The sequence below is a fragment of the Hibiscus syriacus genome, unplaced genomic scaffold, assembly GCF_006381635.1.
Source record: "Hibiscus syriacus cultivar Baekdansim isolate YM2019G1 unplaced genomic scaffold, ASM638163v2 tig00110745_pilon, whole genome shotgun sequence".
Classification (NCBI taxonomy): domain Eukaryota; kingdom Viridiplantae; phylum Streptophyta; class Magnoliopsida; order Malvales; family Malvaceae; genus Hibiscus; species Hibiscus syriacus.
Window position 1 is genome coordinate 2111485 of NW_024062847.1, and position 72089 is coordinate 2183573.

General features: G+C 34.0%; 1 protein-coding gene and 1 pseudogene across 1 annotated transcript; one reads left to right on the top strand and one right to left on the bottom strand.

Moving 5' to 3' along the window:
- Positions 1-29755: 29755 nt before the first annotated feature.
- On the top strand, positions 29756-30291 carry LOC120139422 (annotated as a pseudogene).
- A 998-nt stretch (positions 30292-31289) lies between these two features.
- LOC120139381 (protein EMBRYO DEFECTIVE 514-like) lies at positions 31290-40373 on the bottom strand. Its single transcript, XM_039154621.1, has 4 exons — positions 39946-40373; positions 38724-39133; positions 38562-38571; positions 31290-31300 (listed from the first exon to the last, which is right to left on the bottom strand). Exons 1-2 carry the CDS (start codon positions 40282-40284, stop codon positions 38819-38821), a joined length of 654 nt encoding a protein of 217 aa, XP_039010552.1. The 5' UTR covers positions 40285-40373; the 3' UTR covers positions 31290-31300; positions 38562-38571; positions 38724-38818.
- Positions 40374-72089: the final 31716 nt, after the last annotated feature.

The window sequence follows — 72089 nt, forward strand, 5'->3', positions numbered from 1 at the left end:
TGCTCAAACTTTGAGGTTTGATGCTTTCTCTTTGATTCTTTCTTAATTCTTGATTCTTGTTATTTCTTCTTGCTGATCAATGGCTTCTAAGCTTGTTTAAATACCCCTTCAATTGATTCTGAATGTTGGGGATGTTTAGTGGAGTCAATAGAGCCGTTTAAGTGTGAAAATAATTAATAAAATCATTTAGGAGCGTTAGTGCATCGATGCATACACAAGGTGCATCGCTGCATCAAATGTAAAATTCAAATATTTTGACCATTGGACCCTTAGTGCATCAGTGCACTAAGAGTGATCGATGCATGGAGTGCATTCGATATTTCAAAATAGCCTGAGTGCATCGATGCATGGCTTGTGCATCGATGCATCAAATGCATTTAATGTTTTCATTATATCCTGAGTGCATCGATGCATGGTATGTGCATAGATGCATAAAATGCATTCGATGTTCAATTTATTCATTGGTGCATCGATGCATGGATTGGTGCATCGGTGCATCCGTGCATCCCTTTGAAAAATTGATTTTAGGCTTGATTTTGGTTCAAAATACTTTATGAAAATTGTTTCAAAAATATATTAAGTAGAAAACACAATTTTACACATTTAGTAAGGTTTGAAATTAATCTTGAAAGACTTGGAGTAATAATTTGATATTCGATTAATTGAATCGAATATACTTATAAAATTTTTTGTAAAATCTTAAAGTTCATTTATACTTAGTTTGTTATATCGAAACATCAAAATGTTTTCAACAGTATGTGTGTATATATATATATAATCTATTCATTAATAAATATAAGCATAACTAGACTAGCAAAATAAAATAGTCCTATTTTACTATTACAAGCCATTTAAATTCTAATCTGAAAAAGCAAGCCAATAAAATAAATATTCATGCCACTACTAGTAAAAAGTAATATAATACCCCAAATTTTAGTTAGTGACCAAAACATAAATTTTGAAAGTTTGGTGACTAAAGTATAAAAAGGGAAAGTTTAGGGACTAAAGTGATAATTTTTCCAAAAATAAATTTTATTCCATAAATGAATATTCCAACCCCGATAATGACATTTTGGTGGTAATCCGATTTTTTATATGGAATTTGTGTTAAAAGTTAAAAATTGTTAAAGTCCGATAAAAATTCGGTAAATCAGATCGAATAAAAAGTTTGAGAAAATTTGAAGGGCATTCAATTATGACTCAAACGATAGCTCTGATACCACTAAATGTAACCCCCTCAGACCGATAAGGGTAACCTGATCCGATCTGAGATGTCACATTAAGGCCACCGGAGCGACCCACTGTAAAAATAACAGAAATTTTAAAACCTTTTATCAGAACATGTAAACTTATAAAATCATTTGCCAAAATTTAAAAATAAAACAGATTTTCAGACTCGTGTATAAAACAAAATACAATTACATGTCCCATAATCACATGTATCGTACTCTGCAAACAACGCCGGAAGAACTCCCTTACTGATGTTGATAGCTGCACTGGTACAATTCTTTTAACCTGCAATGTTGAGTAATAGAGTGAGCTTCGGAAAGCTCAGTAATACAGACCTACCAGATGATGCTGAAGAACGTGCAGATACAGATAAACATACATTTCTTTATTATTTCAGATATCTATAGATTTTTATGCTGAGCGGAGATCTTTTTGATATTTCATATGGTAACGAACAATGAACTTTCAGTTTAGAGAAATGTTTCGGATGACTGAGTTCAGGAGATCAGAATAGGTTATCTAGTGTGTTCCCGTAAAACTAGTAAAAAGATATAGATCTTTTAAAACATATTTTTATATATATATACCCCCATCCGTCACGTACAAAATGTGTAGGTTCCCCAGAACCATACAACCCCGTCACGTACAGTAAGGCCCTGAGCACAAAGCCGAGGAGCCTGTAAGTAAAGCCCTGAGCACAAAGCCGAGGAGACTGTCAAAAAATCACGAAAAAAATCTTAAAAATTATTTTGAGCAATTCCGAGATACTTACAAAACTCGGTTCATAATTTTGAACGGCGGAGAGCTCGATTTCAACAAATCGAAAACTTTGACAGCTTCACCTCCTCACACGTCACCGTCGACGGAGACCAAGGATGACATCGGCAGACTTGGAATGATGCAAGGAACATGATGGTGCGAGAGGTGTCGTAAACGGATCATCGGATCATCATGAATCGATGAAAAACCAATTGAAATCGAGTTATTACCGACGATACTTTCGACTGAAATTAACGACGAACGGCGATGATTCACGACGAAAGGCTCGTCGATCGGAGGTCGGACGACGAGTAGATCGAAGTTGAAAGAAGGGTTGTTAGAGAGGGGAAAACTGGAAAACCATTCTGGAAACTGAAGGGGGAGAGATTTATAATTCAACATATATAAAAAATGGTTAAATCATGGGTTTAGTCACTCAATTTCCTACACTTCTTAAAACGGTCTGCCAACTTTAAAATTTTACAATTTAATCCCCAATTTCTTCCAAAAATACCAATTAAATTCACCACTTTATAATTTCTTAAATTTAACCCCTAAATTGGGGTGTTACATGTACGCCCTTCAGTGCATGATGTTTTCAAAAAGCCTTCGGGAGCTTTTTGATATTTTTAAAAACTTCAGGTCATCTGTAAGCCCTTCAGTGCATTATGTTTTCAAAATCTTCGGGTCATCCATAAGACCTGCAGTGCAGGATGTTTTCAAAAAGCCTTCGGGAGCTTTTTGATATTTTCAAAACCTTCGGGTCATCTGTAAGCCCTTCAGTGCATGATGTTTTCAAAACCTTCGGGCCATCCATAAGACCTTCAATGCATGATATTTTCAAAACCTTCGGGTCATCCATAAGACCTGCAGTGCATGATGTTTTCAAAAAGCCTTCGAGAGCTTTTTGATATTTTCAAAACCTTCAATTCATCTGTAAGCCCTTCAGTGCATGATATTTTCAAAACCTTCGGATCATCTGTAAGCCCTTCAGTGCATAATGTTTTCAAAACCTTCGGGTCATCTGTAAGCCCTTCAGTGCATGATATTTTCAAAACCTTCGGGTCATCTGTAAGCCCTTCAGTACATGATGTTTTTAAGACCTCTGGAAAGAATGTTTTCAACCTTTCCATCCTACTCAAAGAAGCCAAATCAAAAAATTATTGTATTTTTCGTCTTTGCTCTATTCTTGTTAACACAAGAATGAGCAAAGAGGGGCAGCTGTAAACATTAATTTTTTCATTTCGTTTTATTATTATTATTAAAAATATTATTATTATTATTATTATTATTATATATATTGCTTTATTATTAAATAAATAAATAATTACAATTTAAAATAATCCCAGAGCCCAACAGTGACCCAAGCACATGCCCAACAGAACCGACCCAATCAAAACTAGCCCAAGTAGAACCCTAAACCCAATTAAGGTTTCATCATCTCAGTAGCCACCGCAGATCCTCAGCCGTTAGATCTAATCTGATCCAACGGTCCTTATGCAGTCCAGTAAAGAAACCCTAGGGTATCATAACCCTAGGGCATCATAACCCTAGGGCCACGAGGCTGCCGCCCCTGCTGTCTCCACACCGACGTTCCAATTGCCGCCACGCCTCACCGCCGCCGAAGACTCCAGAAGGCCAGCTGCCCCTCCACGTCGCTTGCTCTATGGTGAGTCACCACCATAGCTATGGTTACTCACCGAGGCTCAACCCTTTGGACTGGTCCGAGAGTATCCTCGGTGGAGACTATAAAAACTAACCACCTGCAAACAGAGAAGACAGAGCAAAAACTCGAGAGCAAGAAAAAAAAAATAGAGAAGGACGAGAGCAACCAACAACCACAAAACAACAAGTAACCATTCAAAAAACAAAGAGAAGAAATGGAGGAATCTTACCAAGACCATCGGAGCCCTCCAAACCGCCGGCGAACTGTTAAAATGCCGAAGGTATTTTCCTTAGATCTAGGAAATACTAGAGGGTTTTAGGATAAAATGAGGTTGGATTTGACTTTAGGGTTATTAGATCTTTAAGTTGGGGTAATTTTATGTATTCCGACCACCGTAGGCGGTGGCCGGTGGTGGTGCAGGTGCCGGAGCAAGGCGGCCGACCGGTTTCCCTCATCGGAGAAGACAAGGAGAATTTATCTCTCTTTTTAAAGAGAAAGGAAAAATAAGAAATGAAAGGCTTAGAGCCTTTCTCAGTCGGTTAATGAGTATTTAAACCTCTCCCCGAACGACGTCGTTTTGGGGAGGGGGTATTTCAGTAATTACCCTCAAGAGTAAAACCCTTTCCGCAGCTCTCTATGTTTGTATCCTTGCAATTAGTCACTGAAATCATTTTTTATAAGTTTTAATTCAATCTTTGAATTTCTATTTATTATAATTTAGTCTCTAGCCTAATTATATATAATTTAGGGTAAATACCATATTTAGTCCCTCATATTTTTATATTTAATATTTCAATCCCGAATAACTAATATAGGTTAAATCACATTGTTAGCGCTCAAATTTTATAATATTTCGAATTAGAATATTTAGGTTTTATCGCTTATAATTTAATCATTAATTATTTTTACCATTAGTTTTTTTATTTTATTATTTATACCTATAGTTTTAATTTTCTATATTTTAGTCACATATTATTATTATGGTTAAATTATACTTTTAATACCCATATTTTATGTATTTCAAATTAGGGCTTTGAGTTTTATATTTTAGTCAATTATATTTTAATTCTTTTCATTTTGACCATAAGTTTTATATATTTTGCAATTTAATTTTATAAATTTAAATTCTTTTATTTTGATCATTATTTATTTGCAATTTAATTGTATTATTTCATTTCAATTTCAATAAGTTTAAATTATTACTTTAATTATTATTTTATTATATAGTTATATAATATATATTTCTTCTTAATATTTATTTACTTTTAAAATCAAAGAAAATGACAGTCTTAAAGCAACTAGATGTCATATTCTGGTATTTTAAATAAATAAATATTATCAAATTATATATATATATTTTATTTATTTTAATTTTTTAGGAAAAATTATTACATTTTTCAATATTTTATTTTTAATATCAAAGAAAATGGCAGTCTTAAAGCAACTAGATGTCCTATTCTGGTATATTAAAAATAATAAATATCCTACTTATAAAACCAAAAATACATATTGTTTATTTAAATTATTTTCTTAGTAAAAATTATTATTTTTATTATTTATTAATTTTATAATATTAAGAAATGGACTGTCGTAAAGCACCTAGAAGTCTTTTTCTGATATTTCTAAGTAAATAAATATCTTATTTATAAAAATAGAAATATATATATATTAATATATTTTCTTAAAATTATATTAATAAATTGAAATAACATGATATGAATTAATATTTTGAATTTTAGAATTTCCAATAATGGAGACAATTTATAATTAATGAGTACCAATTTTAGGCGTTGTGGGGGTGTTAATCCTTCCCCAAACATAATCGACCACGAATCCCATTTTATTATTAAAAAGAACAAATTTTTGGTTAAAACGCATACCAGCTTATCTTTTAAATGATGTTTTCTTAAAAACTCTTTTAAAATATAATTTTTAGGTATTCGACATATCTGACCCAAAAGGCCGATGGCGACTCCCAAAACATTTTAAAAACCTTTTATTCACATCACTTTTTCTACCAAGTAAAAATTCGTGCCCGGACGAAAACCGGTGACGACAGGATGCATTACAAAAAATTATTAGGTCAGATAGCATAAAAGAACCGTCATCTTTGCCTACTACCATACCACTAAACAGACCCGAAGAAACCGCCTTGAGAAGCAGTAGATTGAGGAGCTCTCCTATAAAATTAAACAATAATGAGGAAATAGAGCAACCCTGTCTAAGACCTCTTACCATTGGAAATTCCTCTGTAGGCACACCATTAACCAAAACTGACACCGAGGCTGAAGTAACATATTTTCTTATCCAATTGCAATATTTTATTCCAAAATCCATTTTGTTCAATACTTTAAAAATGATATCCCAATCCACTGTATCATAAGCCTTTCTGAAATCTACCTTAAACACGCAACCCTTCAATTCTTTCTTCCTCCAAAAGTCTATTCCTTCATTAGCTATAAAAGAGCAATCCAAAATTTGTCGACCAGGAATGAAAGCAAATTGCGAAGCACTAATAACATCATTCATGCAACATCTCAATCTTCTAAAAACACACTTTGAAAGGATCTTGTACATCCCACCTACTAAACTAATAGGTCTGAAATCATCTAAGCCACCAATGTTAGAACCCTTTGGGATGAGGGTTATGAAATTATGATTAATGCCATGCTCCCAATTTTTACCCAAATAAAAGTTATGAAAAAATTCCAGTATATCATCTTTCAATGAGGACCAAAACCTTTTGAAAAATCCCATATTCAGCCCATCAGGCCCTGGAACTTGTTACTATCACATGAATTTAAAGCCTCCCAAACCTTTTCTGTAAACGTATTTTCTAAACTAAGGCTCTGCTCCAAAGAGATTCTTGAAAAATTCAGGTTGATGTCATCCACTTCCAAAGTAGACCGAAAATTAAAAGTTTCAAAAAATGATCACAGACACTTGCCTTGATGATAAGCGGATCATAAATGATTTCATCTTTAACCTTGAGAGTGTTCAAAAAATCCATCCTCCTCCTAATTGTGGCACAAGTGTGAAAAAATTTTGTATTTCGATCTCTATCTTTTATCCATTTCACTCTTGAGTTTTGTATCCAAATTTTCTCCTCAAACCTGTATAAACTTCACAATTCGAATCTCAAAGAATGCAATTCTGCTACACTATCTGTACCCCTCACAACCTGTTGTGTCTGTAAATCCTTTTCTAATTGATGAATCTTCACTTCTAAAGAAAAAATAACAGCACCTGGAAACATCTCTCCTTCCAGACCATTTTTAATAGATGATTTGGAGCTTCTAATGATATTCAGAATACCAGCTCTTCTCTGAACTTTCTTGCATTCTTTAATAGCAGCTACAACCTGCTCATCAAACTCATTCTCATTCATTAAATAATTGAACAACCTGAAAGGTTTTTTACCCCAATTATCTCCCCCACTCTGAAGTAAAATTGCATTATGGTCAGAAATAAATTTTGAAAGTAAATGTTGGGTGATATCTGAGACTGCAGATGAGAAATTAATATTCAACAAAAACCTATCCAATCTGACAACAGTAGGATCTTCCCTATTGTTACCCCAATTAATGGAATATCAATTAGACCAGATTGTTGAATAAATTGCCTAAAAATCTCCATCGGATTTCTGTTTTGAGTTCTACCTTCCTTCTCTTCTGTTAAATAAGCATTAAAATCCACTCCCACACAAAAAGAAATACTAATACCATTTAAAAACAAGCACAGCTCCTCAAAAAAACATGTTTTCTCTTCCTCCACTGAAGGGCCATATACATTAATAAGCCCACACCTAAATTGATTCATTTTGAATTTCCCTAAAATAGCAATAAATCTCCTATGTATCTGTTGATCTTCTACCTCAAAAACACTGTCATCCCAACAACTTAATAAACCCCCTGATAAACTTTCTTATGGTGATTCAACATACCCTTGAAGATTATTTAGACCACTTCTTCTCAAAAAAGACCTTGGACATACCTCCACTTTTGTTTCTTGCAAAAAAAAAAGATGGTTTCTTCTCATAAACCATTTTTTGAACAGCTCGATGCTTTTTTTCCCCAAATCCCCTAATATTCCATGACAATATTACTAACTTTGGCCTCATAAGAATAAAACTATTACCAAACTCTTCCCCAACTTTTCAACCAACTCAACTAACCCCACTCAAGACTTTTTCCAAATTCATGATTTTATCCAAAAAAGCTTTCTTTCCTTCTTTGAAAGATATACCCAACATCTTGCTTATTTCCCAAGTAACAAGAGCTTCCTTTAACAGCAAAGGAAAAACTGAGGATGAGATTGTAGAAACACTAACCTGTTCTAAAGCATCCATAATCAAAGACCTTTTAAATCTCCTTTTAAAAATCTTGTTTCCCACATCTTCACAGCCCTCTTCTGTATTATGATCATCCTCTGAAATTTCAGATTGTGCATATCTTAAAAAAATAGCACTATCGTTCTACTTGCTTAAAACCCCCTCAGTTACAGAATTAAGACCCTACATATTTCTAAACCATATGTTCCTCTCCCTAGATCTTCTATAGTATGTCTTATAACTTCTTATCATCCTTCTTCCCACTAGAGCACTCTCCATAGATAAAGTATCTGTTAAACGGTTTTGCAAATCACCCCCCAAGCTTAACAAATTAATACCTTACACAGACCCCACATTAACTGTATTCAATGTTGGATTCTCTAAACCACCCTCCACTATTAATTCACTGGTATAATTCCCTTTTTTTACTACCTCCTTTGAACTACTTGGAGAAAGCATACACTGCTTATGGCATGGAAACCCAAGCCTAGAAATTTGAACTGCTGGACCAGTAGGAATTATCTTCTTGATTGGGGAAATGGGATCACTACTTTCCACTGATTGGGCCTGAGAACTAAAATTTGAATTATTCAAATTTCTGATACCCAAACCTGCAAACTCTCCCTTATTATAAATCCCAAAACTGTGCAAATCTGACATCCCTTCATTAATGCATTTCCCATCCCTGTTTCTTCTAAGAAACTGATATCCTCTACCAACTTCAACAAAACCGAAAGAAACTTCCTGCTCCATCCACGTGTTAACTTTTTTGCGTGCATCCTCGACCAACCGAGCAGTACCTATCTTATCATTTGACTTTAGGTTATATGCTTTCATCTCTGACGGCTCTGAGGCAGTATCTCTTCCATCGGAATAATTTTCCAGTGAGAAACTTGGAAAAAAAAGGGAAAATATAGAAGTCGAACCCAGCTTGATTTTCATCTTGTAGGATCTTCCATACGATCCTAAAGTAATCACTTACGGGACGTCAAAAGAACTTACCATCCTAACCAGAATTTTCACTGTCATGAGATCCTCCTTGTTTTTAGTCGATTCCTGAATAGCTTCCACTGTTCCCCACCTCCCCGCTAACTTTTCCAGAAAAGCCTCTTGCCAACATAGTAAAAGAACACCATAAAGCTCCACTAAACAAAAAGCCATTGGCACACCTCCTTCATTCAATAAAGGTGACAACCTATCAAACCAGAAGCATAACAACTCACTTCTTTTCATCCAAGCCTCCTTCATCTCCTCATCTGACTTGAATAAGATAACACAAGATTTCCAAATATATCCCCAACTGGAAATCTGAACTTCGATACCTTCCTTAGCCAAAGCACTCTGCACCAACTCCAATTTAAATGATTGTTTTACTATGCCAGTCAATGACCTTTTCACCTAGGATGAATGTTCAGAAGGAATATACATCTCCCAAATATTCTTCTTTCCTTTCCCCCTATCTGAAGCATCATTTTTATTCTCTACATCTTTCAAATCTCTTCTCTGTGGGTCATTCATCATCAAAGCATCCTTATATAACCTATCATCCCTTATGCTTCTCGTAAGCTGAACTCTCTCATTTGGTTTAGATTTTTCTTCTATAATCTTCTTTGAAGCACCAGTTAGTAACTGAGATATCCCTACAAACCTTGATCGATCTTTCTGATATTTTGCAACTCCAACAAAAACTTTCCTCCCATCTATCCATGACCCGTTTAAATTTTAGACTGCCTTTCTCATTCATGCTTCATTATCAAACTGAACGAAGGCAAACGTGTAGGATTTATACTTTGGTTTGTTCGTCTCATGTGGAATGAAAACTCTAACCACATGTCCCTGGAATAGAAATAGATCTCCCAACTCTCTTCTAGAGACTCTCTTGCTTAGATTATCAACGAACATTGTCGAACTCATGCCGGAGGAAGACTGACTTTCTCTCTGTCTCTCTCTACTTTCTTGACTCTCTCACTCATATTTTTTATACTTTGTCTTCTTTTCTTTTTTCTTTATTCATTCTTTGTTGCTTGAAATTACGTTGTTTTTGGTTGCCTAGCACATGCCCACCACTTCAAAGTTTCAAAGAAGCATCAGTTTCAGCAGCAGAATTTAGGTTAAACTAAGGATGAAGTTGGGTTGAGCGCCAAACTCATCAAGGTTCAAGTTCAAGGCCTGAACGAGTCTAGCCGGAAGCAGAACAGTAGGACAAACATGTATTCTTATAACGCCTTAACTAAAGGTTGTTTCTAATAAAGCCTAACTAAAGAATTCTTCTCTCTATGTTCTCTCCATCTCACTCTAAGCCTAATTCCATCATCAAACCCAATTGTCAAATGCTTCTGATTGTCACCCAGCTTAATTCCATCTCCGACTTCAGCAAAAAAGAAAAAACAATTGGAAAAGCGGCGCCTTTCTGCGCCTCAACACCTTGTTGCGCCTGATCAAAATCGCCTCGCCCAAACCAAAATAGGTGTTTCAGGCGCGTCTCATATGTTCCTTTTTAAACACTAGAATCTTCTCTAGCAGAAACCTGCATAAAATTTGTCTATTCAAGACAACTTAATAATCAATATGTAAGTATTCTAGCATTGTTTCACTATATACATGATTACCAGGTTCCTTCTTGTTCTTATAGAATATCAAATCCAAGTACAAACTAGGACATTTATCCTTTCCTTTTTGTTTAAAAATTTTCTTTCTACCTGATAATTAAGGTTTAAGATTAATATGATATAGAGAAGAGATACAACAGGAATTACATGGATAGTTTTTCAACAAAAAGTATTGAATGGAAAAACCTTACACATACAGACACAAACCACCATAGCAATTTGAATAAGAAAATGCAAACTGTAAAAATTCTCCAAGATTTTTAGCTCCTCTACGAGGATAAAACTTCAATTTGCAAATGATCTTACTAAAACACTGAAGCCCAAACTACTTTGATATTCACCAAATAACAAACTAAGAAAGCAATAAATTGTTTAAAGTCATAAAACACAAGCTATTACAATAACCAAGAGAAGTTGGAAGGGAACAAATAGAGAATAATGAACAATGAAACCTGACAAAATAAGAAAAATCATACCTTATGGAGACCGCTTTTTGCTAGAAACCTTGGCCCCCTGTTATGATAAGTAAAAAAAACATAGATTTTACCCAATAGTAAAAAAAAGCAGTAGCAGACAAACAAGACAATTTAAAACATAACTCAAAATGTAAAATATAACGTGAAATGCAAAAACCTAAGTCACATCCAAAGAGAGAAGAATAAACACTATTGTTTTGACAGTGAAAGGAGTTTGTTGACCTGATTTGTAGGGGTATTTTATTTTGGGTTGTTTGTAAGGGTTTTATCTTGTTGTACTAAATCTTATGTATATTTATTATTAATGAAGTATAAGGCACTCTTTTCTTCCTTCCTCTGATCAAGGAAATCATTTTGAGTTCCTCGATCATGAAGGCGGTTTTTAATGAGGCCTTCAATTCTTATCAAAAAAAAGTTAATTGACCTGAGGATGAGATATGGCAGGCCATCAAGTTCCAGTATGCCATGTATAACACTTCGACCGTAAAAAACTCAAAACAAATGCACAATTTCAAAATAATTCTTTTCATAGACTTCAAATGGATAAGATTAAGAATCCATTCCAATATTTAATATTTATTTAACAAGAACAAAAGTGGCACATTAAAATGACACCAAACAATGTGTAACTGGTGTTATGACTATGAAGTAGAATTCTCAAGCAAACAACAAAGACTAGATGATTCATCTTACAGATGCATTCCACTAGAACAGATTAAACGACCAAAAAGATGAAAAAATATTCCCTTCATCAAAGGAACTTATTTTTCCAGTGATATCAGAAAACATATTTGGTCAAGAACACTTCAATGAAAATCAAATTTGAATAATGATTTAGAATTGTATTTACCAATATTTTAAAAAAATTACTAAGAACAAAAGGACAGAGGATGACTCAAAGAGATGATATAAATTACCAGTGATTCCTTTGTATAATAAAAGATACGAAGCGAGTTAAGTATGGCCATTGCAAACCAATCTATAACTGCATCAACAGACAGCGCTCCCTCAAACCTGTACATTAGTATAAATTAAAGATATCAGCACAGCACAAAAAATGTAACAAGTACAGAAGACATTCAAATGCAATAGCTGGAGAACAGTAAAATGCCCAATGTACACATAAAAACAAATATATTTTTTTTCTCTCTATATAAAAAAAAACTGTGCTTCATGTATCTTGCATTTGTTTTATTAGTATTAATCTTTAAAAAAAATCAAACCTCAAATGCAACTTACCTGATAAGACAGTCTGAAGTTTTACACCCTGGTGGGAAAGCAGCCACTGAAGGAATACCTATATGCATCATTAAGTTAAACAAAAGTTAGAAGTGTTTGGTCATGCTGAAGTTAAAAATTCAAAAAAAGCAAATAAAAATATGCATTTCTAGTGGCATAGCATCTAACTGGAAGGAGAAGATAAGTACTACTGATATTAAAGCAACCGATAACTTAAATATAAATAAGTTCACAGTCTTCAAAGAAGAAAATCATGCAAAGTCTTTTCGGGGAATTCCCTTAATATTCTAGAAATAATTTTAAAGAGTTAATAGCATTTGGCCAAAAAGTAATAGAGTTCATAGCAAAAATAGTGTCAGAGAGGGGAGCTATATATTAGCTGGTCATATTTGTAAATAAAACACAACTAACCATTCCTGAATTCCTGAAACAATCACGATTTATGACATGTAAACAAGAAATGCTAAAATCTTTAAAAAAAATTGAACAAAGTCCAGCAATTCGACATCTGTGTAATGTTCGTATATTCTGTGATAGCATAATATTTTATGAATTTTAATACTAAAATTTGATACAATATTTTGGTATTGTAAAACTTGAGACAATCAAAAGGCTAACTTCTTAATCTACTCTTTTAGTCTGAAAAATTGGAAAAAAATAAGAATAAAGAAAGGAAGAATTACCATTAGGATTCAAGATTCACGTACGCCTCTTGCACTTCTTCAATTGAACCATAGGTTTTTATTCCCAAAGCTACCACGCGTTAAGAAGAAAAGATCACTATACTTCTTAAATTAAAAAACAAAATCCAGAAGTACTTTCCCAAGTAAAATATATGGATAAAAATACGAATACATGTATACAAAGAGTTGGGACTCACCATCGTAATGAGAAGGGGGGAAGGTACGAGGGAGAAGAACGAGATGATATATCATGGCGAGAGAGAAGAGACCCACAGGTACAGCATAGATTTTGGCTTTCGCCACAAAATCACCGGCCATCGCTCGACTTCGCCGATTATGCCTTTGGTAACTTAAGATTTAGACCGGTGCGGATTACCGAGTAGTGAAGTTTTAAATATTCTTCTTAATTAAAGAAGTATTTGACCTAAACTCTACTCAGTTTTAGATGGTGTTTGGTTCGTTGAATCTCTTGAAATTAGGAGGATTTGGAATTCAATTTCACTATTTTTTTCATGTTTGGTTTATGTTTTTAAAAGTTGAATTGGATTCAATTCCATTAAGGGAGGGAAAGTAAATTTCATCCATAACATGATGGAATTTAAATCCTTTGGAGGAGAGAATGTGAAATTTGATCATACTACCCTCATCAATCTTTTGATATTCGATTCGAATTTTTTTTAAAAAAATTCGGGTCGGATTTTTTTAAAAAAATTTCGAGTTCAGGTCGGGTTTTTTTAAGTTTGATATTCGGGTCAGGTTGGGTTGGGGTTTTTTAAGTGTGATATTCGGGTCGGGTAGGGTTTAAGGTGAAAAATACCTAACCCGACCCGAAATATATATATAATTTTACATTATATATTTATGAATAATTATAATAATACCCCTCTATATATAATTTTTTCAGTTAAGTCACTATTTTTATTGAATAAAAATATTTTTTATTATTTCGGGTCGGATTTCTAATTCATATATTCGGGTCGGGTCTCGGGTGGAGGTTCCCTTGTTCTAGGGTCAGGTCGGGTGGACCAAAAACCCGACCCAACCCTACCCATGACCATCCCTAATTGGGATGATTTTAACTTATGATGTTTATTAATATGATTTTTATAATTTATTGAAATGAATAATCAATCAATAAAATGAAAATTTAATATTTTTAAAAATTTTATAATATATTGCTACATGTAAGTTATAAAACAAACTAAAATTAAGAAAAAACAATAAGGGCAATTCTGTCATTTTACATTACTGAAATCAAATTCATCTGATATGTCTGCGAACCAAACATAATATGGAATTGGATTTCAATTCAATTTCCTGCCAACCAAACAGTTTTCAGATTCAGATTCCAATTCCTACAGATTCCAATTCCTTCACAGATTTCAATTCCCTTAGAAACATTACAACGAACCAAACGCCGCCTAAGTGTTTAACTTCAGTTGTTTAATTTTTGGTTATATGATTATTTAATTTTTTTCATTCTGACAATTGATTTTTCACTCTTTTTTAATTATATCTCTTAACTATATAAATGTTTTAAACAAGTTACATATCCTTAATATTTAACGAAAAAATTAATATAACACTTAAAAAAATTATATTTACACATTTAATCATTATTACTTACATATTAAATCAAGTTAGTCCTAAATTTAATTCTTCAACATGTGTCACCACCGGATTATTGTTGTTTTAATTTTAATCTAATTAATTCAATAATTTTTTTAATCCAATCCAAGTAACAATATGATTGAATTTTTTTTATTTTTAATTTAATTACTTTAATAACTTTTTCAATTGAATCAAAAGTTACCACGTGTTACTTTTGAATGAAAGAGAAAACAAATTTCTAGAAGAATACAACCTTGGGGATGGTACCATGAGAGAATTGGGTTTACTTTAGGCATAGAGACTAAATCTTGTAATTTTATATTATGCTAGCATGTTTATTCTTATAGAATTCATGAACATAGTAGAGTATACGTATATCACTTAGTTTTGTTAACTCATTGTTCAAATTTTTTCGTTCTTAAGTTACAGGTCTTGTTAATTATGATTGGATAATGATATCATCAGCAGAATTTTAGTGAGAATACTAAAATACAATGATGATGATGACTAAGTGGGCATATATAGATTATAATTTTATTCGAGTCGTGTTATAATATTTATTTAGGTCAAATGTAACTTTTCCCCTGTAGTAGATTCAATTTATCACTTTAGTCTCTATCGTATTTTCGCATCAATTTAGTCATCGAAGTTGTTCAATTGTATCATTCTATAACCCTCCACTTAACTTAGAACTCTAAATTATAATCCCTAAACCCTAAACCATAACCATATTACTTCTAAACATTAACTTAGGCTTTATAATTAAGGGTTTTAAGTGTGGAGAAGGGTATACAATGATACAATTAAATAACTTTGAGAGTTAAATTGATGCAAAAATACAATAGGGACAAAAAATGATAAATTTGGTATACTATAGGATTAAAGGTGACCTTTAAGCCTTTTATTTATGTATTTGGTTTTAAAATAAAGGAGTTCTATTTTTAAATTGTTATGTTTTTCATATCTTGTATAATTTGTTTTGAAATTTTTTGAATAAGCCGTATTTACGGTCGTGAAGTGTGAGATTATTTCAATGATCCAATGTGACACTCGTGAAATTGATAATGTGTAAAGGTTGAGTTTAATGATGTCACAGTAGTGATGTCAGAGTTAAATTTAGATGATTTTAGATTAATTTGGTCGAATCTTACATGCTCTTAAAGATTGAAAAGTTTACTTATTGATTAGACTTTGATATTGTTCGTTCATCGTTGATTGATGAATTAAAATGTTAACCTTGATTAATAACTGTGTACAAAGGATTAATCAAATTAAATCTTTTAAAGTGATTAATAACTGTGTACAAAGGAGCAATGAAGACATTTTATGATTTTGGAAGCAATAAAGCCTGAAAGATCAAAAGGTTCAAGAATTAAATCTTTTACACTTCTTTGTGATGATGTCAACATCAATAATCAGCCAAGAAGTGGTCAGTTGCCTTAATAAAAAGGGGAATGATTTGTTTTGAGATTTTTTAGTATCTCAATTCTTAACAAGGATTCAAGATATTTTAGTTAAAAGTGTTGATCGCTTTGTGAGTATTCATCTGGTTACGAGACTTCATAAAGAGAAGTCCCTAAACTATTATCATCGGAATAAGAAAGACATTTGATGACAAATATGTTGACCAAAGTTGAGAGTACGAGTTGTTGATAAATGGCGTAAGAATGAGGCCATTTATAGTCGAAATTCTTACAATTCAAATAAGGATATTCCATGAAAATACCCACGTTAGGGCATTTTCAAAAGCCCAGATCATGTTGAGATGACAAGATTCAGATCAAGAAGGTATTGAGAATAAGCCTCGCCACTTGGAGTGTCAAATGAAAGATATGAAGACAAGAAGAGCTTACATTGAAAGGTAAACCATTCATCATTCAGCTGACAGAAGGATCCTAGGGAGATAACTCTAATAGAGCAATCGAGTTAGGGGCAAAAATAACATCAAGAATATATACTTGGTTGTAATAAGGCTTTAAGAGAAAAAAAACATTTCTTCTGATATTTTTATAAGGAATGAAGATAGGATATAGAAAGGACATGATTGTACAAGATGATCAGATTATTCTCTGCAAGATGATTAGAGCTGACAAATTGTCATGCTGGTATTGGGGCAGTTTTTATTCTAGGATGATCAAATGAAGGAACACTGAGTTCTCCACTTAGAAGTCAGAAGAAGACCAATGGCTAACATTTCTGCATACATTGAGCACATAATGAATTACGTTTAGAAGCATTTAATTGCATTCATATTCTCATGCATAGATGTATAGTTTTTACATATTTTCTAAAGAAAAAGAAAAGAAAGAAGAAAAATAGAATTTAAGCCTCAAATGAAGGAAACCATGTTCAGAGTGGCAGGGCCTCAAGAATAGAGGAGCCCAAATCAAGAAGGATCATTACTTTGAAATGGGGTATATGGCCTGATATATGATGTTTTCATATGAAGTTTTTGAAAAGCAAGAAAGTGATTTCCAAAGTTTCTTAGTAAGTCCTTTTGGCCATCAATAAGTCTTATGAGCATGATGATTAAATCCTCTAGGTCATTTGCCAAACAATAATGATTTCAATCATCTCGTGGAAGGACTTTCAAAGAAAATTGAATACCCAAATATAGTAAAACCTCTAAGATGAATGAGTCGAAAAGTCACGAGATTCAAGACAAGATTTTGGATATATGTTGAATCTAAGATTGACTTCTATAAGAGATTTAATTTTGAAATGTTTCTTGAATGTTCACCTTTGAGTATGACATTTTCAAATCCCTGGGTATACATTGACAAGTTGTAGTATTTGATTTGCAGGTCTGATATTCCCTAAAGATAGCGAAGTATATCCCTTTTTCTAGATTCGATCTTCCCTAAAGAGGAGTGAAGCTAATCGACACCATTTCTATCTTCCCTAAAGAGCAACGAAGTGAATCAAAGTTTCCAAGTACGGTCTTCCATAAAGAGTAGCGAAACAGATCCCTTTTTCTTAGATTTGATCTTCCCTAAAAAAGTAATGGAGCAAGTCAATCCCGATTCAATCTTCTTTGAAGTGCAGTGAAGTGAATCAAAGTTTTCCAGATCCGATCTTCTCTGAAGTGCAGCAGAGCAGATCACCTCATTTTCCAGATCTGATCTTCCCTGGAGAGTAATAAAACAAATCCTTTTTTTTCCAGATTTGATCTCCTCTAAAGAGCAGTGAGCAAATCTACCCCGATTCAATCTTCCCCAAAGAATAGTGGAGTGAATTAAAATTTTTCAGATATGATATTCATTGAAGACCAACATAGCATATCCACTTTTCTAGATTTGATCTTCCCTAAAGAGCAGTGGAGCAAATCTACCTCAATTCAATCTTCCCTAAAGAGCAATGGAGTGAATAATTTTTTTCCAGATCTGATCTTCCCTGAAGAGCAATGGAGCATATCCATTTTTCTAGATTTGATCTTCCTTGAAGAGCAATGGAGCAGATCTAACTCGATTCAATCTTCCCTGAAAAGTAGTGGAGTGAATCAAAAATTTTTAGATCTAATCTTCATTGAGTAGATCCCCTTTTCTAGATTTGATCTTCCCTGAAGAGACGTTGAGCAAATTTACCTGATCCAATTTTTACTGGAGAATAGTGAAGTAGATCAAATTTCAGATTCGACATCCTTAAGAGAAGGAGCAAGTCATTTATCCCTTCGAGACAGTTTCCCCTTAAACACAAGCCTGGAGATAGTTTCTCTTAAAACAAAATTTCATCTCACTCGAGAGTATTTCTCTAGAAATATATATTTTAAGATTATTTTTCTTAAAACAAATTTTATCTCACTTGAAATTTGTTTTACAAAATTTGTTTGACTTAAAGTGAATTTGTCTTGCTTGAGGCATCTAACTTCGTAAAGATATGAAAACGAATGAAAACTCATTATCTTTTTTCTTTGTCATATCCTTGTTCACACAAGAATAGACAAAGATGAATAACTGTAAACAGTCCTTTTCTTCCGGATTTTATTAATTTTAAATATTAAACCATTAATTTCAATTATTATTATTTAAAAAAATTATTTTTAGTCAATTTTAATTTGCTTAATAGTAAATATATAATAAATAAGTTTGATTTTTAATTATATAAACAGATTCATATATATATCAAATAAATAATTACTATTTTTATTTTATTTTCCAGGTTTTACAAATTAGCAGGCCCATATTCAGAGCCCAATTGGATGTAAAATACAAAAATGAATTTGACAGCTGTGTGGTGCCCTCCCATTAGTCAGAGTTGATATTTTAAACCCTAAACTTTATGCGTAATGCATGAATCCCGATGAATTTAAAAAAGAGAAAATAACCTCAGTGACCAAAAATCCCATATAATATACGATTTTAACCAACTTTTTCTGGATTTGCCAAAATGACCAACAAAATCGCAATGCGATCGCTAATTCGCAACGCGATCTCCATTATCGCAAATCAGTTTCCAGATTCGCAACGCGATTATTACTATCGCAATGCGATTTTCCAATTTCGCGTTGCGATTTTCCCAATTCGCAATGCGAATAAGTAAATCGCAATGCGAATTTGGAAAATCGCAATGCGATACTGACTATCGCAACGCGATAATACAAAATCACAATGCGAATTTGGAAAATCGCAATGCGATATTGACTATCGCAACGCGATAATACAAAATCGCAACGCGATACTGACTTTCGCAATGTTATAGTGACTTTCGCAACGCGATTCTGACTTTCGCAACGCAATTCTGACTCTCGCAACGAGATTCTAACTATCGCAACGAGATAATACAGAATCGCAATGCGATTTTCAAAGTTCGCAACAGGTTTTAGTTTCGCAACACAAATTTTTTGTGTATATCTACGCAGCAGCACAACTCATAACCTAAATCCCTAAATTGCAACTCATTCCATCTCCATTTATCACTCTCTCCGGTGACATCCGTTCCTATATCCAACGACATCCTTCCCCATCCGGCAATAGGTCTTAGTTTCGCAGCTCGTTTGTTTAGTAAATTAATTTACAACCATGAAATCATCTAATGTTGATCATGTTTGGATAGATTTGTGTTTTGGAGGGTCATGGGAGAATGCTCATGGTGTTTTACAATATATGTCTTTACCCATGAATCTTCAACTAAAACTGTCATTAAAAAAGTTAACTTATGAAACTCTAATGTTACGTGTTTCAAAGAAATTGAATTTAGAGCCCCTAAGTGGATTTAGGCTATCTTATCAGAGAAATGGTAAAGTTTATTGTTAACCGACAATGAAGATGTTGAATGATTATTGCTTACATTAGTGTTTCAAGTGATGATGTTACATTGTATGTTGTTGAACCTAGAAGTAGTATTGTTGGGTCAGTAGCGGGTAGTAATCAACTAAGTTTTTCTCAAAACCCACAACCTTTCTCTAATCCAAATCCCAATCAACTTTCAGCACCAAATTCCGGTTTTCGTATTGACCAATTAGACGATGATGAGCCAAGAGAAAAAATTGTGAGTACTAGTCAGTATTCAAAATTTGATCTTGTTCAATACCCGGACTTTGATATTGGTCAATACTCGGATTTTGATGATGTTTCAGAAGAAGAAACAGACCCTGCGTGTAATGATTTTGATATTGGTCAATACCCGAATTTTGATGATGAAACAGCCGTTGCCGAGGAAGATGTTGTTGATGATAATGAGGAGGAAGTTACGACTGTGAATGAACATGTTGAACATCCATTCTGTAATTCATATAATCCTGAAGAAGAAAAAGAAGAAGAAAAAGTCCCCGAAGAAAAGAAAATGCCACGAGAGTATAACTGGAATATGTCAGAATTACTTCAACTACCGGAAGAAGAGTTGGTAAAGAAAGCAGTTGATTGTTACACAAAAGTTATTCGTATCAAGAAAGATGATTGTTTTGATACAAAGGAAGACTTGAAGATAACTTTGTATACGAAATGTGTGGAAGATGGCTATCAACTAAAAGTTAACAAATCAAGCAAAGATCGTTTCGAAACAAGGTGTATGATTGACAAAAACTGTACGTGGCATATGATTGCAAAGAGGATAAAAGATTGCGAAATGTTTCAAGTTAGGACTTTTATTGATAAACATACATGTTCAAGAACCCAAGTTTTTCCTCACCATAGACAGGCAAACAAAAAGGTGTTGGGTGGTTTTCTGGCTGAGTTAATGTTTTTAAATGGCAGGGTATATCGGGGACATGAAATTATGACTGACATGAATGCTCGGTTCAAGATTAGTATATCATATTCTCAAGCTTGGAGAGCCAAATGTTATGCCTTGGAATTGTTTAGGGGGTCGCCAGAACCATCGTTTGCCCAACTGCCAGCTTATTGTCACAATTTAAAGCTGAAAAATCCTGGGTCGGTAACTCATATCAAAACAGATAGAGATGGACGCTTTGAGTTGCTGTTTATCGCCATTGGTGCTGCGGTTAGTAAATCAATATAATTCTGTTGACTCATTTTTGTTAGTTACATGCATTTCACATTTAAATGATTATATTTCTTGTGTATATTATTTTGTAGATTCGTTCGTTTATTACTTGCATGTGCCCAGTTATTATAGTTGACGGAGCACATTTGAAAGGTCGACACCTTGGAGTAAACTTATTAGCAGTAGCCATGGATGCTAACAATGGGATATTGCCAATAGCTTACGGGGTTGGCAAATCTGAAACCTCTGATTCATGGACATGGTTTATGGGGCATCTTAGGGATTGCATAGGTCCTATTAGCAATCTGACAATCATATCCGATAGGGCAAACTAAATTGACAACGCTGTTAGAAGGTGGTTCCCAGATGCTTTTCATGGACTTTGTGGTGTTCATTTGTATAGAAATCTAAAATCAAGGTCTGCTGGTATAAAAAATTACAAATGGACATACTGGAAGGCTGTAAAAGCTTATCGGGAAGTGGATTTTAATAAGCATATAAACTGTTTAAGACGTGTTTTACCTCAGTGTGCTCAAACACTAGAAGATGTCGGGTTTGAAAGATGGTCAAGAGTACATCAACTTGGAGCAAGATATGGTTTCATGACGTCTAATAGTGCAGAATCAATCAACGCTCTAAGTCGTCATTCCCGGAAATTACCCATTACTATGTTAATGGAGTTTTTTCGAGCCTCTATTCAACAGTGGTACTACAAGAAAAGAAACCATGCAGGTATAATTTCTTTAAATTCGTAACTTATCATATATTTTACTAAGTATTATTTATTTAAATTTACAGGAACATTGGAACATCGTGTTACACCATGGACAGAAAAAAAGATAACGAAACGTGTTGTGAAGTCAACGTCATGGAGAGTTGAACCATGTTCAAACACTTTGTTTGAAGTACTGGATAATAACTTAAATGGGCTTGTCGATCTAAATGCAAAGAGTGTAGTTGTATGAAATGGTAAATCTGGTTATCCGTGTGGCCATGTTATAAAAGTTTCTCTTCATCTAAACCAAGATGATTCAAGCGCATACGCTATGGATTGCTACACTACAGAAGTATATCGACAGACTTATGGCGAGATTGTCTACCCTATTCCACATCCTTCTGAGTGGGACATACCAGATGACTTACAAATAGTTTTGCCACCAGCCATGGATAGAAGACTACCTGGCCGACCAAAAAGTCACGATCGTATACCGTCTAAGGGTGAAGAGAAGAAGAGATCGACATGTAGTCGGTGCAAGGAAAGTGGTCATACAAGGTTGACATGTGGATCACCAGTGCCATCACAATCATCTTTTCCTCTACCAAAATATGGATCCTCATCAAAATCCAAAGCTCATATGGTGTCAAGAAAAAGGCAATCAAAATCGCAATCATCTTTAAAATCCCAATCACAACTGGCTTCACCTTTTGAGACTGTTAACTTAGGTGATTTTTAAATGCAAACGTTGTATTATGTAGATTTTATGTGTGAACTTTTAACATTTTCAGTTAGGCATATATTAGTAACTTGAGTTTGAAAATTGCTATGATCTGTTCAGTTGTTATCACTTATTAGGCAATCATTTGACTATCGCAACATGAAAATGACGTTCGCAATCATCTTAATGTCTATCGCAACGCGGAAATGACTATCGCAATCCGAAATGAAAATCGCAACGAGAGAATCGCAATGCGAAATGAAAATCGCAACGACAGAATCGTAATGCGAAATGAAAATCGCAACGAGGGAATCGCAAAGCGAAATGAAAATCGCAACGCGAATTTAGTTTCGTGTTGCGATTTTAGTTTCGCGTTGCGATTTTCATTTCGCATTGCGATTCTCTCGTTACGATTTTCATTTCGCGTTGCGATTCTCTCGTTGCGATTTTCATTTCGCATTGCGATAGTCATTTTTGCCTTCAACATAATGCAGATTGAAATCAACAAAATCAACCATTACATTTCAATCAATTAAACAAGTACAAATAAGAATTATGTTCACATCAATTAAACAAATCAACTTTTACAAATCATCTTTTACAAATCAATTAAACAATCAAAAAATAAGCAATAATTCTTATTTCCTCATCTACTATTGAATCAACTTTTGCAGCTATACATCATTTTCACGCAGCTCACTTTTGAGATTAACCTGCATAAACCAAACATTTGCTCAAACAACACTTTCTACACATCTAAAACCTACAAACAGCAAATTATTGAATTCTAGGTACTTAACCAAACGTTTTCAAACCACAAACCTATAAACTTACCAATTGTTTATGGACATTTTTATAACGCGGATGCAGGTAGGCAGCGTCTCGTATATATCGATCTAGCCATATAATACAGAAACCACAAGCCTACTGCAGCTCTATCTCTATCAGTGGGAGGTAGATACTTTATACTTCCTGTGATCAAACGCTCCAACGCCAAGCATACGAGAGGACCACAATCCCCTCTGGGTCCTTTCGTTTGTTGTGGTGCGGTCTCGTCTCTGCTAACTGTAATATTAAGCTTCTTTGGCTTCTTGTTTCCAGAACGAGTCCAATAATTTATTGCATCCAAGAATTTAGCCAAATGAGAGCTCCATCCCTTAATAATATCTCTTAAATCAGCCAATGATATGTAATTTATAATGCTGTCATATACTATTGCCTTAAGGGATGGGAGCTGAAGCTCGACGAGAAGCCAATGTTTACGTTCCAAAATAGGGATAAATACCTGCAATCATAAGTAATAATTCATTAATTTGCGCACTTATTTATGAATACCTTTAAACTCAATCTAAAATAAATACTAACCTTATCGTCCTCCCACCATGCAGGATAAAGTTTAGCTTGTCCATTGCCCAACGCAAATGATTCATCTCGTTGATTCTTCAAGTGAACGTCGTTAAAAGACGTCGGCATAATTGTATATCGTGTATTTCTTTATTTTCCTAAGTTTCCTAATTATTAGAAGACGTGACACCCACATCGATATGCTGTTTTACAAAAAGACATATATTAATAACTTACATATATTTAAAAAAAAATAATCAAATTAAAATATAAGAAAATATAAAAACTTACCCCTCCATCGAAATAGCCATTGTCTTCGACCCCTAATAATACGCCCCACCAAGACGATCAAGCAACAAATAGATATCATTGTTGAGCTTGCATATGTCAGTGAAACACCCCTGGCTCCTCTCATGTAGATAAAAAACTGCGGTCTTAGCCCAAAGGGTGTTATCCAGAATTGTGTCCGGTAGTTGTCTCCTCTCCAATTCAGATACCGGTATGGTACTGGCGGGTAACTCATACAAGAGCCAACTTGAATCCATCATGTCCGGCACATCAGAGGGTTTCTCAAGAATCCTACATATGACGCCATGTGAATCGGGCTCTTGAATGGTGGGAGGGACCTCTTCAACGATGACAGTGGCCTCTTGAACGGTGGAAGGGGACTCTCAAGGAATGATAGGGGCCTCTTCACGATAGGAGTGGACTCTTGAGGGATGACAGGCGAGTCGGGCTTCTTCTTGCGGTGTCTTCGCACTATTGGGGTGTACGGAGACTTAATAGCACGTGCACGCCGTCTGATGCGTGAACTCTGTCGTGCAAGAAAAACCCGACGTAAAGCATCCACCTTATCGGTCCGCTAAATAATTAAATACAAATATCAGTAAATAAACAGACATGATTTTTAAACAGTGAAAACAAAGACAAATATGTTTCAAACTTGCATTGAATTCACCCAAGTCATTATTCTATCATAGTTCACAAAATGCATCAGATAACAAAGGAAAATATGTTTCAAACTTGAAACACTGTCAACTTAGTATTTGTCTTTGTCTATTGGTTGAAGTAATGCAATTCATTCAAGTTTCAATTTGCAGAAGAAGAATAGTTTCAATTGGCAGCAAACGAACAAATTTACTTTCAACCAAAAGATAAAACAAAGACAAATACTAACTTCACAGTGTTAAAGAATACACAGTTTAGCAGAATTGGCAGCAACCGAACAAATTTACTTTCAACCAAAAGACAAAACAAAGACAAATACTAACTTCACAGTGTTAAAGAATACACAGTTTAGCAGAATTGGCAGCAACCGAATAAATTTACTTCAACCAAAAGACAAATACTAACTTCACAGTGTTAATAAACAGTTTAGCAGTATTGGCAGCAACCGAATAAATTTACTAAGCAATCTAAGTGAAATGGTTAATCTAAGTGAAATTACGAGTAAATTTATCATCAAGTTAAATATGGAAAATCTTAAACTTACCTCGTTGCGTAGAGTATGAACCTCATTCTGCAACGATACTACCATCTCACGTAGAGCGGCAACCTCACCACGTAAAGTAGACACCTCCACATGCCATGCACCATCATTATCGTGTAGAGTACCGATCTCCTCACACAAGGCATTGACCTCATCACGTAACTCCCTTGACTCATCCCGTGGAGGTGGAGGTGGAGAACAGGGAGATAGAAGTCGTGGCATCTTTGTCGGTCGCCTATCATGAGGTGATGGTGGAGAAGAGGCTCGATGATGTGACGGGATAGGTTATGGCTCTCGTTGTAGAGGTGTATATTCGGGTCGATCAGGTGATGGCTCTCGAAGTGGAGGAAGTGGAGGTTGCTCATCATTCGTGCCATCAAGAAAATGCTGACTAGCTTGCCACCAATCAGTGGCAAGCTCAGCCTCCGTGGGTGTCAGTCTCATTAATGGAGTGTTGGCCTCCTAAAAATATAAAAACTCAAACAAAGTTAAACGTCTACTATTAATAACTTGTTTATATATGATATTATTTGTGTTAACTTACATTATTTATTGTCGCATATGGTATTAAGTCTTCCAAATCCAACAGACGTTTCCTCTTCCAGGAAATAGCCCTAGGAATATCATTTGAGGTTTTTAATGCATATGTCTGCATGCTGGGGAAAGCCTCGAATATCCAAATCTACAAACAATATAATAACAAACATTAGTAATTGTTAAATAATTAATTATAATTTTGAAAACATTATATAGAAATTCTTACCTTAAAGGCCCAAACAAAGCCTGACAAAGTGTATTTCGACCCATCGCCCCGCAAACTTTTGCGGTCATCAAAGGCAGACGACAACTTAGTCCAGGTAGCTTTCCATATATATGAACCTCACGGAAATAGATTCCATGCATTTAGGTCCTCTACCAATAATATTAGCTCCTGAGGAATAGGTTGTCTGGCCTCTCTACCTAAAAAGCCAGCATACAAAAGTAGTAGAAGGCATACTCGGACAATATCGACGTCATTCATCCGAGTAAAACCATCTTTCTTATTAAACAATTTCTTCATGTCGTCGACGTGTAAGTTCGGCTTCTCTATTGACTCATCGGGAAAAATCCTGGATAACCATGATTGGCGGGTGATATGACGAGTATACCGGCCTACATCATCGTGTCTGAATCGTAGACCAGTGATTAAGCAGAACTCCTTCCGCCCAAAACAAGTATACACCGGTGGAAAATGAAACCATATCTCTTCCTCACCACGTTGTATATTGTCGGGTAGATTGCTAGTCATGGTCTGAAGCCACAAATGGGTCAAATTAGCATCTCCACCTGGATGCTGTACTCTCAGCCATGGCCTGAAGCAGGTTTCCTCAAACAATTTTCTTTGTGCAGGTGAAAGCTTCGAAGCAATTGTAGTGGCTATGCTAACTTTAATCCTTAATGTCAATGAAGCCGAAAAAAATTTCTACAAAAACAATAAACATACCAAGTTAGATATACCAAAAACTACACTGTGAAGATATACCAAAAACAATAAACATAAATAGTAGTTTATTCTTGAAACTAAAATTTGCAACACTGTTTTGTCTTTTGGTTGAAATGAAAATCGCAACGAGAGAATGAAAATCGCAACGCGGAAATGACTATCGCAACGAGAGAATCGCAACGCGAAATGAAAATTGCAACGAGAGAATCGCAACGCGAAATGAAAATCGCAACGAGAGAATCGCAACGCGAAATGAAAATCGCAATGCGATTTTGGTTTCGCGTTGCGATTATCTCGTTGCGATTTTCATTTCGCGTTGCGATTCTCTCGTTGCGATAGTCATTTCCGCGTTGCGATTTTCATTCTCGAAACTATTCTTCTTCTGCATTACTTCAACCAAAAGACAGAACAAAGACAAATACTAACTTCACAGGGTTAAATACTAAACAGTTTAGCAGTATTGGCAGCAATCGAATGAATTTAATAAGAAATCTAAGTGAAATGGTTAATCTATTATTGAAATTACCAATAAACTTATCATCAATTTCAATATGAAAAACCTAAAATAATGCAAAATTTTCAAAATAAAAATAATTAAAAAACTAACCCTCGGAGGTTGATTTTCCATTTCTGAATGATTGTGAGGGATTTCTGACCGTGAATGGTTGTGAGGGATTTCGCCGGCGATGGGGACGGAAATCTTCGGAGATGGGGACGAATTTCGCCGTAGAGAGTGAGAGATGGAGATGGGAATGAGTGTTTTGATTTTAGGTTTGAGGTTATGAGTTGCGATTACTGTGGACGGTTCAGTTTCCGATATATTAAGAAAAAATTCGTGTTTGGAATTTGAAAAAAAAAATACGCGTTAATACGAATGACGCTATGTAAATCGCATTGCGATAGTCAGATTCGCATTGCGATTTACGTATTCGCGTTGCGATTTTCCTAATTCGCATTGCGATTTACTTAATCGCATTGCGATTTACGTATTCGCATTGCGAATTATGAAAATCACAACGCGAATACGTAAATCGCAATGCGAATTAGGAAAATTGCATTGCGATAGTCAGTATCGCATTGCGATTTTCCAAATTCGCATTGCGATTTACTTATTCGCATTGCGATTTACTTATTCGCATTGCGAATTGGGAAAATCGCAACGCGAAATTGGAAAATCGTATTACGATAGTAATAATCGCGTTGCGAATCTAGAAACTGATTTGCGATAATGGAGATCGCGTTGCGAATTAGCGATCACATTACGATTTTGTTGGTCATTTTGGCAAATCCGGAAAAAGTTGGTTAAAATCGTATATTATATGGGATTTTTGGTCACTGAGGTTATTTTCTCTTTAAAAAAAATCAGAAGAACCCTAAATATTTTCGGCTCATCTCTAGCCTCGGCAGTTTCCTCAACCACCGTTTAGCAACATCACAACCACCGTTAGAACCCCCCATCTTCACGACATCAACAACCAAACATCTCAAACCCCCATCGAGCGATCTCTTCCCCGAAGATCTTCTGACAACCATTACACAGCTGCTCTCTTTTCCATTCAACTATCACTGCCCGTCGACCTACAAAGCCAAAATCATAACACCAAAACAACTAACTGAAAACACAAGCATTCAAATCTCCAAAGTCCATTCGACATAAAGAGAAAAAAAAATTCTTACCTTAGTTCTTGTCGGCACAACTCCGACGGTTGGATCATTAATCCATATTGTGGGTAAGAAGATGGTAGCGAGGGAAACCACATAGCTCGACCTCGTAGCGATCCAACGGTCCGATGACGTAGATCGGAGGGTGAAGCCTAGAGGTTCCACGGTTGTTTCAAGGAGTTGAAGACCATTTCTCGCAAAACCAAGGCCAAATTCGATCTCCCAGCGTGGAGGCGAACCTTCGCTTGAAGTTTGGTGACGAACGACGATCTTCCTCTTCCCGGCAAAACGCTATAGCTCTCTCTCATTCTCTGTTTTTTTTTGTGAAACTTGAAAAAGAATATTGAGCTCTTTTTGGTGTTTTATATATGAATGTGTTTCTTACTGCATTTGGGTAAATTAAGTCAGTAACCATTATAGTTTTGACTGATGCTTGCTCTGGTTCCTTGTCTTGAACCATTTCGTTTTGGTCCCTCGTTTTGTTTATTTCGTTAATTTCTGTTTCGTACAATTCGCATTCAAGCTTATTTACGTTTCCACGCCTTTCTTTTCCATGTTTACATATTACTTTATCTTTTGAATTCTAGTTCATTTGCGTGCAAATCTTATGCCATAATTGTAGATCATGATTTTTTTTCTCTCAGACGTGATTGGTGAATACATTTTATTTTCATTAAACATATGTATATATTGCATATATATTAAATATTATTTTAGATATATAATACATTTTGTGCTATATATATATAATTATAGTATATTTTATTTATTTTTAAATTATTTTTCTAAGTATGATGTATGTTTATTATTTTCCATATTAATATAATATAACTTAGTTATTTGTATTATTTCCTACATTTTAAAATCATTTTGCTCATAAGCATGTACCTATATATATTATTAGGCTTGATTCGTTTTTGTCATATCGTTTTGTGTCGGGAATCTATGGAAAAGTCTCCCAAATATAAGGGAAGGGCGTTTCCAATGATTGTTCATACAGAAGCATATCCTCTATTCCGAATGTTTTATATATACAATATTACACCATTTTTTATATTAAATAAAAATCTAGTTAATCTCGTATTCTGTATGGGGAATCTATGGAAAAGTATCCCAAATACAAGAGAAGTGTGTTTCCAATGGTTGTTTATATAAAAAGATCATAATCTAAATACTAAATTAAATTTACAATTCTCAAACATAAAAAAAGATGTATAATTAATTGGGTACAAATTTTGAGTGTTGTGCGGCTGCTCACCATTTCTCACGCGTAATCGACTCTGAACCTCGTTTTGAAATGAATTTTTGGTTCAATTCCATTCCGACCGTAAAAAGATTAAAGACCGTTCGGACATACGTTTATGATCCAAAGAAGCTTTTTGTTATTACCACATTGGATGTTGTGAGAGCCAACACTTTTGTCTCTTAGAAGAAAAACCTTAAGCTCATCAATGTCGATGTTCCTGTTATAGACGGGCATACTGGTTTCACCATTTTACCCATGCTGTCAAAGACGAAACCCTGGGTTAGCTTTACAGATGAAGAAGTTGAGGAATTAACTGTCAGGATTCAGAATGCCGGGACAAAGGTTGTAGAGGAAAAGGCAGGTGCAGGATCAGCCATGCTGTTCATGGCATATGCTGCTGCAAGATTTTTCGAATCATCCCTTCGTGCTCTAGGTGGAGATGGGGATGTCTACGAGTGCTCGTATATACAATCAGATCCAACTATTCTTCTATTTTTGCGTCCCGAGTCAAGCTGGGAAGCAAAGGGATTGAAACAATGATTCAATCTGACCTTAAGGGGTTGTCTGAGAACGAAGAGAAGACCTAGGTCGAACACCTGACTTTGGTGGGTGAGTCTCTCAACGGAGATTTTTTGCATACACAAGGACTTGAACCTGAAACATTTCTTAAGCGATGTTATGTTGCTTATTACTTGAACCAACCCCGTTGGTAATAATATTTTTCTTTGATATATATGAAATTGTTATTTCTTAATTGCAACATTCACATTTTGAAATGAACAACTTTTATTATATATATAATAAAGCTAAAATGCTTATATTTTAGAAATAAATACAATTTTCATGTCAATATTTATTCATTAATCATCTAATATTTGGTAATAATAGATCTTTTTGGCCATTTATCGGCGATGATGTACTTAATTATTGTTTAGATCTCTTTAATGGTCGAGAATCAATGGCTGATGTAAACTGTACTGTGTGGTGCTAATCCTTAAAGTTGTTGAACCAGAAACAATGTCTCAATTTCGATCAATTGCACTATGCATTGTTATTTATAAAATTATTTCTGAAGTCTAAATAAATCGTCTTCGACCATTATACCTGATTGCATTGATGATAATCAAGGTGCCTTTGTCCCTGGTAGACTAATCGCTGACAATGTCCTCATTGCACATGAAATTAACCACTATTTGAAGAATGGCCAAGCAGTTTCATCTCGGGGTGCGGCTAAAAGGATTGATATGGAAAAGGCGTACGGTCGTGTTGAGTGGTCATTTCTCCTAGCCATGTTACTCTATCTTGGTTTTACTGAACAATAGTTTCTTTGGTGATGGAGTGTGTCACATCTGGTACATACCAAATCCGTATTAATCGTAGCTTATCTAACAGTTTTCGATCGTCTCGTGGTTTTTGCCAAAGTGACCCTTTATCCCCGATTTTTATTTGTTTTATGTGCTTAAGGGTTATCTTCACTCTTACATCGGGAGCAACGTGACAACCGAATACATGGTTTAAGAGTGAGTCGATCGGGTCCACGAGTTACTTATCTCTTTTATGCTGATGATTGTTTACTATTTTTACGCAACTCTGAGGCTAAATTTACCCGAGTTCGTGATGCTCTAACTTTATATGAGAGCTATTCTGGACAAAAGTTAATTTGGCAAAGTCAAGTATTTGTTTTTCTCCATCTACGCCGCTGTGGTTACAAGCCAATCTTAGCTCTATTGAGGGGTTTCTTCTATTCTGGATCTGGGTATGTATCTTGGGATGCCTCTTCTTATTGGTCGGAACAAAACTCAAGCATTTGGATTTCGCGTGATAAAGTGTCTTCAAGAATTCGGGGCTAGACAAAGAATTTGATCTCTGACGGAGGTCGTGCAGTTTATATTAATGCTGTGGGACAGGCACTACCAATATATGTAATGGGTTGCTATTTGATTTCGGATGGTGTTTTATCAGACATCACTGCATCTCTCGTGCGTAATGGTGGACGCGCGAATCTTCTTCTCAGGGATGGCCTCTTGTTGTTGGCAGACATTATGTCGTCCGAAAAGAATTGGGGGCCTTGGCTTCCATGATCTTCAAATTTCAATATGGCGATGCTTAGCAAGCAATTGTAGAGGATCATTCAATAGCCTCAGAGTCTCGTGGCGTGTATATTTAAGGCGAAATATTTCCCATCAAGTCATATACCACAGGCCTCTATTAGTGATCACCCCTCATTTGCGTGGAGGAGCTAATTTAATGCCATTCATGATCTCCTTCATGGATTCCATTGGCATGTTGGGATTAATAGCGCGGTTCCCATGTGCGGTGTGATTTGGGGTGGTGTCTATCCTGTTCAGCTTGAGACCAGTTACACCGATAGTACAACACACCCGATATTATATGTTGAAAGTCAATGGTAGGCACCGAATGCCACCAAAGTTTGGGCTGCAAAAATTGTTTTCAACATTCGGTGCAGCTTATGTTGATTTTTTAAATGGGTTAATTACATTTTAGTCATTGCACTTTAGGGTATTTTTAAAGATTAGTCCCTAAGCTTCAACTATAAATACCCTTACCCATTTAGCTTAAAAATCATCCCAAAATCATTTTCTTTCTCCCAATACTAGAGAGTTTTCTTGTGAGTAGTGAGTGTTTTGTAAGCACCTGTAAATTTCTCTTTTAGTAAAAGATCTTTAGCAGTACGGAGACGTAAGCAAAATTGGCTGAACTCCGTTATCAATTTTGGGTATTATTTTTCCGCTTTTATTTTGCATTCTCACTAATATGGTTATAGGGAAATTATTCGTACTCTGTTTATTTCCCAACAATTGGTAATCAGAGCTTTTGGTTGTGAATTTTGTCAATTTTTGCGAGGTTACTATTCATTACTACTCATATGAATAGTTAATTTCGTGAATAGTAAATTTTGTCGGCGATACGAATTTGTCGACGGAGGTGTTCTAATATACGGTGGTTCGGAAGAATTGTCAGAAACGATCCAAACGAAGCCAGATTCGAGTGGGAGCGATGGCTGCATACGAAGGGAAGGTAAAAATTGAGAAGTTCGATGGTGCAGACTTTGACTTTTGGAAGATGCAGATTGAAGATTTTCTGTACCAGAAAAATCTATATCAATCTCTCTCAAGAGAGCAACCAGAGGACATGAAGAATGAAGACTGGGCTCTTCTCGACAGGCAAGCCCTCGGAGTTATCCGACTGACGTTATCCCGCAATGTTGCTTTCAACATAGCAAAGGAAAAGACCACAACGGGTCTTATGGCGACTCTCTCCAGTATGTATGAGAAGCCATCGACCTCAAACAAAGTTCATTTGATGAGGCGATTATTCAATTTGCGGATGACAGAAGGGGCATCAGTGACTCAACACCTAAATGAACTCAACACAATCACAACCCAGTTGAGTTCAATAGAAATTGTATTCGATGATGAAGTTTGAGCTTTAATTCTCTTATCATCTCTACTAGACAGTTGGAATGCTACTGTTACAGCAATCAGCAGCTCATCGGGAAACAACAAATTAAAATTCGACGATGTACGGGATCTGGTATTGAGTGAAGAAATTCGACGGAGAGAATCGGGTGAAGCATCAACCTCCTCAGCCTTGCACACGGAGTCCAGAGGGAGAACTTCATAAAGAAATTCAAATCGTGGCAGATCAAAATCCAGACAGGGAAAATCCAGAATGGGAAAGAAAGATTTACATGTTATAATCTTGACAAGAAGGGTCACTTTAAAAGAGATTGTCGAGCACTGAAGAAAGATATCGGCACACAGGATTCTGTCAACATGACAGAGGAGACAGGTGATTCCATGATTCTAAGCGTCAACAGTCCAATTGAATCATGGATCTTGGATTCAGGGGTATCTTTCCACTCCACCCCATACCGAGAAATCATGGAGAACTATGTCAGTGGTAATTTTGGGAAGGTTCATCTAGCTGATGATGAAACCTTGAAGATCGTCGGAAAAGGAGACATCCGATTAAAGCTGCCAAACTAGACCACCTGGAAGCTGACAGGAGTGAGACATATTCCTGGTCTCAAAAGAAATTTGATTTCTGTTGGACAGCTTGATGGAGAAGGATATAGCACAACCTTTTCAGGCTGTGAATGGAAGATTACCAAAAGAGAACTCGTCATTGCTCGTGGTAAGAAGACTGGTACTCTCTATGTAACCTCAAATTTAGAGAATATCATTGCAGCCGCAAATGCTGATGGAAAATCAAACCTATGGCACCAAAGGCTTGGCCATATGAGCGAGAAAGGGATGAAGACACTTTTTTCAAAAGGGAAGCTGCCGGATCTAAAGAATATAGATGTCAGACTATGCAAGGATTGCATCTTTGGCAAACAAAAGAAAGTCAGCTTTGCAAAGATTGGTAAGACACCCAAGGCTAAAAAGTTAGAGTTGGTTCATACTGATGTATGGAAACCATCTCCAGTTACATCTCTTACAGGCTCATTATATTATGTCACCTTCATCGATGATTCTACAAGGAAGGTGTGGGTTTATTTTCTAAAGAAGAAATCAGAAGTCTTTGATACCTTCAGAAAATGGAAGGCCATGGTGGAAAATGAGACTGGTCTGAAAGTCAAGCGGTTGAGGTCTGACAATGGAGGAGAGTACAGAAATCGTAGATTCAGAGATTTTTGCGCAAATAATGGGATCAAGATAGAGACAACAGTTCCCATGACACCGCAACAGAATAGCGTAGCAGAGTGCATGAACAGAGCTCTGAATGAACGTGCCAGAAGTATGAGGATACATGTCGGATTGCCCAAATTTCTATGGGCTGAAGCTATCAACACTGCAGCTTACCTGATCAACTGTGGGCCCTCAGTTCCCTTGGATGGTGGAATACCAGAGGAAGCTTAGAGCAAGAAAGAAATAAACCTTTCACACTTAAGAGTGTTTGGTTGTATTTCTTTTATTTCTTATGTACACACAAACTCTTCTAAAAGAAGTAAACTTGATGCCATGTCCAACAAATGCGTCTTTGTTGGTTATGGTGGTGATGAGTTCGGTTACCGGTTTTTGGACTATGAAAATCGAAAGATCATCAGAAGCAGAGATGTCATTTTCAATGAGAATGTGATGTACAAAGACAGATCAACCATATAATCAAGTAGCTCAAACACCGAAGCTGAAACAAAGGAATTTGCTGAGTTCGAGGAGATTTCTAGAAATGATGTTCAGATCAGTCCAGAAGCACTTCAAGAAGAACCAGACACACCGGAACTAAGACGCTCCTCCAGAATTCCTAAACCTACCCAACGGTTTTCTCTTTCATTGCACTACTTATTGTTGACTGGCAATGGTGAACCAGAGTGCTATGATAAAGCAATGCAAGTAGAGGATTCAGTCAAGTGGGAGTCTTCCATGAAAGATGAGATGGACTCGCTTATGTCAAATCAGACATGAAAATTAGCTGAATTACCACCGGGCAAGAAAGCGCTCCACAACAAGTGGATTTACAGGATCAAAGAAGAGCATGATGGGAGAAAACGCTACAAAGCAAGATTGGTTGTCAAAGGTTTTCAGCAAAAAGAAGGTATTGACTACAATGAAATTTTCTCTCTAGTCGTAAAACTATTTACAATCAGACTGGTGTTGAAAATTGTAGCTGTAGAGAATTTACATCTTGAGCAGTTAGATGTGAAGACAACTTTCCTTCATGGTGATTTGGAGGAAGAAATTCATATGAGGCAGGCAAGAAAAACCTGGTATGTAGGTTGAAGAAGATCTTGTATGGTTTAAAACAAGCTCCTAGACAGTGGTACAAGAAGTTCGATAGTTTCATGGGTAGCAGTGGTTTTACCAGATGCCAAGAAGATCATTGTTGCTACATCAAGAAGTTCGATAACAACTTCATTATTTTATTGTTGTATATTGATGACATGCTCGTTGCAGGCTCATACATGCAAGAGATTATAAACTTGAAGCAAAAATTGTCGAAACAATTTGCTATGAAGGATCTGGGAGCTGCAAAGCAGATTCTTGGAATGAGGATCAAGAGAGATACAAAGTCAGAGACTTTGATGTTACACAGGCTGAGTACATCAACAAAGTACTCTCCAGGTTCAACATGCAAGATGCTAAACCAGTAAGTACACCTTTAGGTGTTCATTTTAGACTCTCCAAGAGTCACCAAAGAAGGAGGAAGAATGTGCACACATGGTGAAGGTGCCGTATGCCTTAGCAATTGGAAGTGTGATGTATGTCATGGTTTGTACTAGACCAGATATTGCTTATGCAGTGGGAGCTGTTAGCAGGTACATGAATAATCCAGGCAAGGTACACTGGGAAGCTGTCAAATGGATCCTCAGATATCTACGGGGTACTACAAACAAAGCACTTTGTTTCAAAGGTGGAGATACGATACTGACAGGCTATGTAGATGCTGACTTAGCCGGAAATGTCGACATTAGAAGAAGTACTACATGGTATGTCTATACTCTAGGAGGAACTACAGTGAGTTGGGTTTCTCAACTACAGAAGATAGTTGCTCTCTCCACAAATGAAGCAGAATATGTCGCTGTTACGGAAGCCAGCAAGGAGATGGTCTGGCTCCAAAGTTTCTTGGAAGAGTTAGGCAAGAAACAAGAAAACAATGTCTTTTATTGAGACAGTCAAAGTGCTATCCATCTAGCGAAGAATTCGTCTTTTCATTCTTGGACGAAGCACATAAAATTGAGATATCATTTTATCCGGTCTCTTCTGGAAGATGGGATTTTGAAACTTGAAAAAATCAGTGGATCTCAAAATCCGGCAGACATGTTAACAAAGACGGTGACCACAGACAAACTAAAGTTGTGTTCAGCTTCAGTTGGCATGCTAGAGTAACAAGACCAGAAATACTGCTGTATTGATCGAGGTGTGAAGACAGATTAAAATCAGTCTTCAAGTGGGAGATTGTTGAAAGTCAATGGTAGGCACCAAATGGCACCAAAGTTTGGGCTGCAAAAATTGTTTTCAACATTCGGTGCAACTTATGTTGATTTTTAAATGGGTTAATTACACTTTAGGGTACTTTCAAAGATTAGTCCCTAAACTTCAACTATAAATACCCTTACCCATTTAGCTTAAAAATCATCCCAAAATCATTTTCTTTCTCCCAATACTAGAGAGTTTTCTTGTGAGTAGTGAGTGTTTTGTAAGCATCTGTAAATTTCTCTCTTAGTAAAAGATCTGCAGCAGTCCGGAGACCTAAGAAAAATTGGCTGAACTCCGTTATCAATTTCGAGTATTATTTTTCCGCTTTTATTTTGCATTCTCACTAATCTGATTATAGGGAAATTACTCGTACTTTGTTTATTTCCCAACATTATATGGAGATTTTATGATTCCAGGTGTACCGTATTGGAATGTTCCACTCGTTCAACAAGTTTTTACAACTACTGATGTTGATGCGATTATTCAGTATGCTATCTCCCTCATTCATTCGGATGCAATTATTTGAAGTGGCCATTCATCAGGTACATACTCTGTCCACTCTGGTTATAGATGCCTTGTTCGACATCAGATACCAACAATTCACACATCCATGCTTTGGCTATTTCTCTCGCCATTACATACGCTTCCTCAGGTTCGTATGTTTGGCTGGCGCGCTGCTCATGAGGCTTTATCAGTTGGATGCCGACTTGCCTACGTCGGTGCTTCTAAAGTTAGATGTTGCTTATGCGGTTCTCCGGAGGAAACGGTTTCCCAAGCTTTGCAAGAGTGCTCGATGGTCTCTCCAATGCAGCAAGAGGCTGGATTCAGTCGTCTTCTAGATACAAGCTTCTCATCATTTGGCGCATGGTTAGAGAACATGATGCTCAATTTGACTGTTCATCGATTTGTTACACTTTTGGTTTTGCTTTGGAAGATATGGCACCGTCGGAATTTATATATTCATGAAGGTCACTTATTACCAGGTTGGCAGTTCATCGCTTCAACCAATGCTCTTCAATCAGCCTTCTCATATGCTATGGCTACATCATCCTCATCGTCAACTGCGTTGCATTCAGGTATTTCTATTCAACAATGGCAGAAACTTCGTGTGCGTACCTTCAAGATTAACGTTAATGGGGCATTCCCTTGTTCTCCAGCATCCACGATTATTGGAGTTCTTGTTTGGGACAGTGCTGGTTTAGTCATGGCGGGTCAAGCTTTACCAGTGGTGGCCACGCATTCGGCCGGAGTCATTGAAGCGATGGCAATCATTCAAGGAAGTCGGCTAGCAGTGGAATTGGAGCTTTCATCGGCAGTGGTCGAAAGGGATTCAATGAATGCAGTGCAACAACTACAAAATCCTGTCAATGACCGATCTGCTATTTGGTTCTACCTTCTTGAAGCAAGACAGATGTTGGATGCTCATCCCCACATCTCAATTCGGTTTATAAGGGCGAGGCCAATGGGGCACATGCTCAAGCAAACTATGCCACTTCATCAACCACGGCAATCTATTCTACTTCTGCAACACCAAGCTAGATGAATGATATTGTATGTGTTGATTCAATGTTTGATTAATGAATACGTTAACTTTAAAAAAAGAAAAGAAAGAAATCTCATTAACTAGATCGAATGATCTTCGATAGATAAAATAATATTTCTTAATTATTATATAAAAGTAAATTACATAATTACCCTATGTTTTTATTTTAGTTTAATTATTTTGACAGTTTCTTATTTTCACGAATTGTATTGGTGTAACAAGCTTGGTCAAATTTTTATTATTGTAAAGATATAGACGTATAGATACATTCAAAAGGATTCAAACATAAAACCTATTTAGCTCGATTAAGTGGTTTGAAACAAGATAAGAGCAAAATATATTCAGGCTTTCAACACCTAAATTCTCCAACAAATACCAAGCTTGGGAACATCCCTATTTTCAAGGAGATGATAACTTCAAATAACAAGTTTGCAAAGAGAAAAAAACTAAAAAACTGCTTAAAAATGAAACACACACACATATATAAACGTTAAATACGACCGATGACAACATCAATATCCATAATGAAAACATCAACCTAAGGTCAGATATATAAGCAAAAGAAAGCAGTTTTGATCCAACAAAAGAATTTAATCCAGATTCAATTTCATTTCAACAACTATAGCCTTAGTTTCTAGGCTTGCCACCTTTCCCACGGCTTCGTCCACCGCCTCTTCCACCACGTCCTTTCCAACCGCCACCGTGCGATGCCCTGTCTGCGTTGCGTTTTATCTTCAGATCATCGGGTAAGGGAAGTACATGATCAATACATTTCCGGAAGCTAAAATCATCAAGTGTTTCATCCTCCCTAATCAAAAAGAAACATTTACTATTCCACACTGGATGATTTCGGATTTGGAAAGCTTTGATCCCTCCACCAATCTTTTTCTCAGGCTCTAGATGGCCCTTTTTAAGCAAGTCCAACAATACCATATGCTCATACTGCATCAAAAAGTCAAAGATTAACGTAATATGAAACAACAATTTTCAAATATTTCAGTGCCTAAGAATCAAATTTGACAATACTAGATTGAGGGAATGAATTGTATGTGCATTTCCTGTCATTCATATAAACAAGTTTTTCCACAATCTAAGAAGAGCTAATAACAACACCTAATCAGATTCTGTTAGGCATCATAACATTTTTTAAGATCACCACGAACGGCATCCACAACATAAAAACATAGTTATTTTTAGGAAACAAATCACGTCATAACTTCTGTAACATCCGCAACCACTACCACAATTTAGTACTATGGACATTCCAAATGAGTATTCGCCCTCCATATTTTTTCTACACTTGGAGGGTCATATAAGTGTCATATGATACACTCATATTTCAAAAACCTGTGTTAGTCAGAGTTCTTCAAGCTAACACACACACCAACATGCCAGTAATGTTATACTTGGTTTCTAATGAACAATTAAAATAAAGCCTTTACAAGGGATTTAATTGTGATTGTTATCGCGATAGCAGCAATAACCGATGCTATTATGGTCATTGTACGTATTACGGTAGTGAAATAAGGGTTTCAGACTATACGTTTACTGCTATATAACGGTGGCTATTCCGATTGCTGACTGCTATTTAAATCCTGCCCTTAACAACTCAAGCTCCATGTAAATACAGAGTTTACACTTCCATGCTATCAACTACTTTCTTCATTCGTTAAGAAATTCAAAAATAATTTAAAAATAAATAAATTTTCTTCCACATAAAGAAAAGTCATAGCTAAAACCATTTTTATCAGTACCTTGTTAAAGTTCAGTTGAATACCCCAATGATGAAGCAAATAGACAAAGTAATCAAACATCTCCGCCGTCGACCCGAACTCCTTCGGACCGAGCCGTACAGGACCCGACTCGGGTAAGTCCGACTTATTCTCAAGCCTTTCCTCTTCCACTGACTTCTCCAGCTTCTGCTTTTTGGATGCATCATCGGTTTCTTCGCCGTCTTCTCTCTCGCGCTTCGATTTGGAGTCGCCGTTGGCGTCGTCCTTGGCATTGGGGTTTTGGGCGGATGAATCAATGGTTTCGAGGTCCATGTCTTCAGTTGGTGGGTTGGGCTCCGGTAATGGCTCTTTCTCTGCCATGGAAGAATGCTAAAATCTTAAACCCTAAAAGGTTTGGCGGCAGTGAAGCAGTTTTCTGGGAGATTTCTTTGGTAGAAAAAGAAGCTTTATAGCTTCATTTCCCCCCAAATCCCCTGTACGTGTTACCGAAAATAAATGCCCACTAAGCTGTGATTTATTGGTTTAAATTGCGTGTTTAGTATATAAATTATTAATTTTAATCTATTTTAGTATTTAAACTTTTATTTTTTTAAAATCATACTTAAAATTTATTTTTTATTTCATTTTATTACCACTGTTCAAAATCTAACGTTAAAGTTTTGATTTTTTTTGAAAGTTTAGGTACTAAAATGGACAAAAACTGATAGTTTAGGTACTAGAGTTAATTTTTTAACAACGAGTACTAAAATAAAATAAAATAAAAACAAAACGTAGGTATTGTAATATCCCAAATTTTGGTTAGTGAACAAAACATAAATTTTGAAGTTTAGTGGCCAAATTATAAAGTTTAGAAAAGTTTAGGAACCAAAATGGTAATTTTCCCAAAAAGAAATTTTATTTCATAAATGAATAGATCATCCCCAAGAATGATTTTTTCGTGGGAATCAGAATTCCGATGCAAGATTTGTATTAAAAGCTATAAGACATTAAAGTTTGATATAAAATTGGATAATCATATCGAATCAGAATTCCACAAAAATTTAAGGATGATAGATAAAGGTTGAAAATATTGTTTCCAAATTTTACAACATTGAAATTTAATGAATATTAGTGGAATTGAAGTCGATTTTCCATATTTAGTCGAAATTGGATTAGAACAGTGAAATTTAATGTGTATTAGTGAAATTGTAGTTTTCAAAAATTTACAAGGGAAAAGGTGGAAATTATATTTTTATTTATTCATCTTTGACTTTGAAGATAATATAGATAAGATGATGTCATGGATGATGTTTAACAATGGCAAAGTGGAAATTATCATATTTAGTAAGGTTAAAATGGTATTATATAATTGGAAAGTGGATTTTTATTTGTTCATCTTTGACTTTGAAGATGCTATAGATAAGATGATGTCATTTCCAATTAAATGAATTTAAAATTCATTTATATTAAATTAAGATAAGTGTATATGTTAACTATGAAAAGAAATCAAGAATTTTCAATTCCTGTCCTTGCTCAAGTCGTGCACCCCATAGCTAAGTATGGAGAAAATTTGATTTTATTTTTTTAAGCTTATACGATTGATTTTTGGATTTAGCTATTAGGGAGAGAATTAATCCTCTTGAAATTCTCTATAATTTGGTACAAAAATTACATGAAAATCATGCTTATATGATGAGATTGGATATTACGGTTTATGAAGGACATGTTTGATTTTGAAGATTTGATGGAAGATTATTATGTTTTTGTTGTTATAGATTATTTCTAAAGCATTTGTGATGATTAAAACACTTGAAATCAAGCTTAATCATGTTCGGCCTAAACCTAGGGTTTTGAAGAATTTGTGAGTTGGTTAAATTATATTATGGGTTTGATTAGAGAAGGTTTGAAATGTTGTTTAGTGGTTGAATACATGCTTGAAACAAGTTGGAAACCATGAAAACCCTACCCTATAAATTTTGGCTATGGTGTTTTGAGGTGAGAAAAATTATGGAAAAAATGATACAAGGGTTGGAAATGATGTAGAAAGGATTCTACAAGCTTTAGAATGTTGTTTGAACCATTTTGTAATTTTGTGAAAGTTGGGGGACCTATTTGACAATTATAAAAAGTTATTGGGTTGAAATGTAATTATTTAATACATGAATTACTATGCTGGAAATTAATGTTAAAGCATTGAATTTGATGTTAGAATGTGAAATTTGGACTATTTTGGGAAGTTAGCAAAGTTTAGGTACTAAATGGCAAATATTGAGACAATTAGTGACTTAAGTGGTAATGGTGGAAATGTTGAGGTATTGTGCTGGAAATTAGATGCTTTAAAATTTAATTAAGTTGTTTGAGACTTGAATTGAAGAAAAATGGCAAGGAACCATTTTGAATAAAATGAAAAAGTTGAGATGAATTCTAAAAGAATTCATAAATGATAGTTAAAAAGTAAAGTTGAAAATGTTATGTGAAGTTTGGGTGAATTTGGATAAAAAGGGACTTGAAATGTCAACTTGAAGTTTTAAAGTCAACATTTATGTTGTGACATGGAATTAATATCGAATGGGCATTGGAAGACTTTTAGGAATTTATTTTCTATTGTGTGTCTATGTTAGTGAGATTATAACATGTGGCTTGAAATGTACATGTCTTATAATAATGTTCACTTAGATTATGATTGAAATCGAGATCAAACAATATTAAATCTAAGGAGAAGCTTGAGGATGAGTGGGAATTTCTAAGGAAGGTTTGCAAGCTAAGGACACCAGGTGAACGCATATTTAATTTGTGTTTATGTTATCAAATCAACATTGGCTTACGATGAGCCAGTGACAGAGTTACAATGGTAAGAAGTGACTTCTAAATGCTATGTGATTTTTGATTCATGTATATATGCTCATTTGGTAAGCTAATAGAATTGTGGAATAAGCTAAGGATGCTAATTGGGGAAAACTGCTTAGAAATTATGATCAGAATAGTAAGTTTAGAAAATCACCATAAATTATACAAAAGTGATTAAAGGATGATTTTTTATACATTTGGATTCGTATATCAGTGCAGGTTCGTTTAAAACAAATGTATATTGGTTTAAAGAAATATACAAAAAGATATGAATTTTTAATCGAGTATAGGTCAGAAAACAAGGCAACAAATGATGCTCAAAACAACTTCTGTAAGTTAGAATAGAAAATTTACTATAAATTGCACAAGATGAACTAGAAGAAGTTCCTTATATGGTTAGATTTGTATTCACGTCTAGTTTCTAGTGGTATAAACAGAATAATTTTTAAGTGTGTTTATTAATACAAAATAACATTTCTTTTAAGGTAGTACAAACTGCTAGCATATGAAATTTGTCATAAATTGCGTTTTCATATTACTCCAATGTTTTATGCTATTATAAATGTTCAAAATGATTCAACTTTATTATAATTGGCATGATAGTTATGATATTTATTATATGATGAATATGATGTGTATATGTTAAAGAAAGGTAATTGACGATGATCATGATATATATAAAAGTTATGTGAAAAATGAAATGTTTAGGGTATGAACTGCCTATTTTGTTATGATATGAAAAGTTGGATATGTTGATATATTGTTATCTTTGATACTTCAATAACATATAATAATTAATAAAAAATCTCATTGTATGTTGCATTGAGAGTCACAGGTACACTTGGCATGCCAAGAAGTGAGTAAAGTTCAAGTTAGGTTATGGTACATTCGTGTACATTATGTATGGCACCGTTGATGCATATGATATGATTTGCACCTGGAGTGCATCTTATGATGATGATTGGCATCGTGTAGTTACTAGTATTCACATTATGTTTAACTCACATACCTTACATTCTCATAAATATTCATTAGGCTATGAATCTAAAATTAAATTATGAATATGAAAATAAGTTATGAAATTGGAAATAGGTTCTGAATTGAGAATAAAGTCTTAAATGTGAAGGTGCTGGTTAAGAAAATGAGTTGTAAAAATGAATGTGAAAGTGAAAGATGAAATGAAATATGAAATATGAAAGTTCTCGAATGTATATGAATGAAAAATAATATGATATGATCATTATGTATGATAATGTTTATCATGGTATTGAAAAAAATAGTGAGATGATGATTTTCAGGTCCATGATGAAGAAAATGGCTTGAATATCGGTTTGGATATCTATGATTTTATTTGAATTAAGTTTAATGTTTTAAATTGATATAATATTATTAAGTTGTTTTATATTTGATATCACCTTTGTTTGTTTATAATGCATCACTAAGTGTATACTTAGCTTGTGATGATTTTCACGCATATGTTAAGAACACCAAGCGAAGTAAGGAGTGGAGCTTGGCATCAATCAATAAAGAATAATTACAGGTATCAATAATGATATCCTACTCTTTTAAATTTTCTAGATGACATGTATACGAATAAGAAATGTCTGAGATATATTATTATGAATATAAATATGAATCTAAGTTTTGTGTTTTAGATAAAAGTTATATTTTATCAGAATAAAGAAATATTTTAAGTTAGACAGTTATTAGGCAATTTACTTTATGATAGGAAACAATATAGAAATGTCTAGTTGCTTCCTGAAACTGATATTGATTTGGATGTTTAAATATTATAATATGATTTTATGTGATTATATTATTCTAGTAGAAGGATTAAATTAGGTAAGTTTTAAATTTGTATTGGTTTTCAACTATAGTATGTTTGTAAATGCTATGTGACATATTTGACTCGTATTTAGGTTAAGGGTGTTACAGGTATGGTTTTGAAAAAATTGAAAGTTTATTTAATAAAACGGAATAAAACGGAATAAAACTGACAATTTAGATACTAAATACATAGTTTACCCTTAAATTTATATAATTTCGTAGGAATAAGCATGAATCTTAAATTGACTTGTAATATGAGCAAACATATTTGATTGGGTAGTCAAATTGTTCATTTTCATTTTTTTATATTCTCTTAGATTATGAATTTTAGACTCACTCGAAATACTCTTATATCTTCTTCTAGAGTCCCTATTCCCCTCATTTTTAGGTAAGATTAAGATTATATTTAAATTTGTCAAAAAAATTAACACATAATATACATCCTACAATTTATAAGATGTGTGTACGCTGCTAATTTTTTTTAAATAAATATTATATGGTAGTCATCTTAAATATTCATAAAAATTAATTTCTTATATTATATATAAAATTTTGTATCTTATTTTAATTTTTACATAAGATTAACACTTTAATTAAAAATATTACTTTTAAATTTTATGTTTTACATATATAAATAAAATCAAAATAAAAAATTAATATATATATATATATATATATTAAAATCTAAAATTTATATGTATAATTATATATATCGTAATGTCTCGAAGAATTTTTTATTTAACAAATAAAGTGAACGCACAAAGGTGTGAATGAAAATGAAATCATCATCTATCCTTTGGGGTTGGATATGATATAATACCTAAAAATATTTTTAAATATGATGCAAATAAAAATATGTAGTATGATACAATAAAATAAAGAAAATTAAAATCAATGAATTAATTATAAAAAAATATGTATTTTATAATATAAATTTATTTATTTTTTAAAGGATTTTTTTCTCATATTGACGAAAGAGTCATGTTTCAGTAAGTTTGGATAGTATTTTTTCGATCATACTAACCAATATAATATATTTAATAGTTTTATTTAATGTTTCATTATGAAAATGTTTGATATAGAACTAGGGATGAACCTGGAGGGGATAGGTGGGGACTGTCATCTTCTATATTTTTTAATTCTTATATCTTTTATATCTTTTTTGTATTTTATATCAAAAATATAATTTCATCCCTCTAACATTTTATGAGTTCTCTCATCCTTAAAATTTTATAAATTTACTTCTCATAACATGAAATCTTATGTTTGCCATGTATAGAACATTATTGAAAACTATATAATATAAACATTAATGTATATATTTAATTAAAAAATAGAAAATATAAGTGTGGAAAAATGTGCATAGAGAAATAAAATAAAAGATTTTAGGTAAATCATGTAAAATACTAATATACTATATAATGTAGAAGTTAATAAATATATAAAAAAATATAAAGATAAAATTATATACATATATAAAAAAATAGAACTATATGTATATAAAATATATCTAATATATATGTTTATAATACCATATGTAACAATCCAATTTTTTTTAGTCAATATTGAGATGTTGGACTGAGTTATGAGAATCATTTTAGTTCATGTATTCGGGGCTGTCGCCTAATACCCAAAATTTGGTTAGTGATCAAAACATAAATTTTAAAAGTTTAGTGGTTAAAGAATAAAATTAGAAAAAGTTTAGGGACCAAAGTGGTACTTTTCCCAAAAATAATTTTTATTCCATAAATGAATAATTTACTCTTGAGAGTGGGTTTTATGTACAACATATTTTTGATCCGGAATTTATATTAAAAACTAGAAATGGTTAAAGTCCAGTAAAAATTTGGTAAATAAGATAAAATAGGAATTTTCAGAAAATTTGAAGGATGATAAATTAAGCTTAAAAATATTATTTCCACATTTTTAAAATGATGGCAAATAATATATACCATTGGATTTGAGAATTTATTTCCATGCTTAGTTTAGACCGTTGGATTAAAGTGGCAAGATTGAAATTCTTGGAAAGTTGCATGGATAAAATGGTAAAGGGTAAGAAATTTTGTTCATATTTGACTTTGGAAATATGATGAGGGTTATGTTTCTTGGTATAGTTGTAAATATAAGGATTCATTAATGGTATAATAGGCATTTCTCAATGAAATGAATTTAATATTCATTTAACTTAAATAAAGGATAAATTAACATGAAATTAAGCAAAAATTTCATGCAAGACTTGTTCATCTTCTCTCTTCAAGCCGTGAACCCTAACCAATGCAAGAGAAAATTTTCTTTGGATTTTGTACTGAGTTGTGAAATAGATTTTATTGTTATATGCGAAAAACGCTATCTTTTGGTACCATTTATGCATGCTAATCTTGCTTGATTTCAAAGATCCCAAATTCTAAGGTATATGTTCACATTAGGATTTATGGAATTGATGATGAATCTTGATGTTTTTGAGGTTGCAGAATCATTTCCAAGCTTGTTCAATGATTAAATCATGATCAAACCTCCAAGGAATTCTTAGATGATTTTCAACCTAACCCTAAATTTAGGGAAACTTTGTCTTTTGATAAAATTTGATTAAGGGTTTGATTATATATATTTTACAAGGTTGAATAGAGGTTGTTTTTATGCTCGAATATAATCAAAATCGAATAAAATCATGAAAACCCTAGTCTTGAGTTTTTAAAGAATTCAGCCTAAGCTTGAACAAGGGAGAATTTTTTTTGAAAAAAGTATGTAGGGGCTGGAAATGATGTAGGAAGTATTCTACAAGCCTTAGAAAAATTTTGGGACCATTTTGTAATTTTATGAATATTGGGGACCTATTCAATAATTATGGAAAAGTTGTGGGTGAATGTGTAATTTTTTAAAAGTTATTGTATCTTGCTGGAAATTACTGTTTTAGTATTGAAATTTAAGTTAGAATGTGAAATTGTATCATTTTGGAAGCTTGACAAGTTAGGTGACTATTATGGAAATTTTGAATAGTTTAGGGGCTTTAAAGATGATTTTACAATTATAAATGTACTTGGATGGTAATTATTCCAATGCTGGAATTTTAGTATGGAAATTTGAGAGAGTAAAACGGTGAAGGACCCTTTTACATAAATTGGAAAGTTGATGCCAAAATTAAAAGAATTCGCAAATGTTGAAGTAGTTGGATATTGAATAAGTTTCAAATATATTTATGGATTTTTTTGTAAATGTATTTATGTTAGTACAATACTAATATATGTTTCGATATTAAATTTGTGACTTTGTGTACGATCATGATTGATTTAGTGATCGAAGCGAAATTAGTATAAAAGGAGCAAATTGGAAGTTTAGTGAGGCTATTATTTTGCTCTATATATGAAGTGTCAAGGTGAGTGCAATGCATGCATGACATTATACATAGATGTGATATACATCATTAGGAAGACTTGCGATAAGTCTACCTTAATTGTGTTGGCATGATATTTATATCATTTATCATATTATTGGCATATCTTTAATATGCCAATATTGAAAATATAATGCATTGATCACTAATATACATGATGCTATGCCATGGTTAATATTTCGGGCATGAACTGCCCAACACTAAATTATATTGGTATGCATTGCCTTTGCTATGGATGAGTTAATTAAAGACTATATGCCCAAGTATGTTATTAATAGTCAGTGGTATTAATGGGATGACATAGAGTCTAGTAGCTGCATATTTGGTAGCACTAGAGTGTATAGCGAAGGCACATAGTGCAGGCCTTAGAGTGTCTAGTGAAGACACACGGTACAAGACACTAGAGTGTATATACAAGACACTTAGTGTATAAGGTGGGCACGAACCAACCTCATATGAAAGCAGTAGGTGCCATATTTGACTCTTATCTGGTGTCCTCATAGATTGATATTTGGGCTATGGTTTATTGGAAATATTTTATAATTATAATTATATTATAATTAAATTAATTATGGAAATATGATGAAAATGTAGGTAAAGTGATCATATCACATAGTTGATGACATATAATTATATGCATGTGATGTATTGCACTGTTTATTATTTTAATTGCCTCACTAAGTATATACTTAGCGTGTGATGATTTTCACTTGTAGGTAAAAAGAAAGCGTAGGAGTAAGGAGTACCGGGCAACTTCAAGCATCGGGGAGTATATTTACAGTATTAGTAAGACATCTTTTGATGTGATTTTGACTTAGTTAGTGGCATGTACCTTATAAATGTCATAGTTTATCTGTTAAATTATTTTGGAACTAGTTAGTAATTGCTAAACTAAAACTACTTTACTATGCTTTACTTTGGTTAGTATTACCTAATATTATTATTATTAAAGGACATATTTTATATTAAAATATGTTTTAAATATTATGTGTTGGTTTTATGTGATTTAATATTTTATAATGATTACGATTTGGAAAGTTAGAAGAAACAAATTTTTAATCACTTTTGAGTTGGAAAATGTTTTAAATAATTAATGTGGCATCTATAGCTCGTATTAGTATATGTATACGGGTCATGGGTGTTAGATTTATTGATATAAGAGCTACATGTTTAGCTGTTTCTAGACAAGTATCGAGTCTAAATTAAGTTGGGAATGTTACATGCCACTAGAATGCCAATTTTTTACTGATAGTTGTATATATATATATATATTATGATGCTTACTATTCAATAATGTTACTCCTTACTAATGTTAGATGATTTTGACTATGCTTAGATGTCAAATCATTAGGAATCGAGTAGGGCGAGTGAGCGTGTTACTCCTATACAGAGTGGGATTAATGAGGTGAACCAAAATCCACCTCTTGCTCAGCATAATGTGGAGTCGCCTAACCTGAATCAACATTATATGCATGTGCAAGGTCGAGAATTGTTCTTACAGGCATTGGACAACATCATTAATTTCCAACCTCAGTGTTAGTTTCGAAAGAAATGAGGAAAATGAGAGCACTTGAATTTCGAGGCAATACTTATGGAGATCCAATGTATGCTGATTATTGGTTGTGTCCTCACTAAGTGTATACCTAACATGTAATGATTTTCACGCGTAGGTAAAAGGAGCGAGTGAAGTAAGAGATGAGCTTGGCATCAATAATCAAAGATTACTTATTAGTATCAATAATGACATACTATTGTTGTTTTAAATTTCTAGTTGGCATGTATATGTGTAAAAGAGTTTGTATTGTTTTAATATGGGTTTGACACATTTTACTGGTTTTCAAGTACATAAACATTTTAAACGACATGTGGTATCTACGACTTGGGTACAAGGACGTATATGGGAAATGGGTGTTACAAGCTGATGTTGATCTAATACTCTTATGACCTATACCTACTCGTATACTCTTGAGGAATACACTAGTCAAGTGTATCTTTGTGATGCGTATGTGATTCAGTCCCACTCGAGGTACTTAGCCATTGAGGGTCATTGGATGTATTTCTGACACGAGAATGACCCGTGTCTCATCCAAAGTACCATCGTTAGTAGGCTAAAGGGGTGTGAGTCCCATGATGTGTGATCCCAAACTATATGATGTCTTCTTGTGTGTTGCATATGGGTGTTTGAGTTATATTGTGATCGTGGATATGCATGACATGACATTTGATTGCACTGCTTCTCTAACTATACTTGTTGTCATGCTTATGTTATGAATGCATGTAGTATAACATATTTATTTGTGTGGCACTAAGCTCGTAGCTCAACGTTCAAAAAATATTTTCATCCGTAGGTATTTAGGTATAGATCGAGGATCATCATTGCCAAATCATAGTTCCATCAATTATTGATTAGAGTACATCTTGATTTATTATAATGGATATGTATATCATAGGCCTTACTTTTATTTAGTCGTTACTATATTTATAAACTAATTATGATGATACATCATGTGATATTTGAAGCTCCATATTTTATAACTTGGATTATAATTACCTATATTGGTTTTAATGATTATGCCATTATGGTTTGTTTGATTTTAATAAAAAATATTTTAAAGAAAAATATCAATCACTTCTGCGATTCCTTATAACACTTGAATCCTCTAAATTCTTGTCAGGTCAGATTAAGGTGTTTCACAACTACTATTTACTTCATCAACCATGTCAAAATCTCCCTTTATTTCAACTTTTTGTTTCATTTAAAGACCCAAGATACAAGTCAGCCTTCTTATATGATGAAATCTTAAGTTGTTTCCTTTTGTTTAAATTTTATATTTTCATTTTAAAGATATAATAAGTTTTAATAAGTAGGAAGAAGTGGAAATAAAACAAAGTTTATAGCAATAAAGGAAAAACTTTCATAGGTGGCGGTGAATAGAGGCAACAATAAGGAGGTAGCTATAGTAGGGGTTCGATGAATGATGGATAGGCACCAGTTTTGGATTAGGATTTTACTTTTTTAATACTTTAAATTTTTTTAGGCTTTTACAAAAAATAATGATTTTCAATTTTTAAATAAAAAATTCAAAGATTTATAAAACACATTAGTTGTCATGTTTTGAACGATTGATAATTTTTTTTAATGATTATCACAGACCGTACACTTAAAATGATAACGAAAGAAACATTGAACATGCAATACCCTCTTCTCATATTAATCACCGAACACGAGTCAGAGATGTCACATGAAACTTATGAAAATTTTCTTATCGAAAAGCAATAAAAATTATTTTTTTAAGACTATTATTGCTAAACAATAAACCATAATTCATTTATTTGCATAAAACACCTTTCTAATTGTTCAACATTCAAACTAAGTCCATTTTCAGACACAACCTAGTAGTTCATAAATACGAAGTATATCTAATATAACTGCCTAAAAACTGCTTAAACTAAAATTTGTTCAAATACCAATTTAATCTAGTTTACCAGATTGTTAACATACAATCCATTTTTAATAACTAAACATACATTAATAAGACTATTTATAAAACACTCTATCCAATATTCATTGTTATTAGCATAAACTAGCTTATAATTTATTTCAATTTTTTGAGCAAAGTTTATGCAAAATACTAATAACATATTATGCCAAATAGAAAAATCAAATAAATTAGATGAATGTCGTTACTGATACTGTAGACTTGCTTCTTGATAGGTAAGATGTAAAGTACTCCTTACTCTGATCTTTTCTCTTTACCTACATGCGAAAATCACCACACACTAAGTACACACTTAATGAGGCATAATCATTTATATAAATAAAATATATCAAATATATAAAACAAATCATATAATGAAAATAAAAATCATATCATGATATTATAGTAACATATAAATAAACTTATACCAAAGTCATTTCCATTTCAAGATGTCTAAAATCATCAAATCAAATATAGAACATTTTAATCTAAATCACTTATAATAAATGGAAAGTTTAACTTTTTCACATATTTGTCATAACCTGCATTTAAAAAAAAATGTCATAGCCGAAGGTATATAATGAAAATGTTAGGTATACGAGTCAATAATAATGAACTTTTAGTGTCGAATCACATGTACAAAGATACCATCAACACATATGTATCAGTGTACCAAAGGTCAGGAATATATAATGTATCTTGAGAATATGATAGTACCATCAACACATATGTGTTATCTAATGTTGTAACACCCTAATACGATCCGACCCAAAATCCATAGGATTAGAATATTATACGAAACCAATGAAGTGACTAACCTTTTTTTCATTTAAAACACATATTTTTGAAATGACATCAATAATATTCATAAAATACTTTTACAAAACGGAGCTCCATGACACCTTTAAATTTAATTATTACAACTTAAAGTTTACAGCTTATAATACGTAAGTAAAAATCCTATGAGTACACATGCCCGCTACAAGTAACCAACCAATACTCTGTGAGGAAACGTTAGAAATCCTACTGTGACGGTGCTCCTCGAATGAATCTATATACTAACCTACGAACGAAAACATCTGAACACTGAGCTTACAAAGCTCAATAGTATAATCGCTAATCTAGAGCAACATATGAATCTTATAAACAAAAGTATGCTAGAAGACATGGTAATATGCAGTAGTTTACATGCTTGATCCTACTCTAGCACTACCTACTTAAGGTTCAATAGTTCTCTCTCTATAGTGTAAGTCTCACGCTTCCCTTAGCCTCCTCTAAGGGCCTTGCCATCAGTAACATATAATATGTCTTTAACCTCATTATTACACTACAATTAATCATCATACAACACACACACACACTAATAGTACCCGGTATCAAAATACCGTTGGTACTATCACACAAGTAGCATTATGTAGCTCGGGGTCACATACCATCATGAAATTCACACCCCTGTTTTCTTACTAGAGGTACCTTGGGTAGGCATGGGTCATACAACATTAGCATCTCCCAAGTATCTCAGGTGAGGTCCGGGCCATATAGCATCGACACCTACCAATACCTTAAGCTAAGTCTGGGTCATACAACATCAACACCTTGCCTGGCTAGTATACTTCTCTTCAGTACATGGGATGTGTCTGGGTCACACACAACATTAGAATGACATCCAACTAGAGCTTAAAGTGCTCTCACACTGAATTGGATATATCCAAATATTCTAAGTACATTATACAGCCGTCATTCTGCTAAAGCAACTCAGGTGTCCTTGCTATTTCTCGAGTGTCACATAAAGACATAAGTATTATGTAATCTTACCTCATTAGTTTCTTATGATTACCACAAAATTTATTTAATGTTTTCACTTCTAAGCTTTATTGAGAGGTTAAGGCAACTAATCCTAGACTCATTCCTGAGTCCTTAAAATAAAATGAGGCTTCTAACCTATTTCAGTCTGATGGTACCAATACTAAACCCTTTAGTATCGACATCGACCCTTGAGTATCAGTACCCACCCTTGGTATCGGTACCAAATTTGGCTATTGGAATTTAAGACCTAACCATGGTATCGATACCTAACAAATAATATCAATATACTTTGTATAGAGTATAAATATTACCAAGCTAAAAACCCTGATATTAGTAATTTATAATATTCTTAATGAGTATTCATGAACAAACATCATTATAGAGCTAAATGTTTCATATCATTATTTAACTAATATGCAACTCAACTTTTACTAGTATAGGTTAACTTATTTAATTAGGTCCGTAAGGGTAATTCAATAATTTTGCATGGTGCACATTTCTCTATCACATTATTCGTTTTCTACAGCACCTTTCTTGCAAGCATATCCTTCACAATGATTTATCGTTTGCGAATATTCGATACATGCTTCTTTAAAGGTAGTTTTAGGGTTTTTTACTCACTAAGGGTATTTTGGTAATTTAGGCCACCTGGAGGGTTTTTGGGTCATTTCATAATTTATAACACTTTTCTAAGCTTAGTTGTACATTTAACAACAATCTACAATGGTTTAGATGTAACGAGTGATGTTTTGAATCTTTTAGTATTGAAGAGTATTGATACTCTACTAGATAGTATGTGTACTCCATCAATATTGATACATGTATTGATATGAGTATCGATACTCTAAGAACAGTATCGAAACAAATATCAGTACTCACAAGAACAATATTGGTACTCTAAGAATAGTATCAATACTACGACCCATAAAATCTTAAATAAAGCTTGAGAATCGCCTAAAAACCCTCACGAACACTCTAGTTTGGTCCTAGATAAAACAATAAAGCTCAAGAAATTCTTATAGGATCATCTAGCACCATAAAAACATGATTTTTACAATAAGAACATTACCTAGAGCATGAATCAAATAAAATCCCAAATATGCTCAAACCCCCAATCCCAAACAAAGCTTTACATTTAGGAAATCTATAACACAACAAAGGATTTTTAATACACTACCTTGGTTTAGGAACCTAAAATGAAGCTCTTTTGTTCATCTACACTTGTTTTCTTTTTTTCTCTATTTGCCTATGAACACTTTAAACCCATTTTGTCTTGCAAAATAAAAAAACTTAAGGCTTGAATCCGTAAACAATATTGATGGAAGGAATATGGACGAATTTGAAGTATGATAAAGGCTTAGTACTTAAATTTGAACTATGGAATTTGGAGAAGAAGAGAAATGAAGGATGAAGAAGATAAGATGAGATATAAAAGCTCTCATATTTTAAAATGGACTAATTACACTTTTGGTCATTCTCAACTTTCTATAATTAAAAATCTCCCTTCTATGGATAAATGGCCCTAATCCTAACCTAACTAAGCCCAATGACTTAAATTATTAATTCCAGGAGGTCTACTAACCTCTCAAGTAAAGTTAAAACTACTAACCCAAATTTTGGGGTGTTACATGTCTCTCATGCTTGAAAGAATATTTGTCCTCGAAATTTACTTGGATCAACGAATAACTTACTCTTGGGTCGACCATTTAGATCCCTTGAAGCACCTAAACTTTATCCATCTGATCTCTCATGAAGGACTCCCTGCAACACGTTATAGAACCTTGAACTTGCAAATTCGACCTACAATTTTCTAAAAGGCGTTACATGCGTCGAACCTTAATCAACAACCTTTGAGAGGCCTATGACAAAATAATCCTTTTCTTGCTGTCTAGTACTGAGTGCTCGAAAACATTTTATAAGGACAACACCATTCCATGATTCAACTATTATCATAGAACACTATATTGGTTAACCTCACTCGATCGGTTTAGAATAATGCACATTCTTAGTTCCTTGACATACTACACGTCAAGATCCTACTAACACTTTCCATGCACTGCCTCACTTTCGGTTACCGAATATATGATGACAATTCTTGACTTCCTAAATATTGATATATTAGCTTTTGTTGTGTAACTCTGATTCAATACTGTTGTTTAATTTGAATGCTTCATAATTGGTGCAAGTTTACACGTAGTAAGTTATAGTATAGAATAAATATAATCACCATAGGGATTGGTGTAACTGCATGTTCTAACTCCTTGTATCGTAAAGAGGAATAAATTGGTGATAATAGAAGTTGAATTAACGAGTAAAATAAATGTGCAAGTAAATAAAAGAAGATTATGATCGAATAAGAGAGTATGCCGAGTTATCATGAGTTGTGGTGTGATGAATGTATGAATAGTCTGAGCAATTGATTACCGAGGCAACTCGATTGCCTTGACAACTAAGAATGATTCAATTTTCATAGCAACTAGGTTCCTCTCGTCAAAGCTCGACGAAGTGTTCTTTAATGCCTTCTTGTTATCCATAACCTAAGAACTGGTCAATTATGAATTCCTTTGTGATACATCCCTACGTTAACCATGGGTGAACAATAACCAATCTTGCGCTTCCTTTCATCGTTGAAATTTGAATCTTATCATTAAGATGGATTAACCTTCACCAACGTTCCATGAATGAAGATCATGCTCATTCGTTTATTGAGTTTAACTATCTCGTTAGTAGATAAATGGATAATTCTCAAGATCATCTCCCAATTAACTCAAAATCAAATTAAGAACCAAGAATGAACAAACTTTGAACTTAAACCGCAATCAATGAACTTAAACAAATCCAAACATTTCCACAACCCCAATAACCCAATAACCTAAGCTAATTTATTTTAGTTGAAGCATAGGTGCAAAATAAATACAAGATAAAAATTCCCAAACATGAATCAAATAGAAACAAAGAAGAAGATGTGCTATCATCTCTCAGCTTTTATCTTGAGTCAGCAAGCCCCTGTAGATTGGGATTTGCTCATTATTTATAGGAGATGATTAGGTCAAATTGATTGTTGATTAGTATGGGTTTTAGTTGGAATAAAAGAGATAATAAATCTCTTTTATCTTTATCCTCAAACTCCTTACAAATCTAGCTTCCTTATCTCCTTAAAACTCTGCGTGGATTTCCATTTTTTGGGACTTATCCCTTGCTTTTCGTGCTTATAGTGAATTAGGTGGACTTATCCAATCATCATTGGCAATCAGCTCAGCAAACCCTTCATGAATCAGCTTCCAATGCAACATAAATTCCTCCTTGCCAAGATAATCCCTAACCTACACAATTTAACACACATAAGCAGTTTATTTTCAACAAAATCAAACCAAAATGAAATATCAAACTTAACGGGTGAAGGAAACTATGAAATCATGCATGAATTACTAATAATGCAACTAAACCGAACCTAAATCTAGCACTAATTATGGGTAAAAGGGTAGAAAATATAGTACATTTTTACACTTAACACATCCCCAAACTCAAACTATTGCTTGTCCTCAAATAATGTATAAAATTCACTTTCTTATAACAATTTAGACAACATCACTTTTACACTTGGTTTGCACCTGTTACCTCAAAACCTTTGCAATTTTTTTACTAATCACCTTCAAACCTCAAGATAACAAGAGTTCAACTCAAATTAACTTATTATTCTCGTGTATATAAGTGCTCTTAGTTGAGAAGGTTCACCACCATGGATATTTGCAGAGAATATCATAATTATCAAAGTAATTAATAAAGCAAAGATGTCACAACAATTAATATTTAGCTTAACTAGAGCTTCAACTTATCATAACTACATGCGAGTACTTTAGTAGTAAGATGCTATCAACAATGAACCCCTTAGCCTTTTAGGTAGAGTCATCATGTGAATACTTTCATTCACTCATACTATTCACGACTATTTTTTCTACATAGAATTCACTAAGCGTACTGAACGTGCCTTAGCAGCAGAGTGTTCTAAAGCTAAAATATTGTAGTGAACAGTTTATTCGACTAGATACAATTGGGAACCACTATCAATTCACATAGAACTTAAAAAATGTAGGATAACTATGTATCCGCTAAAATACCCATAAGTCAACCAAACATGACATTAAACAAATAGTTATAGCATCGTAAGAATCATTAAGACAATCTCAAATTATCTCTAAGTCCCAATATTCTCAGTCATTAAAATGATATCGACAATTATCTCATCGTAGGCGAGTACAAAGTCTTAGCAATTATTTATCAGTCTAAATGTCATGAAAATTAAATGTTATGGAAAACTTGATTGAACAACACTAACAATGCAAAATACAAAACATGACATAAAAAATGCAATACGACAAAACAAACAACACGCCCCAAACTCGAGAGGAGCATTGTCCTCAATGCATACAAAATGAATCAATTAGTTAGAAATGTCATCTCCTTGACTAATGAGTGTCCTTTGATCTATTTTATTTGATTAGCTTGCTGGTTCACGGTGGTTTGGAGCGTGTTGCTGGCCTCTTTGATGGTGCAATATTGTTCTTTGATGGTTGGTATCACGAATGGATGGTCGGGTTCTTTAAAAGAACTTAGTTGAGTCACGCCTTTAAATTTCATGGCCATGGGTTTTTTTGAGGTTATGAATTTAAAAGAAAACAATGAAAATTTAAAAACTTAGAGTTCCAAGAAAATAAAAGTGGATCGAAAGGTAATTGAGTAAAGGTGGAAAGAAAAGCAAGTAGAGAGATTGGATGAGGTGTGCGGCAAAGGAGATTAGAGGGAGATAATAGGTGCATGTCTAGGGTTTAAAAGGAATTAAATAAGAGTAATTAATTAGGATGAACTCCCTCCTTGAATCAAACTCCTCATTTTCTTGAACTCTTATCCTAAAATTCAAACAAAACAAAAGATAAATATTAAATAAAAAGAGAAATTAAATTAAATATATAAAGACTAAAATAATTAACAATGCAAATTAAACTTAAAAAATAAAATCCAAATAAATAAAAATAAAAACAAAATTAAAAAAAGAAAGAAAAATTCAACAAATAAAATAATGAAGGAGAGCATATTCATGATTCTCTGAGAGTAACCACTTCCTTGTCGTGCTGAACATGGGCGCCGATGTAGTGCTTTAATCGTTATCCATTAACTTTATACACATGTCCGTCGATGGTGGACTTGATTATTACGGTATCATGGGAGAAAGGTTTTACTACCTTAAACAACCCGGACCATCTTGATTTTAGTTTTCCTAGAAAAAAGTTTAAAGTTAGAATTGAAAAGAAGTACTAATTGCACTGGTAATGGTTTCAATTCTAACATGGGAGTTTCCTTAATAGAAGATTTTTTGAGTTTACCTTCCTTACCTGAGTAGTCTAATGGTTTGAAATATTTACCCGATCGATTTACTATCTAGTGGGTTTCATCTTGCTCTCCATCGCATGGTTCCTCAAGTTCCACCGGTTTGGCAATATAATTATCTTTTCAATTCTCATATACTTCAAAATTGAATTTAGTGGTGGCATGAATAACTTGGCATTCTTTTGGATCATCAACATGCTTTAAGGTTGGAGAAAATTTAGTTTGACTTGTTGGCCATCCGCTCTCGTATTGAGTTCTTCTTTTTTGACATCAATTAAGGTTCTTATCATTGCTAGGAATGGTCTTCCAAGGATAATAGGTGTGAACTCATCTTCTTCACAATCTAAAATAATAAAGTTAACGGGAAAAATAAATTTATCAACTATTAATAATATATCTTCAAATTTCCCCCTATCGCACATAGGATATGTCTGTAAGTTGTAGTATAATTGTCGTAGGTCTTGCATTCTCGATACCCACTCTTTTGAACACAAATTCAGGTATAATATTTATGCTCGCTCTAAGATTGTGCAACACTTTCCTGACGTAGTGATTTTTAATTGCACATGGTATTATGAAACTAACAGGATCTTTTATTTTGAGTGTCATTCGGTTGTACAACATGGCCATGCATCCCTCCATTGCAACAATTATTTCAAACTCTCTTAGCCTCATTCTCTTAGAGACAATGTCCTTAAAGAACTTAGCATAGTTTGAAATTTGCTCTATCACCTCAACCAATGACAAGTTGATGTGAACTTGCTTCAAGATGTCCAAGAATTTCTTAAACTGGTATTTTTGTTTATTTCTTTTCAGCCTCTAAGGGAATGGTGGTGGAATTCAGATCTCCTCATCCTTCCCATATGTTTGGAATTTTATTGGACTTATCATTGTATCTTGAATTAAAAAGGTATGTGGACTTGTCTGGATAATCACTGATTCATCAATATTGATTGGGTATTGTTGCTGGATGTATCTTTTTGAACAGAGGTATGTTATGTTGGTTGAGTCTCCCTGTAGGCTATGTAAGAGTTTCAGTTAGCTTTCATCTACTCCGAATGATGATTACTTTACACTACTTGTGGCCTAATCCCTTTGCGACCTCAATATCACTGGATAAACCACCTAGTGGTCTTGTGTTCAAATTTTGGGTAAGTTGTCCGACCTGTGTCTCCAAGGATTTCAAAGCTGCCTCTTGGTTTTGCAATCTCATCTCAATCTTGTTAATAAAAGTGGCAGTCCTTTTCATGAAACTAGTATTCTCAATAATGTATGATTCAATTTTCAACATAAAAAAATTGAGAGCATTTTCTAAAGAGCTAGATGTGTTAATTGTTGATGTGGCATCTGTTTCCTTGGCATGTTCTGTTGCAATACAAATGCTTGTGTATTCTGATTAATTCTGATATCGAGTATTGTTCGAGTTACTCCATGATAAATTAGGGGTGGCTGGAGTGTATGAGTTGGACATCACATTGTTGTTCCAGTTTCAGTGTCCAACATAGAAGCTAGATTATGGGTTCTGTGGACACTCAAAAGAATCATGATTACCACTACATAAATCAAAAAAATGAATCGATTACCTTGATTTCCTGTAGATTTATAGATCATTGCATATTCTTAACCAAGTTGGTTAAGTTAGCCAATTGCGTAAAAATATTGTTCAATGAATCAATCAAATAGAATTTAAGACCTAACGATGATATTTTTTACTCTTTGTATAGAGTATCGATACAACCCAACCAAAAACCATGATATTAGTCATTTATAATATTCTTAATGAATCTTAATGAACAAGCATCATTATAGAGCTAAACGTCTCATGTCATTATTTAACTAATGTGCAACTCAACTCTTACTAGTATAGGTTAACTTATTCAGTTAGGTCTGTAAGGGTAATTCGATAATTTTGCATGGTATATAATTTTTTTATAACATTATTCATATACTACACCACATTTCTTGCAAGCATATCCTTCACAATAATTCGTCGTTCACGAATATTCGATAAGTTATTCTTTAAGGATAATTTTAGGGCTTCATACTCACTAAGGGTATTTTGGTAATTTAGGCCACCTGGAGGGCATTTGGGTCATTTTTGAATTTATGACCCCTTTTTAAGCTTATTTGTACATTTTTCAACAATCTATAACCATTCAGATGTAACGGGTGATATTTTAAAACTTTTGGTATTGAAAAGTATTGATACTCTACTGAGCAGTATGGGTACTCCAATAATATTGATACGAGTATTGATACAAGTATTGGTAATCTAAGATTAGGATTGATATGAGTATTGGTTCTCATAATAACAGTTTTAGTACACCAAGAACAATATCGATACTCACAATAACATTATTGATACTACGACCCAAAAAACCTTAAATGAGGCCCGAGAATCGCCAAAAAACCCTCACAAACACTATAAATTGGTCCTAAATCAGCAAATAAAGCTTAAGGAAGTCTTATAGGATCATCTAGTACCATAAAAACACGATCTTTACAATAATAACATCATCTAAGGCATGAATCAAGTAAAATCCCAAATATGCTCAAATACACCAATCCCCAACAAAGTTTCACATTTAGGAAATATATCACAACAAAGGATGAAAATACTCTACCTTGGTTTAAGAACCCGAAATAAAGCTCTTTTCTTCATCTACACTTGTTTTCTCTTCTTCTCCATTTGGTTTTGAACACTTTAAAACCATTTTATCTTGCAAAATAAAAAACTTAAGGCTTGGCTTGAATTCTTAAAACAATGCTGATGGAAGGAATATGGACGAGTTTGAAGTATGGGAAAGTCTCAAGAACTTACCTTTGAACTATAGAATTTAGAGAAAGAAGAAGAATGAAATAAGGAAGAAGTGAAATGATGGATGAAGAAGATAAGATGAGATATAAAAGCTCTAAACTTTTAAAATGGGCTAATTTCACTTTTGGTTATTCTCAACTTTATATAATTCAAAAATCTCCTTTTCATTGGTTAATTAGGCCTAATTCCAACCCAATTAAGACCAATGACCTATATTATTAATTCCACAAGGTCTACTTACCTCTCGGGTAAACCTGAAGCTACTAGCCCAAAATTTGTGATGTTACAACTCTCCCCTCCTTGAAAGAAATTTTGTCATTGAAATTACCTAGATAGACTAAAAACTTACTCTTGGGTCGAACATTTAGATCTCCTTGAAGCACCTAAAATCTTATCCATCTGATCCCTCAGGAAGGAGTCCTCGCAATATGATATGGAATCTTGAACTCACAAATTTGACCTATGATTTTCTGAAAGGAACTACATGCGTCGAACCTTAATCAACAACCTTCGAGAGGCCCAAGGCCAAAGAATCCTTTTCTTGTTTTCTAGTACCGAGTGCTCGAAACATTTTATAAGGACAACACCATTCCATGATTCAAATGGTACTGTATAACTCTATACAGGCTAACCTCACTCGATCGGGTTAGTATAATGCACAATCTTATAAATCTATTTTACTTACTGAACTTAGGTAAGTTGACATAATACACTTCGATATCTACTGACACTTGCCATACATAACGTCGCTGTCAGTTACCGAATATATATGACAATTCTTGGCTTCCTAAATATCGATCTTTAAGCTTCTTCTACGTAACTCTGATTCAATATAGTTGCATGATTTGAGTTCGCAATTAGTTCAAGTATACACGTTGCAAGTTATAGTATAGAATAAATATTATCTCCATAGGGATTAGTGTAACTCCGTGTTCTAACTCCTTGCACTGTAAAGAGGAATAAATTACTGATAATAGAAGTTGAATTAATAAGTAATTAAATGTGAAATTAAATAAAAAAAGATTATGATCGAATAAGAGAGCAGACTGGGTTATCGTGAGTTGTTGTATGATGAATGTATGAATAGTCTGGGCAGTTAATTACCGAAGTAACGCGATTTCCTTAACAACTAAGAATGATTCAATTTTTGTATCAATTGGGTTCCTCCCTTCAAAGCTAGGTGAAGAGTTCTTTAATTCCTTCTTATTATCCCTAACCCGAATAACTGGTCAATTATGCATGCCTTGGTGATACATCCCTGCGTTAACCAAGGGTGAATAACAAACGATCTTGTGCTTCTTTTAGCCGTTAAAATCCAAATCTTATCCCTAAGGTGGATTAACCTTCACCAACATTTGTTAGAATGAAGATCATGCTCATTCGTTTCTTGAATCTAACTCTCTCGATATTAGATAAATGGATAATTCTCAATATCATCTCCCAATTCATTCGAAATCAAATTAAGAACTAAGAATGAACAAAATATGAACTTAAATTGCAATCAATGAACTTAAACAAATCCAAATGTTTTCACAACCACAAAAACCCAATAACCCAAGCCAATTTTGTTCAGTTCATGGTTGGGAATAAAAGAAATACAAGATAAAAAATTATTAATCACGAGTCAAATAGAAACAAAGAATAAGATGTGTGATTAGCTCTTAGCTTTTCTCTCTAGTTGACCACATTCTATAGATTGAGATTTTTTATTATTTATAGGAGATAATTAGGTCGAATTGGTTGTTGATGAGGATGAGTTTTAGTTGAAATAAAATAGATAATAAATCTCTTTTATCTTTATCTTCAAACTCCTTGCAAATCTAACTTCTTTATCTCCTTACAACTCTACGTGGATTTCCAGATTATTGGGACTTATCCCTTGCTTTTCATGCTTATCTTGAATGAGGTGGACTTATCTAGTTATCATTGGCAATCAGCTCGACAGACCCTTCGAAATCAACTTCCAATGCCACGGTAATTCCTGATTTCCAAGGTAATCCCTAACTTGCACAATTTAACACACACCAACATTGTTTTTTCCATAATAACCAGCCAAAGTGAAATATTAAACTTAACGATGAAGGAAACTATGAAATCATGCATGAATGACAAATAATATAACTAAAGTGAACCTAAATCTAGCAATAATTATGGGTAAAAGGGTAGAAAATTTAGTACTTTTTTACACTTAACAAATATTCATCCATGCTACTTGACTGTTTCTTATTTTCCTTACGATTTACATACATTATACTTATCAGATCTTGCATTTAAGGTACTCAGAACTAAAAATTGACCACTTTCCTAGTGGAACTAGTAACATATGGCTCGATCAGAGAGTACGCCTCACCAAGCAAAGATCTTTCGCAACCGTACTTTTACTTAAGAATTCTGAGACTCTACGTCTAACATTTACTATCGTTTATCACCATTGAGCTATTTGATGAAGACTTATACTAGTCAACGACATTCAACGTACTTTATTTCCTTTAACTCAAGCACTAAAATCCATGGTACTACACAATGATGCATACTGCTATGTGTTATATTTAACTCGTTCTCATATATCAACATGAATACATCACTAACAAAGCTTGGGGCTGAAAACTCAAACTCTTATTTAAACATACAATCATACTTTACTGTGCAGTCCGGGGTCACACAACATCGCATGGCTTACACCCTAAAAGTCTACTAACAATGTTACTTTAGAGGAGACTTAGATTTCTACCATGCTAGGAACGTGCATCCTGAGGCCCCACATGACTAGTGTCTATACACAATTCTCAGTAAATTGAATAACTCGTTTCACATTACCAACAATCAACAAAGTAAGCATCCTGATGTATTCCACACTTTTCTTGGATGTATAAACCTCTAAATCCAACTTAGGATTACTAGAGCCCCACGGAGATGGTCGCATAAAAAATTGACTCTCGAGGCAGACACCCTCCTATAACCTTAATCATATCCTTGAATAACACCTAGATGTTCTCTCATGGAACACACTCGGGTGAATGGTTCTACCAACAAATGTCTCCTTAGAGTTGACCCTCAACTCACCAAGAAATGATCAAGGGTTCTCTACACGAATACCTTTCCTACGTAAATCACTTGACACCACCTAAATACTCTTAAGCCTTTTGAAGTGACATGAAAGATTAAGATAGTTAGAAACATACCTGACATCGCATTTGCGATGTCAACATCCTGACACTGCCTATCTATGATCTGACCAACAAAATCACGCCCAATCAAATTAGAAATAGGTCGATCTGTTCCTCTACTCTCCTGTCTGAGCATATAATCAACATCTCTCTAGATAGTATCTCTGCCACATTGTTGGGATCATCTTCTTCGATCGAGTTGAAACATCGTCATCCAAACTAGGAAATCCTTGACTACATGCTAAGGATCCACATCTATAGCACTTCCTAGAGAGTCTAATGCACATTCGTCGATACTTCTTGCTATAATGCTTTCACACTGGATAATCCAAGACTCTATTGGAGTTTTTAACATCCGAAGAACTGTAAAGTTGATGATCTCTTATGAGATCTTGCATCTAAACTTTGACTTGGTTGGAGTGACAAAGTTGACGTCACTTTCTTATACTCACGTCTTAACCACTGATTAAGGTAGATCTACTGATACACAAGTCTTTATACTTAGAATACGTGACTCATCAAATAACATTTCCTCATACTCTGCATGCTCTCCAGGGGCTTAGCCTATTGTGTCAGTTCTGAAAACACTACAGGCGGGTTTACCGCTAATTGCGTCAGATGTCAATATGAAGCCTTCAAGGAACCTCTTGTACCTCAAGGACTCAGTTACAACTAACTTTGGAGCGTAACGACTCAACCAAAGGAGATTTCTCTCATACTCGTACATTGAGCGATCTCCTTTAACTAGCTGAGAGAATAACTACATCCTCAAACCATCCATATGGGACTTACATGTATATTTATCTTTATACTCACTTAGATATGGGTCCCACGTAGGTATCTCGGGCTATAGAGCCATCTCTACATTATCTCGTTGGTCAATAAAGTCACCCTTAAGTAACATGTGTCACCTTTTAGCTTACCCTCGAAGGTAAGATGAAACTTCTTCAAAGTCCTCATGGTTTCTCTATCAACCATTGATCGACTGAAATCAAGGTATCATCAACTAAACCATATAATTTTGATGTCTTAACCCTTCTTAGTCCTGCTACTAGAAACTTTATTGGTGTTCTCACACTCAGAATAGCTAGTAGAGCAATCTATACTCTACGAAAAACTTCTACTACCTAAAGAGCATAGAATTAAATACTCTAAAGAAGGTCATCTTAACGACTCTCAATAACATTGAAACCTTGCGATCTTATACCCTAGGTAGGAACTCGTCACTAGGATTTTTATAATGAGAGACACAACTCTCCATCCTACCATCGAGGCTACGCTTGGAACCCAAAATCATCACCACTTTTGTCAACACGGTTACAAAGAGCAATCACCATCAAGATTCCAGTCTTTTGAGAGTACTTTCAGTACCTAGGTGCATGTATTCATTAACACCTTACTATAACCGACAATTGGGTCCTAGGATAAACTCAACCTGATAATCAAATACCACTAAATGTAACACCTTAATCCGATTTGACCTAAAATTAAAAGGATTAGAATATTACACGAAAACACTGAAGTGATTAAGTTTTTTTTAATTTAAAACACCATATATTTATGAAAATACATAATAATAGTCATAAAATACTTTTACAAATAGAGCTCCATGACACCTTTAAAATCAATTAATACAACTTAAAGTTTAAAACTTATAATACATAAGTAAAAATCCTATTAATACACATGCCCACTACAAGTAACCAACCAGTACTCAGTGAGGAAACGCTGGAAATCATGCTGTGACGGTGCTCCTCGAATGACTCAATATACTAACATACGAATAGAAACATCCAAACGCTGAGCCTACAAATCCTAATAGTGTAATCATTAATCTATAGCAACATATAAATCTGATAAACATAAGCATGCTATAAGACATGATAATAAGTAGTAGGTCATGCATAATCCTATTCCAGTACTACCTACTTAAGATTCAACAGTTATTCTCTATAGAGTAATTCTTCATTTGTCTCTTCCAAGGGCCTTGACATGAGTAACATATACTAGATCTTTAACCTCGATACTACATTACAATGCATCATCATACAACACACACATACTAATAGTACCTGGTATCAAAAAGATGTCAGTACTATCACACTACAATAAGTAAGAATCATGGTGTAGCTCGGGGTCACATAGCAGTACGAAACTCACCCTTGTTTTCTTACTAGAGGTACCTTAGGTATACTTGGGTCACACAACATCAATATCTCTTAAGTATCTCAAGTGAGGTTCGAGTCATATACCATTGACACCTCTCAATACTTTAGGCAAGGTCTGGGTCACACACCATCGACACCTTGATTAGCTAGTATATTCCTCTTGAGTACATGGTACATGTCTGGGTCACAAAGCATCAGAACGAATTTAACTAGTTCTTAAAGTGTTCTCGCACTGAATTGGATATATCCAAATATTCTAAGTACACCAGAAGATTTTCATACTGCTAAAGTAACTCAGGTGTCCTCATTGTTTCTCGAGTGTAACACAAAGGCACAAGTCTTTTTGGAATCTTACCGCGTAAGTTTCTTATGATTATCACATAATTTATTTAATGTTTTAACTTGTAATCTTTATTGAAAGGTTAAGGAAATCCTAGACTCCTTCTTAATTCCTCAAATTAAAATGAGGCTTCTAGTATATTTCAGTCCGATGATACCGATACTAATCCCTTTAGTGTCGATATCGACCCTTGAGTATCAGAATCCACCCTTGGTATCGGTACCAAATTTAGCTACTGGAATTTAAGACCTAAATATGTTATCAATACCTTACAAATAGTATTGAACTACCCAGCCAAAACCCTGATATTAGTCATTTATAATATTCAAAACCCTGATATTAGTCATTTATAATATTCTTAACGAGTCTTCATGAACAAGCATCATTATAGAGCTAAACTTTTTATATCATTATGTAATATCCAAAACATCGGGTCAGTGATTATAATGAAATGATTTAAAATTTGGAGGATTAAATTAAATAAATGGTTTAAAATATTTTTTTGAGACTATTTGGTAAGAATGGGAAAATGAAAGGGAATTTTGGTCTTTTAGGGGATATGAATTTAAAAGTTTATTTATTAGGGATATTTAAGAAGAGGAAAAATGGGAAAATTGGATAAGTTATCTTATTCTTCTCTTTTTCTCGTCCCATGCTCTCCCCATAGCCAAAGGTAAGTTTTCTTCAAGTTGGTTTTTCTATTAGCTTATGGGTTGGTTTTGAAACCTAAGTGATATAGAGGCTTGAGAAAAGTTCAAGGATGATTAAAAGTAAGTGATTAGTGAAGTATTTGAGATTTATGAAGATGGTTTTTGAGTGATATGATGAAATCAGAGTTTTTATTGAGGTTTAAAATAATATTTGACTTGTTAAAGAAGTAAATGAGAGATTATAAGCCTTGGATTGGAGTGTAGTGTGATTCTTGGTTTGGAGTGTTCTTTGGAGATTTTAGATGTTATAGGAAGATTAATGAAGGAAAGTTAGTTGAGTTTAGTGATGGTGAGTTTAATGGTATTATTGGAGGTAAAAGTAAGAGAATTTAATGAAATTTGGGTAAAAATTGAAATATGAAAAATCTGGGTAAGTATATCGATACTGGAAGAACAATATCGATACTATAGGTTTAAATTTGAGGAAATAGGATGAACATTATCGATACTGATGCAATTAGTATAAATAGTATTGTGGGTATCGATACTAAGAAGAAGGTACCGATACTACGGATTCCAAAATGAAAAATAGTATCGATACTAAAGGAGTATCAATACCATAGTAGGGGTACTGATTCTATTGAGCCTAGAATTTTTAGATAGGATGATTTTTAATAGAAATTAAAAATAATAGTACTTTTTAGTATTATTAAAAGGATAAATGTTAGAGAGTATACTAACATTTGTATGGTATGTGTAATTAATGGATGTTTGTCTAGATCGTAACCAAGCTCCAGAGTCAAGCAAGAAAAAGGGCAAGGATAAAGTTGTCGAATAGTCATACATCTTTACAACCTACTAGTGAGGCATATCAGGTGAGTGCATTTATTGCACTTCTATGAAATGAGGGAGATTTGTGACGAGTCAACGTCAATGTTTTTATAAAGCATATTATACAATACTTTGATATGTTTGTATAATGTTTATGGGAATGATATTATGAATAAGTTTTAGAGTATGAACTGCTCTAAAATAGATTAATGTTGATGTTATTCAATGGTTATCGATATTGCAAAAATGAATGTTTAAATCTATGAATATGACTTATAAGCCCATTGTATGTGCATTGAGAGTCATAGGTGCATTTTGACATACTTCGTGTATGATGGTATAAATCGATTTTGTTTAATGCATAACGGTGTATTTTCGTATCAGTAATAAGTGTACTTTCAGCACTAAATGTGAAATCATGGTATTCATAATGTGTTTGTGAATTAATATTTCGATATACAATTATGTATATATGTTATCGATTAATTTTGTTTAATGCATAACGGTGCATTTTCGTATAAGTTCTATGTGTACTTTCGACACTAAATATGCAACCATGGTATTCATAATGAGTTTGTAAATTACCATTTCGGAACTATGTGTGCAACCATGGTATTCATAATGAGTTTGTGAATTACCATTTCGACACTATATGTACAACCATGGCATTCATAATGAGTTTGTGAATTACCATTTCAACACTATATGTGCAACCATGGTATTCATAATAAGTTTGTGAATTACCATTTCAACACTATATGTGCATCCATGGTATTCATAATGAGTTTGTGAATTACCATTTTGATACTTCTCATTTAACATAGATTCGAAAAATAAAAGGATATTTTGTTAAAATACTAATTGATAGGTATTTTGGGCAATACTAAATATTATTTTGCAGGTTATGTGGAAGAAATTTGGTTATCAAGTCTGTTCTATGTATTACTATTATTTATAGGATTAAATTAATATTTTGATATTTTATGATATGTTTATGTTTTGGTTATGCATCTTTTATATTACCATGCCTCACTAATTAAATACTTAGCGTGTATTGATTTCACATATAGGTATTAGCAAAGACTAGCCAAGCAAGAGTGCATCAGCAATCATCAATCCCAGGTTGACTCATCAGTAACTGTTGGACAATTGTGTCTACTTTTGATAGTTAGATGGCATGTATTGGATTTATAAAAATGCTCTGAAATGTAGTTGTCTTACGATTATCGTAATATATTATAACCTTAAGATTTATTTTATCTAATGAAAGTTAACAAGTTTTTATTTTTATTTCACTAAATTATTTTATTAATGAAACAAAATTTTATGGATTTAGAAATAAAGAAATGTTTTTAAAAGTCATGTTACACTTGTATCGTATGTACGAAAACATATATGGGGAATGTGTGTTACATTTATTGGTATCAGAGCCATAGGTTTAGCCGATTCTTGGCTGAAACTAGGTCACTTCTTACTAACTTGAGTGTTATTATTATGTATGCCCTATTAGATGTCGGAATCTTCAAAATCGCAAAGAGTGGATGAACAAGAGATTGGAGAAGGATCGGTAGCGAAAGTTATAAGGCTAATAGTGGGCATTCTATTCCATCTGAAAATGCTAGTGTGCCTGCACATCAGGGTATGCTGTGCCAGAGTTTGAAGATTTTATGCAAGCTCTCGATGCCATCTTGACTCGGTTCCAACCTCTTCCACCTCTCCCTATTCCTCCAGTATCGAGGATGTTGATCCCAAAAGAGCTGAAAAGTTTTGGAGCTCATGAGTTCTGGGGAGAAGAGGATGAATGCCCTATGGATGCTGATTTATGGCTAAATGATGTTATGATATTGCTTGAAAGTCTTCACTGCTCAGATTCTGAAAAGATGTGAGGAGCTGTATCTTTACTTCGAGGATCAACTCGAGTGTGGTGGTCAAATACCACGATGTATGCACCACTGGAGAAAATGACCTAGGAGTTCTTTCTGGAGGAATTTAAGAACAAGTACATTTGTGAGCAGTTTAGGTGGGTGATGCTGCTGAAGTTCCTTAATTTGAAACAAGGTGATCAAGAAGTACATGAGTACGATGTTGAGTATAACAAGATGAGCCATTTTGCTACTGAGGTAGTTCCCAATGGCAAAGCTCGACGTGATTGGTTCATCGAGGGTCTGAGGCCAAAGTTGAAAGAGAATATGTTGGCTTTAAACTTTCCTAGCCTTCAAGAAGTTATAAACTGAGCTAAGGCTATTGAAAGAGCTCAAGAGGTAACTCTAGCAGTGGATCAGAGTATACAGATGGAAAAAAGAGTTGGAACTTCTTCACTTTTCAATCATGCTAAGAGAGCTAAGGGCTCGAGTTCCTGATATACTGATAGAGATGGTTCTGATGCAGCTTCACAGAAAACTAATCAATCATAGTCTTTACTGCTAGCTTAGGTATAGCAATTGGACAGAGGACTTCTCCATGTCAGACATGTAGTAAATTTCACTGTGGAGTATATAGACTTCTTAGTGGAGATTGTTTCCAGTGTGGTGAAACTGGTGACTATGCCCGAAACTGTCCTAAGAAATTCGAGGATAATTCAGTGCAATCTAGGAGATTAGTGGCAGTTTCTAAATAGAAGCAGAGGAAGGTGTAGATCCAGAGGATAATATAAATCAATGCCGCGACAAGACACTCAGGAGTGGTAATGTTAAGACTAATGAAGATTGAGATGACCCAGAGATCATAACAGGAACATTCCATCTTTTTGATGAACCTGTATTTGTATTGGTTGAACCTGGTTCTACATACTCATACATTAGTACAAAATTGGTTAGAGCTAGAGGAATTCCTTTAGAACCAATTCTTAGTGAGATGATAGCGGCAAACCCTATGGGTTACAGTGCAAGAGTAACACGAGTATATAGAAAATACCTGATAAAGATTCAAGGGAATGTATTCCCGACAAACTTAATAGAGTTTCCTTTCGATGAGTTTGAAATCATTTTGGGCAGGATTGGTTGTCTCCACATTATGAATGGGTTGATTGTCGCAAAAAGGATTATTTTTTAAAGGTGTGGAAGGCTCAGAAATGTAGTGATCGGCGAAAAAGTGAAATCACCATCCAATGTGATATCAGCTACGATTGCAAAGAAAATGATTTCAAAAGGGTGTATAGCTTTCCTAGCTAACGTGATAGACATTCGAATATTGGAAGTGAGATTAAATGATATTTTAACAATTAAGAGTTTCCATATGTTTTCCCGGAAATATTATCCGGTTTACCTCCAGATATTGAGGTGGAATTCAAGATTGAGGTTTACCTAGGTAACGAACATATTTCTATGACTCCATATCGAATGGCTCCAATAGAGTTAAGAGAATTAAAAGCCCAATTGCTAGAGCTACTCGATAAGGGATTTATCAGACCCATTGTTTCTCCTTGGGGAGCACCTGTGCTTTTTATGAAAAAGAATGACGGGGGTATGCGATTATGCA

Excerpts from the sequence above, each read along its gene's own strand:
- LOC120139381 (XM_039154621.1), bottom strand. The coding sequence starts at position 40,284 with ATGGCAGAGAAAGAGCCATTACCGGAGCCCAACCCACCAACTGAAGAC. Across the intron at positions 39,134-39,945 it reads TTCAACTGAACTTTAACAAG|TATGAGCATATGGTATTGTT; the intron begins GTACTGATAAAA and ends TTTTTGATGCAG.